Below are 69595 nucleotides of genomic sequence, written 5' to 3'. Positions count from 1 at the left end.
AGAAGTAGAGGTGTGGTGCAAGTGGAAGAGCACCAGCCTTGAGAGAAAAAACCAAGGGATTAGGAGAAAAACTGTCTTTTCTATCAGTGTATTGCTTAAAAGTTTCTGCTGTCTGGAAAGGTGGCTCAGTGCCAGAGTGCTTGTCTAGCATGCATGAAGCCCTAGGTTTGATTCCTCAGAACAAGAAGTAGCATTGTGGCTGAAGGGATATATAGCTAGCCTTGAGCAAAAGAAGCTCAGGGACAGTGCCCAGGCCCTGAGTTCAAGCCCCAGGATTCAGGGGGAAAAAAAGTTCCTGCTTTGGCTTGATTGGCTCTTCTCAGGAAAAGAGGCACTGCTTTGAGATAAGAAAAAGATTTGTAGCTACTCCGGAGGCTGAGATCTGAGGATCGTGGTTCAAAGCCAGCCTGGGCAGGAACGTCTGTGAGACCCTTATCTCCAATAAACCACCAGAAAACCAGAAGGAGTGCTGTGGCTCAAGTGGTAGAGCACTAGCCTGGAGCTGATCATCTGATCTCAGCCTCCTAAATAGCTAGGATTACAGGTGTTCGACACCTGTAGTAATCTCTGGAGTGTATTATTCCAATTGAGGCTGATCCAAAGGAAATAAACACACTGATATCTTCTCTGCTGCTCTCTTGTTGATCTTGCTTTTCTGCCCTGGATGGGCATTGCACATCAGATGATTGACTTCATTTATTTTTTTGCCAGTCATGGGGTTTGAACTCAGAGCCTGGGCGCTGTCTCTGAGCATTTCGCTCAAGGTCAGCGTGCTACCACTTTGAGCCACAACTCTACTTCCAGTTTTCAGGTGGTTCATTGTAGATAAAAAGTTTCACAGACTTTCCTGCCTGGGATGGCCCTCAATCACGATCCTCAGATCTCAGCCTCCTGAGTAGTTAGGGTACAGGCATGAACCACTGATGGCCCAGCTCCCATCAGATGATTTATAATCTACCTATGACACCCCAAGAAAAAGAGTCAGGGGCAGAGGGAAGAGACCAGAGCACTGGGGTTGGACATACTTATAGTTTTCTCTGCGTTCACCCACAAACGAGTCAGGTCATCACAAAGGAAAGATATGGTGTGTTTGGAGCCGGCTGTCAGGGTGACATTGGTACTGCAGGTCCGAGATTCTAGACACACAAAACAGCCAGGGACAAACTTGCGGCCATGTTTGAGGTGTCGGGGCTCAATGGTGAGTGACATGCTTCGTTCCTGGCTCAGGTCAATCATGTAGGTTTTATCTGAAACCACAAAACAGATATGAGTCAAGATGAGATGTAGCCACAAACCGACGTGTTGACTTGAAATAATAAAGACAAATATTCGGGGGGCTGGTGGCTATCATCCTGACTAAGGACGCTGAGATCTGCAGATCATGGATCGAAGCCAGCCCTGGTAGGAAAGTCCATGGGACTCTTATCTCCAATGAACCACCAGGAAACAGGAAGTGGCGCTATGGCTCAAGTGGAAGAGCGCTCGCCTTGAGCTGAAGAGCTCAGGGGCAGCATCCAGGCCCAGAGTTCAAGCCCCACAACCAACCAAAAGAAAAAAGAAAAAGAAAAAGAAATAACATACTTAAAAGGCTGGGCATAGTGACACAAACAAGTCATTCTAGCTACCAGGAAGGCAGAAATAGGAGGCTGGTGATTTGAGTTCAATCTAGGCAAAAGCAAAAGTCCCTAACTGGAAAATAAAGCGAAAAAGGGCTGGAGGTGTTGCTCAAGTGTTTAGCACTCTTGAAAGGCTTTGAGTTCTAACTCTAGTACTGACAACAAACCAACCAACAAAACAAAACACAACCAAAAAGAAGAGGAAGAAAGAAAACTGGAAAAAATTAAGGACTCCAGGTACTAGTAGCTCACATCTCTCATCCTAGCTAATCAGGAGGCTGAGATCTGAGAATCATGGTTCAAAGCCAGCCCGGGGCAGGAACGTCTGTGAGACTCTGATCTCCAATCAACGGCCAGAAAACAGGAAGTGGCGCTGTGGCTCAAAGTGACGTTGGAGTAAAAGAGCTCAGGAACAGTACCCAGCAAGTCTCAGCACGGAAATAAATGAGACAGACAGACAGACAGACTGACAGACAGAGAGAGAGAGAAAGAGAGAGAGAGTATCTTCTGGACAGAGCCTCATAAAAGCCCTCATTCAAGGGCATTTGTTAGATTCCAACCTTCATCCTTCATAGACTTCAGGTTCCGGAAGTCACGCCCACCTCCACACTACTCTCTTAGGGTGAGGAACCCGATGGGCAGAGTTACAGGATGACCCAGTTCTTACATAACCAGGTGAAGGTACCTCCAGGGGAGTGCCACCCTAAAGATTGTACCCCGGGGGTGATATGACCTCACCCTAGTCCTTGCCCCATACAATTTTCATTCTAGGCCCATCTTGCAGTGGCTTTTATGAGTGTGTGTGTGTGTGTGTGTGTGTGTGTGTGTGTGTGCGGCAGTACTCAGCCTTGAACTCAGGTCCTTACGTTCTCACTTTGCTTTATTGCTCAAGGTGTGGTTCTTTAGATATCTTTTTCTCCTTGCTGGAGGCTGGCATGCAACGGCTTGGATCATCTCTCCAGTTCTGTTTTGGGGCTCACCAATGGGAGGTAAAGAATCTGCATGGATTTCTCTGCCGGGGGCTGCCTTTGAACCCAAATCCTCCAGATCTCAGCCTCCTGAGTAGCTAGGATGATAGGCGTGAGCCTGGCCTCCAACCATATATTTTCTTATTGTACTAAAAAAAAAAAAAAAAACAACCCAACAATTGTATGCCAGGTGTTCACCACTAAGCCTGTCTTCACTGCCTAGCAACCTACTTCCTGAGATTGTGTTCAGTGTCCAAAGTCTAAATGCTCAGGAGATCACAGGTAAGAAACAGGTACCTCCCCCAGGCAAACTAGCTGGGAAGCCGAGAAGGAAGTAAGGAGGGGAAGAGGAGAAGAATGGAGGAGTACCCGAGCCAGGTAGCTCCTGCCTATAATCCTGTCTACCCCAGGAGCCTGAGATCTGGGGACTGTGGTTCAAAGCCAGCCTGGGCAAGGAAAATCCTTGAGACTCTTATCTCCAATGAACCCCCAGAAAAACCTGAAGTGGAGCTGTGGCTCAAAGTGGTTGAGCACTACCCTGGAGCAAAAGAGTTCAGGGACAGTGCGCAGGCCCTGAGTTCAAGTCCTGGGATGGACACCGGGGGTGGGGGGTTGGGGGGCGGGTAGACAAGCAAGGCTCACTTACTGCTTTCATTCTGTGGATGTTGAACCAAAACTTGAAACTGCAGTCTGAGGATGCCAGGGCTTTGGGCATCTTGATCACAGCCCTGGAGGGAGAGATTGAAGTTTCCTGCCATGTTCCCAGGCTGTTTGTCCCCCAGCTTGAACACCTCCGGGTTGGTGGTGGATCCGGGAATATAGTATTCCACACGCTCCTCCTTCCGCTCGCAGTTGGAGACGCTGAAGTTGAGGAAGGAGACGCTGGCCCGCAGGTGGGCAGGGAGGACAAACTGCCAGGTCATCAGTTCGTCCTCAGGAAAGGCTTCTGGGTAATTGGCAGACATCAAGGTAGCTGAGCCCTCACCCTCAAACACAGATTCGATGATGCACAGGCCTGTTGAGATGGAACCCAGACCAGAAAAGAGAAAGAAAGGGGAGGGAGGAGAAGAAATGATGATTCTTGGTTATCTGTGGCTGAGGGGTTGGTATGTTAGGAAAAAAAAAAAAAGATGGGGTGCCAGTGGCTCACCCTTGTCATCCTGGCTGCTCAAGAGGCTGAGATCTGAAGGATCACGGTTCAAAGCCAACCCCAGGCAGAAAAGTCCGGTGAGACTCTGATCTCCAATGAACCACCAGAAAACCGGAAGTGGTGCTGTGGCTCAACTTGGTAGAGTGCTCGCCTTGAGCTGAAGAGAGGCACAGGGACAGCGCCCAGGCCCTGAGTTCAAGCCCCGGGACAGGAAGAAAGAAAGAAAGAAAGGAAGGAAGGAAGGAAGGAAGATCTCAAATTGGGTACCAATGGCTCCACACCTATCATCCTAGCTACTCAGGAGGCTGAAATCTTGAGGATCATGGTTCAAAGCCAGGCTGAGGAGGAAAAGTCCATGAGACTCTTATCTCCAATGACTCACGCGCCCCCTCCCCCCCCCGCCCCCTCCCCTCCCGAAAAGAAAAAAAGAGGTTGGAAGTGGAGCTATTGCTCAAGTGCTAGCCTAGAACACTAGACAGCTCAGAGACAGTGCCCAGGCCTTGAGTTCAAGCCCTGGGACCAGCACGTGCACACACACACACACACACACACACACACACATACACACACACACACACACACACACACACGAAACCCTCCAGATAGTAAAATGCAGTAAAATAGGAAAGGAGAGATGAGCTTTCTGTGTTTGCTGCCTTTGTTTCCCTCATAATCTGCTTCATTGCAAGTTTATGTAATGTTCTTTGGGGAGAAGCAGTCCTGGGATTTGATCTCAGGGCCTCGTGGTTGCTAGGCAGGGGCACTAGTGTTTGAGCCATGCTTTTAGCCTGTTTTTTTTTTTTTGTTGTTGTTGTTCTGGTTATGTTTCAAAGAGAGTCTTGTTTTTTCCCTGAGCTCTTTTTGCTCAAGGTGATCGCTCTACCACAGAGCCACAGCTCCACTTCTGGTTTTCTGGTGCTTCATTAGAGATAAGAGTCTCTTGGACTTTCCTGCCCAGGGCTGGCTTTGAACCGTGATCCTCAGATCTCAGTCTCCTGAGTAGCTAGGATGACAGGTGTGAGCCACCAGTGCCCAGTCAGAAGTTCTGACATTATTATCATCCCAGCCCAAGAATCCTGATGATCTGAAGCTGTGAAAGCTTCATTCCGCAGAGGGGAGGGGAGAAGAGAGGAGGGGAGGGGAGGGGAGAGAGTGCTCACGTTTTATAGACGATGATCGATTGGTGATGTTGAAACCAGAGGTGTTTCTGGAGAGGAACCAAGGCAGGTGTAAGGCCACTTTCACACCCTCTTGCGTCTTGATCCGGGACACGGTGCCGTTACGACAGAAGGTTCCGATTTGGACCACGGTGGCATCAATGCGGCCGCTGATGGAGTAAGCGGCCCCATCTGGACACTTCTCGCCCGGCGCGATCTGCCTCAGTCGGGGCAGGGGAAACTGCAGCTCCAGGCCCACGCTCTTATGGGCTTTCACATCCCAGATGAAAGTTCTGTTGAGTCTGGGTAATTCTGACGTTGGGGGCTGAAGTCGAACCTCCCCCAAAGGACACAGGCCTGACATGCAATCTGCAAAGCAGCCACAAAAGCATTTTACTTTTATTTGATTGTCAGTTGCAGGACTTGAACTCACACCCTAGACCCTAGCCCTGAGCATTTTCTCCCAAGGCGAGCGCTCTACCACTTTGAGCCACAGCACCACTTCTGGTTTTCGGGTGATTCATTGGAGAGAAGAGTCTCACAGACTTTCCTGCCTGGGCTGGCTTTGAACCACGAGCCTCAGATCTCAGCCTCCTGAGTAAGCTGGGATGACAGGTGTGAGCCACCGGTGCCTGGTTAACATTTTAATTTTCGTATCAGTTCTAAAGCTTGAACTCGGGGCCTGGGTGTTGTCCCTGAACTCTTATTTATTTTTTAAACTCAGGGCTAACGCTCTATATTTGAGCCAGAGCTCCACTTCTGGCTTTTGGTGGTTCCTTGGAGAAAAGAGTCTCATGGACTTTCCTGCCCAAGCTGGCTTTGAACCGTGATCCTCAGATCTCAGCCTCCTGAGTAGCTAGGATGACAGATCCCCAAGACTCTCTTCAAGCTTAAACAAATGAATTCATGCCCAACATTGGGATGGTAACCCAAGAACAGGGTGAGGGGTTTAGAACAGATCCTGTGCAAGTTTCTCGGCAGGAACTCACCAATGTTTTTCTGGATCTCCAGGATAAAGTACCTCTCTGGATCTGGGCAGCTGAAGACGATCGAGACTTTTTCTCCAGGTTTGACGAGCAACATGGTCACCTGCCTACGAGCCATGATGATGTAGCAGGGTCTTCCGGCTGCAGCTGGGGTCCCCTGCTTTATGAGAACGGTCATACCACTCCCCGGCAGGACCACGATCTCAGAAGCCTCTGAAGGAGAGAGGAAAAAAGAGGGGGGAAAGAAAGGAAAGGAAAGATGAATGAAGAGGGAAGGCAGGCAGGAAGGGAGTAAGGGAAAGAGAGAGGAAGGATGGATGGATAGGAGGGAGGGGAAAGAGGAGGAGGGAGAGAGAGAGAAGGAGGGAGGGAAGAAGGGAGGGAAGGAAGGGAGGGAGAGAAAGAAGGGAGGAAGGAAGGAAGGAAAGAAGGAAGGGAGGGGACATCATGTGAGTACTCCAGCTGTGTTTTCCACATCTGGTGTTTCTAATACCTTTGTCTCTTCCTCTCCTGGTCTGAGAATGGGCAGGGTATACAGATCGACACCTCTGAGCTTCCCAATGACCCTGAGCCAGGATAGAACCGGCCAGGCAAGGATGCCTGTCTCTTGTTTGAAGTGGCGTGGGGGGAAGGGGGGGTTCTGGGGTTTGAACTCTCAGGGCCTGGGTGCTGTGTCCTTGAGCTCTTTAGCTCCAGGCTAACGCTCTACCACTTGGAGCCACAACTCTACATTCTACTTTTTTGGTGGTTCACTGGAGACTAGAGTCTCACAGGACTTTCCTGCCCGGGCTGGCTTTGAACCATGATCCTCAGATCTCAGCTTCCAAAGTAGCTAGGATGACAGGCGTGAGCCACCGGAGCCCAGCCCTGTCACTGATCTTAATTTTGATGTGATTTTTTTTTTTGGGGGGGGGGTCCTCCAAGCTGAGGGAAACTCAAAGGAGCCTTCTTGGGAGTAGTACACTCTGTGGATTTCCAGGACTAAGCCAGGCTGGATTTCTGAGTCACCAAACTCTCTAGTTTCCCCTGCCTGGATTCCGTCTCTCCGTATTCATTCATCCGGCTTCCAGTGGGAATTCCCACTGGTTTTAAGCTCATATTCATTCTTATTCACCCTATCACAGCCTGTCTGCTTCCTCTGTTAGTTCCTTCTCTGCTACCTTATTTCTGGGCAACTCCAAATCATAGCATAGGAAACAAAAGCAAAAGCAAAAGGAATTCTAACACACACACACACACACACACACACACACACACACATACACACACACACACACACACACACACACACACACACACTCCAAATCATAGCGTAGGAAACAAAAGCAAAAGGAATTCTACCACACACACACACACACACACACACACACACACACACACACAAACACACACCCTGTCCAAAACCTGTCCAGTCATGATGAAGAGACAGAGTCAGATCTTCTCTGTAAGCCCCAGGGCTTGATAAGTAAGGAATGAAAAGCAGATCTAATCCTGCCCAGGAATTCCAGGAGCAACCACAAACACCTTCTTTTTTTTCCCCATTGAAAATGGTGTGTTCTCATCCACAAGGTAAATCAAGATAGAATTAAAAAAATTTTTTTTCCAATCTGCTTGCCCGCCAGAATATCTCTGGCATATATGTGTGTGTGTGTGTGTGTGTGTGTGTGTGTGTGTGTGTGTGTGTGTGTGTGTGTGTGTGTGTGTATACAAACAAAACAACCCCCCTAATAAACCTTGTTTAAAATGGTGCAATGGGGGTGGAGGGTGGGGGGGTGGGACAAGGTGCTTTGGTGGAAATCTGTACATCTTGCTTCATTTCAAATGCATCTGGGAGTGTAGCTTAAAATCAAAAGATCCCTGGAATTTGAAATGTTTGGTCACTGCTGTTCCCTCATGTACTTTTTAAGACCACATCTAGGAGGTAAGGCTTGGCTGTTTGTTTGGCTGGTGCTCTACCACTTGAACCATGCCTCCAGCCTGACTTTTTGCTGGTTAGAGATGGGCTCTATGGTTTTCTTTCTCATATTTTTCCTTCCTTCCTTCCTTCCTTCCTTCCTTCCTTCCTTCCTTCCTTCCTTCCTTCCTTCCTTCCTTCCTTTCTTTCTTTCTCTCTCTCTCTTTTCATGGAGATGAACTCTCAAAAGCCCAGGCTGACTTCAACCCACAGTCCTCAGAACTCAGCCCCTCCCCTGATCCCCCAATGTAACTAGGATTACTGGCAGGCGTGAGCCAGAGTGCCAGGTGTTATTTGTGTTCTGACCAGATAAGAAGTGGCCAGCCAGACTGAACCCAAGGCTCAAGTGTCTAAGATCTCCAACATCTTCTAGGCCAGTTCCGTTCATCAAGGATTAACAGCTGGAGCCCAGCCGGGCTCAGCTCCAGCATTAGCTCTGGTTTCACCCAGTTGGCCTGGTCCAGCTTTGGACTTAGAATTCAGGCTCAGGGTTCCAAGGAGAGCAGCAGCTCTCAAAGCATGCTGGGTATCCCTGCCTACATCTTTCATCTAATTGAGAACAACATTTAAGCGGCTTCAAACCTGTCTGGTGGGTTCTTTGGCTACAAGGAAATGTGTGTGCATGTGTGTGTGTGTGTGTGTGTGTGTGTGTGCGCGCGTGCGTGTGTGTGTGTGTGTGCGTGTGTGTGTGTGTGTGTGTGTGTGTGTGTTGGTCCTTGGGCTTGAATTCAGGGCCTGGGACATTATCCCTGAGGTTTTTCTTTCTTTCTTTCTTTCTTTTTGCCAATCCTAGGACTTGAACTCAGGGCCTGGGCACTGTCCCTGAGCTTCTTTTGCTCAAGGCTAGCACTCTACCACTTGAGCCACAACACCACTCCCAACTTTTTCTGTGTATGTGGTACTGAGGAATCGACCCCAGGGATTCATGCATGCTAGGCAAGCACTCTACCACTGAGCTACCTTCCCAGCAATCCCTGAGCTTCTTTTGCTCAAGGCTGGTGCTCTACCACTTGAACCACAGCTCCACTTCTGGCTTGTTTGGTGGTTCACTGGAGATAAGTGTTTCACTTGACTTTCCTACCTGGGTTGGCTTTGAACCATGATCCTCAAATCTCAGCCTCCTGAGGAGCTGGGATGATAAACTTCAGCCACCATTTGAGCCACAGCTCCACTTCCAGCTCTTTTTTTTGGAGGTGTCGTGTATTAAGTCACAAACCAGGTACCTATGGCTCATGCCTGTCACCCTGGCTACTCAGGAGGTTGAGATCTAAGAATCCCAGTTTGTAGCCACACCTGGCAGGAATGGCTGTGAGATTCTTATCGCCAATAAACTACTCAGAAATGGCCAGAATTGCCTTTGTGCCTCCAAGCGGTAGAGCGCTAGCCTTGAGCACAAAGAGGCTCAGGGACAATATCCAGGCCCTGAGTTCAAGTCTCAGGACCACTGGCAAAAAAAAAAAAAAAAAAAAAGAGTCTCACCAACTTTCCCAGAATCTCAGTTTGAAGCCAGAGAGGGCAGAAAAGTACATACGACTCTCACCTTCAATGAACCAGCAAAAAGTTGGAAGCCAAAGCATGGCTCAAGTGGTAGAACGCCAGCCTTGAGCAGGAAAAATGCTAAGGGACAGCGCCCATATGCTGGGCACACACACACACACACACACACACACCATCACCACCACCACCACCAAATAATAAAAGGTGGCCCTGCGTGTCTAGACGGTTGTTGGCTGTCTGGGAGAGTCTGATGGACTAATTACAAGGCTTGGTTAAGTAGTTTGAAATGGTTTAATTGCAGGATAATTTTTTTATAATTCTGAAGGGTAATTAAAGGTGCTGACCCTTTGTTAACCAGGGAAGCTGTGCACCTCTGGGGGTCTATCCTGACCCTCAATCATGGAATTCCTCTAACAGGCAAACTCCATTCTCCACGTCTCTACCTCAGCCTACAAAACACAAAACAAAACAACTCTCGTCTCTCACAGCCCTATCAGCAATGCTAGGCAAAAATACAAATAAAGCTGGGTGCTGGTGGCTCACGCCTGTCATCCTAGCTCCTCAGGAGGCTGAGATCTGGAGGATGGCTGTTCAAAGCCAGCCCAGGCAGGAAAAGTCTGTGAGACTCTGATCTCCAATGACCCACCAGAAAACCAGAAGTGGTGCTGTGGCTCAAGTGGTAGAGCTCTTGCCTTGAAGTAGAAAGGCTCAGGGACAGTGCCCAGGCCCTGAGTTCAAGCTCCAGGACTGGAACAACAACAACAAAAAGTCTCACGGACGTTCCTGTCCAGGCTGGCCTTGAACTGCGATCCTCCGATCTCAGCCTCCCGAGGAGCTAGCATGACAGGCGTGAGCCACTAACGCTCAGTTCTCGCTTCATGATTGTTTTGAGCTTCCTCTACATTGCTAAGACATGAGAACCCCCTTGTCCCCCCCAAAAGAGCAGGTCTGTGGGTGGGGTGCCATCTCATCCAGCCTGGCAGCATCTGGGGTGAACACACACCCCAGGGCTGACAGCTAAGCTCGGAGCACAGCTCAGTGAACGGCAGAGAGAGAGGGCTGCGTGACTCAGCTCAGGCCAAGGTGTGGGTTGTTGGGGTGTGGGGGAAGGTGGGACTCATCTGCTGGACTCATCCCCCCCCCACAATCCCCCTACCCCCCCCCCCAGAAGCCAGGTGCTAAGTATGCATTCCAGAAAACGGCAGGCAGCTGGAATCTGAGCTCTCTCTCTCTCTCACACACACACCTCATTTTTTTCTGTCTACTCACACTGTTAAAAGAGGCAGAAACAGAAGACAGCAAGAATGGGGTCATTGATTACCCCCCCCAGCCCCCCTGCTCCCACCCCACGCCCCATTGGTGTCTCAGTGACTCATGGAAAGCCAAACCCGCTTGAATTCTTTTTATGTCAGTGGTGGGGCTTGAACTCTGGGCCTGGGCGCTGTCCCTCAGCTCTTCAGCTCAAGGTGAGTACTCTACCGCTTGAGCCACAGCGCCACTTCCGGTTTTCTGGTGGTTCATTGGAGATAGGAGTCTCACAGACTTTCCTGCCCGGGCTGGCTTTGAACCATGATCTTCAGATCTCCGCCTCCTGAGATGACAGGTGTGAGCCACTTCAACTTGAGATTTTAACCAAGTTATGATTTGATCTGACTAGTGTCGCATTCTTGAAAATTGGGGAGTCTTCTACACACCCCATTAAAAAGCACACTCCCTGCTGGGCACCAGTGGTTTCCCGCTTATAATCCTAGCTACACAAGAAGCTGAGATCTAAGGATCAGGGTTCGAAGCCAGCTTGGGCAGGAAAGTTGATGAGACTCTTCTCTCCAATGATCTACCAAAAAGCCCGAGGTGGAGCTGTGGCTCAAGTAGTAGAGCCTTGAGCACAAAAGCTCAGGGCCGTATGCCCAGGCCCTGAGTTCAAGCCCCAAGATCGGCACAAAATGACACATAAAAAGAAAAGACAAATTCCTTTACTTGCCACTCCAAGTGCTTCTAATTTCATCTCTACTCTGCTAGCCTGTGCTCGGTCTGTCCTAAACTAGAAACTTCTCAAAAGCCTTCCTCACTCAGAAGGATTACCCAGGACTTCAGGCGAACTAGACACTCTCTCAAGTTCATTCCAACCACAAACACTCAATTGTGTCCTATCGTGTGAGGTTATGGGCCCATTCTTGAGATCTCATTAAGGAAATGAGCAGGGCACCAGTGCAGTGGCTCACGCCTGTCATCCCAGCTACTCAGAAGGCTGAGATCTGAGGATCACGGTTCAAAGCCAGCCTGAGACAGCAAAGTCCATGAGACTCTTATCTCCAGTAAGCCTCCAAAATGTTGGAAGTGGAGCTGTGGCTCAAGAGGAAGAGCTCAGGGATGGTACCTGGGCCTTGAGTTCAAGCCCCAGGATGGGAAGGGAAGGAAAGAAAGAAAGAAAGAAAGAAAGAAAGAAAGAAAGAAAGAAAGAAAGAAAGAAAGAAAGAAAGAAAGAAAGAAAGAAAGAAAGAAAGAAAGAAAGAAAGAAGGGAAGGAGGGAAGGAGGGAAGGAGGGAAGGAAAGGAGGAAGGAAGGAAAGAAGGAAGAAAGGGAGGGAGGGAGGGAGGGAGGAAGGAAGGAAGGAAGGAAGGAAGGAAGGAAGGAAGGAAAGAAGGAAGGAAAGAAGAAAATACAGTCAGCTGGGTGCTGGTGGCTCACGCCTGTAATCCCAGATACTCTGGATGCTGAGATCTGAGGATCTTGGTTCGAAGCCAGACTGGGCAGAAAAGCCCATGAGACTCTTAGCTCCAATTAGTTACCAAAAATTCCAGAAGCAGGAGCAGTACTAGCCTTGAGGAAAAAAAAGAAAAAAAAGAAAAGCTCAGGGATCGTGTCCAGGTTCTGAGTTCAAGGCCCCCCCCTAGAAAATACAGTCAAATATGCCCCTAACATTTCAAATAAACTCTCAATATTCTTTTAATTCTTCTGGGGAGCAGTCCGGTCGTGGGGCCTGAACTCTGGGCCTGGGCGCTGTCCCTCAGCTCTTCAGCTCAAGGCCAGCGCTCTACCACTTGAGCCACAGCACCACTTCTGGCTTTTTGCTTTTTGCTTATGTGGTGCTGAGGAATCGAACCCAGGGCCTCAGGCATGCAAGGCAAGCGCTCTACCACTGAGCCACCTTCCCAGCCCTTCAATATTCTTTACTTAGCAACATTTTCTGTGTAGCATCTGCTAGATGTGGCAGAAAGGAACCCGGAAACAATCCTGTCTTTTGTTTGTTTTTAACACCTACCCTAGCTACTTTTCCTTCTTTCCCTCCATCCACCCTAATTTATGGAACTGTCAAACACAAATCCCCCTTTGGGTGATTTTGGGTCAAAGACCCAAATCATTTCCTAGATAATTCTATTAAAAAAAATACAACAAACATGAGCCAGAAGCTGATAGCTCACGCCTGTCACCCTAACTTCTCAGGAGACCCAAGTCTGAGGATCGTGGTTCAAAGCTAGCCTGAGTAGGGAAGTCCATGAAGTAGATTTGTATGGTTCAAGTGATACAGCACCAGCCTTGAGTAAAATATCAGGCCCTGAGTTCAAGCCCCAATACCAGCACAATAATCAAAACAAGCAAACATGGGAAATCTCTGCTAGTCTGTGTAGACGTCTCATATCAAAATTCTCACACAAAGAAAGCAGATTGTTTTTTGGCCAGTCGTGGGGCTTGAACTCAGGGCCTGGGCGCTGTCCCCTGAGCTCCTTTTGCTCAAGGCTAGCACTCTACCACTTGAGCCACAGCACCAACCGATGGATTTTTCGGTTTCTGTGGAGGAATCGAACCCAGGGCTTCATGCATGCTAGGCAAGCACTCTACCACTAAGCCACAATGCCAGTCCAGAAAGCAGATTCTTTACTAGTTTTTTTTAACACATGTTCCAACTTTCAGGGACACAGAGGTCCATTTCTTTCCAACCAGAACTTCTGGAAATTCACAATCCCAGCAACAAACATCTCCCCCCCACCTCCAGTCAAAACCCACAGCCCCCAGAGGTGCAGCTGACTCATGAAGCAAGCGGGGGACAGGGGAGCTATCAACCTCCTTTTCTACCATTTTGAATCAATGATCTTAAACTGAGAGAGAGAAGTGGGGAGGGAGGAAGGAAACAGAGTATATGGGTGGGGATCATGGAGGGGCGAGAGGTAAAAACTCCCTCACCTGACCACCCTAGTAGCTCACTACATTAATCTAGGCAGAGGGGAGGAAACTCAATTTCCCGCTGCCTTTGGATGTCTCCCCGCACCCCCTTCCCCAAATCCCACTGAAATCCCTTTCTTGGATGGGTAGCAGGTACCATGAGGTAGCTCCTTCTTCTTCTTCTTCTTCTTCTTCCTCCTCCTCCTCCTCCTCCTCCTCCTCCTCCTCCTCCTCCTCCTCCTCCTCCTCCTCCTCCTCCTCCTCCTCCTCCTCCTCCTCCTCCTCCTTCTTTTCCTCTTCCTCCTCCCTCTCCCCCTCCTCCAGGGCTGAGCTCAACCTTTCCCAGTCCAGAGTCAAGAGTGGGCCCCGTCCACGTGTCCAGCCTGGGGCCAGTGGGTTTGAGAGATGCCCTAAGCCATCACCCCCCCCCCATAATGCACTTTGGAGGAGTTGGAGGAGAGAGGGGCTGTGGATCTTGGGACACCCCCTCCCCGATCTCAGAACCTGCCAGCTCCCTCCCTCTGCCCCCCTTCCCCCCTTCCCCACCCCCAACACTTCCAGAACACCCCTCTCTGGGGAGGGCTGGGGAGGAAGGTCTCTCCCCCCACCCCTCCACCCCAACTTACCTGTCCTGAGGGCCCCAGCCAGGAGCAGAGCCCCCAACAGTGCGATCGGGCCCCTGTGGGGAAAGCCAGCCATGGCTCTAGGGGTGTCTTGGCTTCAGGGGGGGCGGTCAATCCCTGGCAGTTTGGCTGGGAGCTGGGGAGCCGTGGGCACCACCCAGGCTGGCGCCCCGCTGAGCCCCAGCCCCGCCTGGCCCAGCCCTGCCCAGCCTTGCTCACCAGCACGCAGGTGATTTCAGGCCCAGACTCCGCCCAGCAGCTCTGGCCTCTTCCTCCTGCTCCTCCTCCCCTTCCTGCCTCGGTGGCCACTCCTGCTGCCCAGGTTGAGCTTTGTCTCCTCCCTTCTGAGGTTGAAGGTCCTTCTTGCTAGGCTGTGATCCCCGGGGAAAACCCTCATCTCTGCCCGCCTCTCCCCTATGCCAACCCCGGGCAGACCAGGGAGTTAAGCCTGGAAGCTCACTGCTGTCCAATTAGCTCCTTGGAAAGCTGAGATCTGAGCGTCCAGGTTTGAAGCCAGCCTGTCCAGGAAGAATCCGTGAGACTTTATTTTGTTGGGAGGTGGTGGTGATGGTGGGATTTGAACTCAGGGCCTGCGCGCCGACCCTGAGCTCTTTTGCTCAAGGCGAGTGCTCTACTACTTGAGCCACAGCTCCATTCCCAGCTTTTCTGGTGGTTCATGGGAGAGAAGAGTCTCACGGGCTTTCCTGCCTTGGCTGGCTTTGAACCACGATCCTCAGATCTCAGCCTCCTGAGTAGCTGGGGTGACGGGCGGGAGCCACTGGTGCCTGGCTGGCTGGTTGTTCCCTTTAAGAAAAGAGGAAGAAGACCTTGCTCTTCTGAAGAGTTGTCTGCCTTCTACGTAAGATGGTTATCACGATGCTTTTTCCTGGAACCTACGAGAAAGTAGCAGAAAAATAGCTCAGGCCAAAGACTGCTACAGGACTTTCAGTTTGCTTCACAGGGCTTCACTCTAGAGGTAGAGATCTGGAGGACTGTGGTTCAAAGCAGGCTGGGCCAAAAACCAGAGTGGAAAATATCCCCCATCTCAAGCAATAAAGTAGGGTGGAGCGATGCATACCTGTCATCTCGGCCATGCAGGAGGCCAGAGATATACAGCTTACATCTGTCAGGAGGCTGAGATCTGAGGATTGCCGTTCAAAGCCAGCCTGGGCAGAAAAGTCCCTGGGACTCCAATAAGCCACTCAAAATCCAGAATTGGGCTGGGAAGGTGGCTCAGTGGTAGAGTGCTCGCCTAGCATACATGAAGCCCTGGGTTCGATTCCTCAGTACCACATACACAGAAAAAGCCAGAAGTGGCGCTGTGGGTTCAAGTGGTAGAGAGCTAGCCTTGAGCAAAAAAGCTCAGGGACAGCGCCCAGGCCCTGAGTTCAAGCCCCAGGATTGAAGAAAGGAGAGAGAGAGAGAGAGAGAATTCAATCTGTGACTCAGTTAGCTGGTAGAGAACATTGAATGAGATCATACAAAGTGATTTCTGCTTCTTCTTCACCTTTCCCCAGATTGCAACATCCAAGAATCAGATGAACAAGGCCAGGGGGTGGAAAGAGAAAAAGCAAAACCGATTCTCCTCCTTGTTTAAGCTTGAACAACCAGTCCTCTTAAGTCAGCTGCCCTGGGGCTCTTCCCTGGAGCCCAAAGCTCTCTCTGATAGGATCCATGTCCACTTACTCACCCGCTTAGCTGTCTTGTTCATTCCTTTCCTGCTTTTGGGGGGGGGGGGGAGAAATATGGCTGTGTGTGTGTGTGTGTGTGTGTGTGTGTGTGTGTGTGTGTGTGTTTGATTTCAGGGATGTCCTTCTTGTTAAAAAGAGAAATCAAGTCCGAAATCCACAGACTTCAACCTGGCCCCTGAGCAGTTTGAAGCCAGCCCTGGCAAGCATGTCCCAGAAACTCCAATAAATTACCTAAAAGCAAAGCAAAACCAAACCAAAAGATGGAAGTGGAGGTGTGGATCAAGTGGTAGAGCGCTAGCCTTGAGCAAATGAAGCTCAGGGACAGCGTCCAGGCTCTGAGTTCAAGTCGCAAGACCGACAAAAGATAAAAAAATAAAAATCTATATCCTCTTCCTCCTCCTTGTCTTCTTCCTCCTCTTCCTCCTCCTCCTTCTCACGTAGGAAGCAAATAAACAAGGCTTCCTAAGGCTTGACCCTCCTAACCAAGAGCCTGTTGAAGATTTATACCATCCTCCCTGTATCTCAGAAGCTGGCCTCAGTTTCCCATCTGGTGTCTTACTCTAATATCAAATCAACTTTGTCTCTGCTTTCATTTCTCCTGCCCTATAATATTTTATTTTATTTTTGCTGCAGGGGCTGGGGCTTGAACTCTGGGCCTGGGCACCATCCCTCAGCTCTTCAGCTCAAGGCCAATGCTCTACCACTTGAGCCACAGCGCCACTTCCAGCTTTTTGGTGGTTCCTTGTGGGACAGAGTCTCACAGACTTTCCTGCCTGGGGCTGGCTTTGAACCTGCAATCCTCAGATCTCAGCCTCCTGAATAGCTAGGATGACAGGTGGGAGCCACCAGCAAATCTGGCTTTCTACTTCTATTTTAGTTTTCCACAAATAACAGCCTACTGGTGCCTTGTTTTTCCCCTCTAGGGTATTTGGTTTGCTGTTTGCTGGTGGTTTTTGTTTTTCTGCACGACAAGCTTCCTTGCTTATCTCTCCCTGTCCAACAGAGTCCTCAACATGGCTGTTTTTACAGCTGTGTGGGTGACAAAGCGCTTGCCCCGGCCTGCCTGCCCAGGCTTCAGATTGCTCACCTTGCAGTGTGGGTGGGGCCGGAAGCAGGTGGCCACTGAGGATTGGTCAGTGCAGGTGCTATTCATGGGGTGTGGGTGGGTACCTGGCAGCAGGCTGGAAAGCCAGCCACGCTCCATAGCACCTCTAGTCGCTGGCTCATTTCACACCATCTGCTCAGGGTCAGTATTTCTTCACCAGCTTTGCTCCGTCAGAAAAAAAAAAAAAAAGTTCAAGGAGCTTGGGCATTGGTGGCTCACACCTGTCATCCTACCTCCTTAGTGTTAGGTTTTTAAAAAGAGGTGGCCGAGTAAGAACTGCACCACGCCCATGGTATTCAGGGAAGGGGTAGGTTTATTCATCCTTCAGGCTGAAACCTGGCCATCTTGGTCCTCCACGCGGTGGGGAAAGGCCTGGGAAAGACAGAAAGCGAGAGAGCTGGGGAAAAGAGCTAAGAGAAAGCTAGAAAAGAGAGAAAATAGCTAGAAAAGAGAAGAGCTAGAAAAGAGCAGAGAGAGAGCGTCTGGGCCTGCGCTAGGCCTTATCTAGGGTATGGGCGGAGAAAGGTGTGGCCACATCAAATTCAGATGTGACCTCTTCCAGGTGTCCCAGTTGCCTAGGTAACGCAGGGACTGGGCGGAGACTTTGCTGCGAGGAGGGTGGAGTCTGCTCGCCATCCAGGAGCGGACGTTACACTTAGGAGGCTGAGATCTGAGGATCAAGGGTTCAAAGCCAGCCCAAGCAAGAAGGTCCATGAGTCTCTCTCCAATGAACCAACAGAAAACAGAAGTGGAGCTGTGGCTCAAAATAGAAGAGTGCTAGCCTCATACAAAAAAAGGGTTCAGGCACAATGCCCAGGCCCCAAGTTCACACCCCAGGACCAGCACTCACTAATCATAGTATATAATAATAATAATCATTTGACCACTGATGTATATCCAGAGTCATTAAACACTCATAGCTTCTGATCACTTCTTGTTGCTTCTTTCTTCTCTCTCTCGCTCTCTCTCTCTCGCTGGTCCTGGGGCTTGAACTCAGGGCCTAAGCACTGTCCCTGAACCTCTTTGTGCTCAAGGCTAGCACTCTACCACTTGAAACACAGCTCCACTTCATGGTTTTGGTGGTTCATTGGAGAGAAGAGGCTCACAGACTTTCCTGTCTGGGCTGGCTTTGAACCATGATCCTCAGATCTCAGCCTCCTGCGTGGTTAGGATAACATGACTGTGGTGTCCTGAGGATAATTCTGTTTTCAGGTTTAGAAAAAAAAATCTCTAGGCAGAAGAACGTTTGCTCCTTGCAGGGAAAAACCTAGAAAGCATCGAAGTACCTAACAGTTCAGGGATGATGACCTGAAATGAAATGTGGTTGAATCACTCTGTGCTACACTGCGCTCCCTCGATAAGAAAGAAAGGGAGTAGCCGGGTGCCCCTGGCTCAAGCCTGTCATCCTAGCTACTCAAGAGGCTGAGATCTGAGGATCAGGGTTCAAAGCCAGCCTGGGCAGGAAAGTCTGTGACACTCTTTTGTTTTTTTCTTTGTTGGTCATGGGGTCTGAACCCTGGGCCTGGGCGCTGTCCCTCAGCTCTTCAGCTCAAGGCAAACGCTCTACCACTTGAACCACAGTGCCACTTCTGGTTTTCTGGTAGTTCATTAGAGATCAGAGTCTCGTGGACTTTCCTTCCTGGGCTGGTTTCAAACCATGATCCTCAGATCTCAGCCTCCTGAGGAGCTAGGATGACAGGTGTGGGCTGTCAGCGCCTGGCAGTGCTCATGTTCTTATCAGGACCAAGGTTCTAAGTTTCCCTCCTGTGCCTGAATTAAAATCCCTTCTCCTGGTGTCCATCCATGATGGTGCCCAATCTTGTCTGTTCTTCCCTGGGTGTGTGTTTGATAATGAACTCCGTCCAAGCCCCATGGCTGCTCAGGGAGGGGAGCGGTGGCTAAGAACCAAGGGAACCAAAGAACTCAGGCCCAGGGCCAGGGGAGAGGAGGGAAGGATTTTCTCTTGCACCTCTCACATCTGAGACAGCAAATGGGCATCAGCTGAAATAGTGGAAGGTGGTATGACTGTCTCTCTCCTCTCTCTCTTCCCCCCACCCCCGGGAAACCTGACCAATGGGGATTGCCTGTCAAGTAAAGGGCCAATGAGAATCATCTAGCTCCAACACAGCCAATGAGGATGGCCCACCCACCCAGAACATGACCAATGAGGACCATCCATTCAGAACATGGCCAGTGAGGATCATCTGTTTAAAATACAGCCAAGAAGGATCATCCAACACAGGACTTGGCCAATGAGAATCATCCACCAGAAGACACGGCCAATGAGGATTGCCCGCCTTGAACCTGGCCAGTGACAGGTAGGAGCAGTGCATGGCCCAGGGCTCCTCAGGGGCCAGCACTGAACCCCACTCCCTCTGAGACGCCCCCCATCCTTGCTTCTGCCTTCTCTGCCCTCGGGGGTCCCTCACTCTCCTCTGCCTGGGAGCCTCCCCATTGCAGAGCAAGCTGGGCTGCTCTATGGAGCGTTCCAGATGGACACGGGTGGCCTGAGGGGAGGGCGGTGGGAGCCGTGGGGGAGAGCGATGGGGGGACACTGTGACAGCTCCGTGTGACCGCGGGATGGCGGCAGCACAGGCCTGGCACTCAGGCATCAGCCCGGGCATTCAACCTCTGAGTACAATGCTTGCTATCCGTCATGAAACAGCATATTCATACATCCCATAATCAGTTATGTTTAATTATGCCTACACTTGCATATTACCCCACGTTAGTTATTTATACAATCATACGTGTAATTAATATCATTATAGCCATTATTTATTTATCATTATACACTATACTATAATGATATAGTACAATATATTAATTTTATACATCAATATAATGTAATAAGTAATATTACACTCAATACATTGTAATGTGATATTAAATATATAGTCTATGACTATTAATAAATTGCTTATTAAATCATTTTGTTACATATACATAATTAATACATTTTAATATGACATAAATACACTAAATTAACACATGAATCAATATATTGTTGCATAATATGCGGTGGTAGCACATAATGTCATACATGACACATATTACATACGAATGCCACACAATATCTTAATTCAGGTGACGTGTGATTCTTTCATGTAATCTATAACAGCGTGCGATGGCTGCATATAATTATTACACAGATGAAGACACTAACGTAACTGTGTTTGGTCTGACATGGGCCCAGGTGGCTCCCACCTGCCAGCCTAGTTACTCGGGAGGCTCACGCTGGGTGGGCGCCTCTGCCCAGAAGAGGAACAAGGACGCTACAGCTCAGATCACTCCTGGCCGGGGGACTCGGGGCCCGCTCTGCTCTCAGGGCAACCTGGGCTCAGGACCCCTGTGGTGGTGAAAGTGAAGAATCGCCTTCCTTTGCTCTGCTGCCAGCCTGGGATTAGCGCGCCCTCCTGTGGCGCCATCGGGAAGCTGCACCTGCATTTGCTTCCACGGAGGCCTGGACCTAGGGCGCCCTCGTGTGGCGTAATAGTGAAGTTGCATCATCATTTGCTTCCAGGGAGGCCTAAGCATCAGGGCGGCCCTCGTGTGGTCCAGTAGTGGAGCTGCACCTTCATTTGCTACCAAGGAGGCCTTGGCTTTGAACACTCTTGTGTGGTGAAAGTAATCAATCACCTTCATCGACTCTCCCGGAGGCCTTGGCCTAGGGCGCCCTCGTGTGGTTCAGTCGTGAAACTGCACCCTCAATTGCTACCAAGGAGGCCTTGGCCTCGGGCGCCCTCGTGTGGTTAAATCGTGAAACTACACCCTCAATTGCTATCAAGGAGGCCTTGGCCTAGGGTGCCCTCGTGTGGTTCAGTCGTGAAACTGCACCTTCATTTGCTATCAAGGAGACCTTGGCTTCAGGCGCCCTCGTGTGGTTCAGTCGTGAAACTGCACCCTCCTTTGCTAGCAAGGAGACCTTGGCCTCGCGCGCCCTCGTGTGGTTCAGTGGTGAAAGTGCACCCTCATTTGCTATCAAGGAGGCCTTGGCCTCAGGCGCCCTCGTGTGGTGAAAGTGAAGATTCACCATCCTGTGCTCACCCAGAGGCCTGGGCATAGGGCGCCCCTAGTGCTGTAATGTCAGCCATGACCACAGGCTCAGAAATTCAAGGGAGATGTCCAGTGTCCAGGCCCTGAGTTCAAATCCCACGACTGACAAAAAAGGTATGTGAAGTGTGTTCAGGGTTTCTGTGGACCTCACCCTTCCTCTCCCTCCTTCCTTCCTTCCTTTCCTTTCTCCCTCCTTCTGTCTTGTGCTAGTGCTGGGACTTGAACTCAGGTCCCCCAGGTTCACTTGGCTTTTTCTATCAAGGCTGGTGCTCTACCACTGGAACCACACCTCCACTTTGGCTTTTTGCAGTTTCTCAAGGACTCTTCTGCCTGGGCTGGCCTTGAACTAGGATCCCCAGGCCTGTGTTAATTTGGTTTTATGGAATGTGTACAATTACTATGGAAGGGTACATTTGATGTCACCATGGATTCAGTTAATTACTGGTCTTAACTCTGTTTCTTCTGTTGCTGTCGGACTTACTTGAGAGCTATATTTTTGATTTCTAAGGGGGAAGTTTTTTTGGGGGGGTTGTGGGATGTGGGGTTTGGTGCTGTCCCTGAGCTCTTCAGCTCAAGGCTAGAGCTCCACCACTTTGAGCCACACCTCTACTTGCAGTTTTCTGGTGGTTCATTGGGGATCAGAATCTCACAGACTTTCCTGCCTGGGATGGCTTTGAATCTTGAGCCCCAAATCTCAGCCCCCTGAGTAGCTGGGATGACAGATGTGAGTTACTCAGCACCTAGTGGCACACTTTTTTGGGTCCTTTTACATTAATATTTTCCCACTTTCTCCTTTAGTCCCCTTTAGAACTTGTCACAGAAGCCCAGGCTTCTGTGAGAACAAATGAAGTTGAGTCTTCACTATTGCACCACACGAAGGTGCACTAAGCCCAGGCTTCCCTGAGAGCAAAGAGGACGTCCTAAGCCCACTGATCAGGTGTGATGTGAGCTGTAGCTACTATTGGTTCTTTGCTGGGGAGAGGGACAACACCCAGTATTCTTGCAAAGGTAGATCTGTATTGTAAGTCTTATTTCAAATGAGTGAGGAAGCAAGCTGGGGGAGGGAGGAGTAGAAGGAGGGAAGAAGGGAAAGGAGGAGGAGGAGGAGGCAGAGAGGAGGAAGATGGAGGGGGAGAGAGGAGGAAGGAGAAGGAGAAAGAAGGAGATGAAGGAAAGAGAGAGGAGAAAGAGGAGAGAAAGAGAGCAGGCTCTGATGACTCTCACCGGTAATCTTAGCTACTCAGGAGGCTGAGATCTGAATGAAGATCAAGCTTTGAAGCCAGCCAGGGCAGGAAAAGTCTGTGAGACTCTTAACTCCACACACAAAAGCCAGAAGTGGAGCTGTGGCTTAAGTAGTAGAGTGCTAGCCTTGAGCAAAAATAAACTCAGGGACAGTGCCCAGGCCCCTGAGTTCCAGCCCTGGGACTGACAATAAGTAAATAAATAGATAAATAAATAAATAAATAAATACAAGGCTGGGAAGGTGGCTTACTGCTAGAATACTTACCTGGAATGCATGAGGCCCTGGTCTCCATTCCTCAGTTCCACATAAACAACAACAAAAAATAGTAAGGTTAACAATAATAAAAGGGTAAAAAAAGAGGAGGGAGGAAAAGGAGAGAGGAAAAGAAGGAGGAGGAGGAAGAAGAGGAGGGAGGAAGAGGAGGAAGAAAAAGGATGATGATGAGGAGGAGGAGGGGTAAGGGAAGAAAGAAAGAGGAAGGGAGGGAGATGAATCATTGGATGGAAAGAATGAGAGTAAGAGACATGGGCCCTTTCTGCTCGATTCTACCCGGCTTCCCTCCCTCTCCTGTTCAGCCACCTGCCATTTAACTGGCAGAAAATGACCAGATCCTGCGTTCTCTGTTTAATATATTTAATAACTGTTTTAAAGGAAAATTTTAGTATAAAGAAATAGTAATACACAACAAAAAGATGAAGTTGCTGTCTCTGTAGTAAAAGAAGCTCTCTGCATCTGACCAGAGCTGTATTTGAAGTTTGTTTATTTTCTTAATTTATTTTAAAAACAGGCCTGGGGGAGGGAGGGAGCGAATGAGAATGATTCAACCACTGTTAACTGCAAAGCACATGAACTTTCCAGAACCTTTTCAAGACAATCTATATTCAGTGATGTAACCCAGCCGGTGTTTCTTCTTGTATTTCTGTTATTTTTTTCCCCTGCCTTTTAATAGAGACATTTTGCCCCTTCCTTGTGGGATGTGTATGTCTGTTCTTTCTTTTCTTGAGGGGGCGAATAATGCAAGAATTGCAAGACATCACCCTAGAAAATGAGGGAGGGATTCCTGAAAAGCTAAGAGATGAATTCTGCCTGACTGGTAAGAGACAAACCCCAGCCCCTGCCCTACAAATGCATACACTGGTCCCCAATCTGCCCCAACCCATCCCCAGGTCATCATATCCACCATGGCTTCGTGTGCCTGTGTGTGCGTGTGTGTGTGTGTGTGTGTGTGTGTGTGTGTGTTGGAGATAAGAATATCATGGGTTTTCCTGAACTGTGATCCTCAAAAGGTGGTGATTCTTCACTATTGCACCATACGAGGGCGCTCTAGGTCCAGGCCTCCGTGGAAGCAAATGCAGGTGCAGCTTCCCGATGGCGCCACAGGAGGGCGCGCTAATCCCAGGCTGGCAGCAGAGCAAAGGAAGGAGATTCTTCACTTTCACCACCACAGGGGTCCTGAGCCCAGGCTGCCCTGAGAGCAGAGCGGGCCCCGAGTCCCCCGGCCAGGAGTGATCTGAGCTGTAGCCTCCTTGTTGCTCTTCTGGGCAGAGGCGCCCACCCAGCGTGAGCCTCCCGAGTAACTAGGCTGGCAGGTGGGAGCCACCTGGGCCCATGTCAGACCAAACACAGTTACGTTAGTGTCTTCATCTGTGTAATAATTATATGCAGCCATCGCATGCTGTTATAGATTACATGAAAGAATCACACGTCACCTGAATTAAGATATTGTGTGGCATTCGTATGTAATATGTGTCATGTATGACATTATGTGCTACCACCGCATATTATGCAACAATATATTGATTCATGTGTTAATTTAGTGTATTTATGTCATATTAAAATGTATTAATTACTTTATATGCAACAAAATGATTTAATAAGCAATTTATTAATAGTCATAGACTATATATTTAATATCACATTACAATGTATTGAGTGTAATATTACTTATTACATTATATTGATGTATAAAATTAATATATTGTACTATATCATTATAGTATAGTGTATAATGATAAATAAATAATGGCTATAATGATATTAATTACACGTATGATTGCATAAATAACTAACGTGGGGTAATATGCAAGTGTAGGCATAATTAAACATAACTGATTATGGGATGTATGAATATGCTGTTTCATGACGGATAGCAAGCATTGTACTCAGAGGTTGAATGCCCGGGCTGATGCCTGAGTGCCAGGCCTGTGCTGCCGCCCTCCCGCGGTCACACGGAGCTGTCACAGTGTCCCCCCATCGCTCTCCCCCACGGCTCCCACCGCCCTCCCCTCAGGCCACCCGTGTCCATCTGGAACGCTCCATAGAGCAGCCCAGCTTGCTCTGCAATGGGGAGGCTCCCAGGCAGAGGAGAGTGAGGGACCCCCGAGGGCAGAGAAGGCAGAAGCAAGGATGGGGGCGTCTCAGAGGGAGTGGGGTTCAGTGCTGGCCCCTGAGGAGCCCTGGGCCATGCACTGCTCCCAGCTGTCACTGGCCAGGTTCAAGGCGGGCAATCCTCATTGGCCGTGTCTTCTGGTGGATGATTCTCATTGGCCAAGTCCTGTGTTGGATGATCCTTCTTGGCTGTATTTTAAACAGATGATCCTCACTGGCCATGTTCTGAATGGATGGTCCTCATTGGTCATGTTCTGGGTGGGTGGGCCATCCTCATTGGCTGTGTTGGAGCTAGATGATTCTCATTGGCCCTTTACTTGACAGGCAATCCCCCCCCCCGGGGGGGAGGAGAGAATGAGAGAGAGAGAGAGAGAGAGAGAGAGAGAGAGAGAGAGAGAGAGAGAGAGAGAGAGAGAGAGGAGAGAGACAGTCATACCACCTTCCACTAATTCAACTGATGCCCATTTGCTGTCCCAGATGTGAGAGGTGCAAGAGAAAATCCTTCCCTCCTCTCCCCTGGCCCTGGGCCTGAGTTCTTTGGTTCCCTTGGTTCTTAGCCACCGCTTCCCTCCCTGAGCAGCCATGGGGCTTGGACGGAGTTCATTATCAAACACACACCCAGGGAAGAACGGACAAGATTGGGCACTATCACAGATGGACACTGGGAGAAGGGATTTTAATTCAGGCACAGGAGGGAAACTTCTTAGAACCTTGGTCCTGATAAGAACATGAGCACTGCCGGGCGCTGACAGCCCACACCTGTCATCCTAGCTCCTCAGGAGGCTGAGATCTGAGGATCATGGTTTGAAACCAGCCCAGGAAGGAAAGTCCATGAGACTCTGATCTCTAATGAACTACCAGAAAACCAGAAGTGGGGCTGTGGCTCAAGTGGTAGAGCGCTAGTCTTGAGCACAAAAGCTCAGGGACAGTGCCCAGGCCCTGAATTAAAGACTCAGGACCAGCGAAAGACAAAGGAGGAGGAGGAGAAGGAGGAGAAGGAGGAGGAGAAAAGAAAGAAAAGAATGAAGGAATTTCTTAAAAAGAAAATAAAATAGCTGTATTTAAAGGCTTGTCTAAGTTTCCACGGGCCCTAAGGAGCAGTGCTTGAATTCTAATGTGCCCAGGGTAGTAGCTTGGCAGTGAAGTCCAAAGCTTTGGTCCCCTCTCCTTGCCCCCCCCTCTGTCCCCCCCTCAGCAGAGGATGGAGGGGGAGGGAGGGGGAGAGAGCTGAGCGCACATGGGACCCCGCCACTGGACACCCAGGTTTGTTAGCCTGAACTACTTCTGGAGAGAGGGTCTCCAATCCACCTCCCCTAGCTTCTGCTGAAACCTCACTAGACAAAGCTGAACTGGGTGGGTGGTTCTGGAAGCTTCTAGGACGGCAGAAGAGGCTGCCAAAGAACGTCCCCTAGTGTCAGTCTTGTGGTTTGAACCCAGGGTCTGTATCTTAAGGTGCTTTACCAGCAGATTTCACCTCTGACCAGGAAAGAAGGAGAAAAGGCTGGGAAAAGAAGACTAATAAATCAGGCACCAATTGCTCACGCCTGTCATCCTAGCTACTCAGGAGGCTGAGATCTGAGGATCGTGGTTCAAAGCTAGCCCAGGCAGATGAAGTTGGCTCAGTGGTAGAGCACTTGCCTTGCAAGCATGAGGCCCTGGGTTCCATTCCTCAGCACCACATAAGCAAAATGAAAAAAGCCGGAAGTGGCGCTGTGGCTCAAGTGGTAGAGAGCTAGCCTTGATCTGAAGAGCTGAGGGACAGCGCCCAGGCCCAGAGTTCAGGCCCCACGACCGGACCAAAAAAAAAAACAACAAAGCTAGCCCAGGCAGGAAAGTCTGTGAGACTCTGATCTCCAATGAACCACCAGAAGTGGCGCTGTGGCTCAAGTGGTAGAGCGCTTGCCTTGAGCTCCATGACCGACTATTAAAAAATATTAAAGACTAGTAAGCCAGATGGGTTTGCCAACTGCTGGCCTCCATCTCCCCCATGTTCAGTTCTTTGTGTTATTTATTTGTTTATCTGTTTAGATATTGTGCTTATACTGGGGCTTGAACTCAGTACCTGCCACTCTTGTTTAGTGTTTTTTTCTCCTGCTTAATACTGGTGCTCTACCACTTGAGCCACACCTCCACTCTGTGTGTGTGTGTGTGTGTGTGTGTGTGTGTGTGTGCGTGCGTGCCAGTCCTGGGGCTTGAACTCAGGGCCTGGCACTGTCCCTGAGCTGCTTTTGCTCATGGCTAGCACTCTACCACTTGAGCCACAGCACCACTTCCAGCTTTTTCTGTGGATGTGGTACTGAGGAATCGAACCCAGGGCTTCATGCATGCTAGGCGAGCAATCTACCACTTTGAGCCACAGCTCCCCTTCTGGTTTTCTGAGTGATTCCTTGGACATATAGAACCTCACAGACTCTTTCCTAACCCAGGCTGGCTTCGAACCGCGATCCTCAGATCTCAGCCTCCTGAGTAGCCAGGATGACAGGCGTGAGCCACCAGCGCCTGGCCTCCGTTTATTATCGAGAATTCACGTAGCCCACAGCTCTGCTCCATGGGGGGGGGGGGTGGAGGTAGTTGGAACTCAAATGACAAGCCAGTGACTCACTTCTTTAAAGTGTTCCCGTGATTCCACAGTGGTGGTGGTGGGGGAGAAAGGGCCCAGTCATGAGGTTCAGATTGGGGGCGGGGGGGGGGTGTTTCCTATGCATGAGTTGCAGTCTGACAGGGCTGCAGGAAAGAGCACCAGCCCAGGGGACAGGAGCATGCGCATAGGATGCCCAGGGAGTAGACCCTTCCCATCATTGGCTTGTTGCTTTGCATCCTGGGAGCTCCAGACCAAGAAAGAGCAAAGGGGGTTTTGGGCCTATTTCTCAACCCTGAGTTCCTGGGTAAAGGGTGTGTGTGGTGGTGGGGGTGGGGGGGTTTGTGGCCTGGACTTTTGGGGTAACAGCAGCCATGTCATTAGACTGAGAACCACACCTCTGACTCCACACAGGATGAGGCCTCCGTCGGGGCTGGCTGCTGAGCATCTGGAAGGTTCCACGTGTTAGTTGCCTGTTGGATTTTATTATCTCTAGTCCTGTGGAAAAAAAATGACCTTGGGGACCCAGGGGCATCTGTAAGAAGGATTGATTCATTCGATGTATTTTGTTAGGCCTGGGGGCTTGAACTCAGGGCCTGGGGGCTTGAACTCAGGTCCTGGGCGCTGTCCCTGAGCAATTTTTCCTCAAGGCAGGTGCTCTACCACTTGAGCCACAGCACCACTTCTGGTTTTCTGGCGGTGGGTTCATTGGAGAGAAGAGTCTCTCGGACTTGCCTTTTCCTGACTGGCTTCGAACTGAGATCCTCAGATCTCAGCCTCCTGAGTAGCTAGGATGACAGGCGGGAGCCACCGGCGCCCGGCTAACAAGAAGTATTTATTAACTGGGTACTCAAGCTAGTATGAATCATCCTAGCTACTCCGGAGGCTGAGATCTGAGGATGGTGGTTCAAGGCCAGGCATTGGAGAGCATGATCCTCAGCCCTCAGCCTCCTGAGTAGCTAAGTGGACAGGTGTGAGCCATCAGTGCCCAGCTGGCTCATGCTATTTTCTTTTTAATGGTGTGTGTGTGTGTGTGTGTGTGTGTGTGTGTGTGTGTGTGTGTGTGTGTGTGTGTGTGTGTGTGTGTGTGCAGGGGATTGAAGCCAGGGTCTTATGGCTGCTAGGTAAGCACTCTACCACTGAGCCACGCCCCCCTACCCCTGTTTGTCTATTGATGTTCTTATATGGTTAATACATCCCGAGCCTGTGGTCTTAGTTCAGAGAAACCTCTTGATCTCTATCTGTGTCTTCCACTCAGAGGAAGGCAGATTACATCGAAGCCCCGGCTTTGTTTCCCTCATCAAGAAGCCTGATCTGACAGATTCTCTTACCTCTTCTTCAGTTCAGGAGCCGGAGGATAGGAGCGGAGGTCTTTAAGATTCAGTTCTCCCATCCATAGAAGAAACTTCCTATCCAAATGGTGCTGAGCTGGGAAGGTGGCTCGGTGGGTAGAGCGCTCGCCTCGCATGCATGAAGCCCCAGGTTCGATTCCTCAGGACCACAGACACAGAAAAAGCTGGACATGGTGCTGTGACTCAAGGGGTAGAGCTAAAAAAAAAAGGCTCAGGGACAATGTTCAGGCCCTGAGTTCAAATCCCACTACTGACACAAAACAAAACAAAAAACATGGTCCTCAGATCTCAGCCTCCTGAGTAGCGAGGATGAAAGGCGGGAGCCACTTAAAAGGTTCTTGGTGCTGCTTTTACTGTCATGTGGAGACTTGAGTTCACACCATAAGACTGGTGACCTGCTCACATGCACGCACGCACACACACACACACACACACACACACACACACACACACACGTATAGCTTGTTTATGGAATTATGTTTGTATGTGTGTGTGTGCTAGGGTATATCCATTTAGTTAGGGCCTTCCATCTTCAAAACTCAAACCCAGGACGTGAGTAGAATAAAGGACAATCAAGTGATCTGGGATTGGTGATTTAACTCCAGCATGGGTGTGTGTCACTTTGGGGAAGTGAAATTTTGAGGTTTCTCTGCTGGTACTTTTGTTCGGCTAGGACCATAATACCACACATAGAACTTCATAGATGAAAAAGCGATCCTCTTCCAGCCAAGTCCTGTACAGATGTTTGCACAGTTCTAGCTCCTAGTGCCGAATGAGCCACATCCCACGTTTCTAGCTCCTGGTGCTGAGTAAGCGACATCCCACGTTCACAGGTCACCTCTGGGTCTGAGGTGGCAGTTTTTGGCTGGGGTTACAAACTTTCAACATATTTCCTCCTCTGTTTGCAACACAGAAAGGTTGCTCATCTCTCTGCGGGCAGTCAGACAATCACAAGTTTCTTCTAGGGTTGAAGCAAAGGCCCGGGGTAGACATTTTGACCTCAACTCAGGGTGTTAGGTTTGGAGCCTTTGTCTATGCTGCACAAATGTGGATTTTTTTTCCCCAGCAAGTTATTGTCATGCTGTTAGACAAACAGGGGATATGAAAGATGCCCAGATTTCAAGTAGAAATCTAGTTGGATCACTGGGCAGGACCCCAGCCTTTTCTTTATTCTTTTTTGTTTTGTTTTGTTTTTGTTTTTGTTTTTGTGTCCATCCTGAGGCTTGAACTCAGGGCCTGGGTGCTGTTCCTTAGCTTTTTTTTTTTTTTTTTTTTTGCTCAAGGCTAACACTCTACTACTTGAGCCACAGCACCACTTCTGGCTTTTTCTGTGTAGGTGGTACTGAGGAATCGAACCCTGGGTTTCATGCATGCTAGGCAAGCACCCTACCACTAAGCCACATTCCCAACACCCTTGCCTTTGAATTCTTAAAGCCAACTTTTCTCTATTCACACACACACACACATACACACACACACACACACACGAATGGCTTGTTTTATAGAATTGTGTGTGTGTGTGACAGCTTTCTTTCTTGCTCAAGGCTGGGGCTCTACCACTGGAGCCACAGCTCTGCTTTTTTTTTTTTTTTTTCATGGTCCCTTGGAGATAAGAGTCACCCCCAGCTGGGCACTGGTGGCTAATACCTATAATCCTAGCTTCTCAAGGAAGGCTGAGATCAGTGGATCATGGTTTGAAGCTAGCCTGGGCAGAAAAGTCCCCATGAGACTCTTACCTCCAATGAACCACTCGAAAACCAGAAATGGTGCTGTAGCTCAACGTGGTCAAGTGCCAGCCTTGAGCCAGAGTTGCTCAGGAACAGTGCCCAGGCCCTGAGTTCAAGTTTCACGACCAATGAAGGAAGAGGAGGAGGAGAAAGAAGAGGAGGAGGAGGAGGAGGAGGAAGAGGAACAACAGACTTTTCTACTCAGACTCTTGATTATCAATGACAATGGGATTTAGAAAGTCTGCTGGACACATTTCTCTGGGTATGACTGAGCATCTCACGGATGCCTGAAACATGCTAGGCCAGAATTAAGTTCATCATTGTACCCCCCTGACCCCAAGCTGGGTTTCTAGTCCCAGCCCCACACGCATCTAATCTGTCCATTTGGCTCTATCCTCACTTTCTCGGTCATTTTTTGTTTTTGTTTTTGTTTTTTGTTTTTGGGTCTGGTCATGGGGCCTGAACTCTGGGTCTGGGCACTGTCCCTCAGCTCTTCAGCTCAAGGCTAGCGCTCTACCACTTGAGCCACAGTGCCACTTCCAGCTTTTTTCTTTTTGCTTATGTGGTGCTGAGGAATCGAACCCAGGGCCTCAGGCATGCAAGGCAAGCGCTCTACCACTGAGCCACCTTCCCAGCCCTCGGTCATTTTTTTTTTAATCCCTGAGAATCTACACTCTTCTGATTACTTTTTTTTTTTTTTTTTGGTAGCTCCAAGACCAGGAATCGAACCTCCTACGTACCACTTTCTGTGAGTGGCCAACACTCTGTCCAACGGAACCATACCTCCAACCCCTACACTCTTCGGATTCAAAACCCAAATGGACTGCAGCTAGATGGAGCCTTCTAAATTTCACCTCTAAAGATGGGCTCACATGCCCTGCCCCAACTCCACCCATCCCTCCCCCAAATTTGACTCATTCGCTGACCAAGGAAAATGCAAACCTTCCCTAGAGCTTGCCTAGCTTCTTGTGGTCTGATCTCCACTAAACCACAGGAGCCTGCTCGTTCCTGCTCACCCCATCCGCACTCCGTGCGGTCCGTCTTCGTGGCTAACTTTCAGTTCCTACCAAGGGGTCCAGTTCTCTGGTATCACTTCCAGATCTGTGAATCTGCATCTGTGAAGCTTTTCTGCCTGGCACATCCCTTCTATTCCCTAACACCCCTCCCTCCACCCTGCCCCACCCTGCACCCTCAAACCCCAGGCCTTAGAATTCTGATTGAAATAGTGCCATCAAAAATGCAGTGCCAGGCTGGGAAGGTGGCTCAGTGGGAGAGTGCTTGTCTTGCATGCATGAAGCCCTGGGTTCCATTCCTCAGGGCCACATACACAGAAAAAGCCAGAAGTGGTGCTGTGGTAGAGTGTTAGCCTTGAGCAAAAAAAGAAGCTCAGGGACAGCGCCCAGGCTCTGCATGAGTTCAAACCCCAGGACCATTATACACACACACACACACACACACACACACATACAGAACACAGATACTCTTGTGAGGTCCAGGGTAGTTCAATCACAGAGTCTGAGCTGGGTCTCCAAATTGCTTCCCTTCCCTCCCTCCTTCTCCCCTTCCCTCCCTCCCTTCCTCAATCCTTTCCCTCCTTCCTTCTTCCCCTACTTTCCTCCCTCCTTTTTGAATATCATCTGCAAAAACTACCATCCACTCTACCCTGTCTTTGTTGGGAGATTTCCTCTTTTCTTTAACTCAACAGGATCTGAAGAAGGAGGAGGAGGAGGAGGAGGAGGAGGAGGAGGAGGAGGAGGAGGAGGAGGAGGAGGAGGAGGAGGAGGAGGAGGAGGAGAAAAGGCAGACTCCTTTCCAAGGAATCAGACACATTCTGGGGCTGGGATGGTGGCTCAGTGGTAGAGCGCTGGCCTTGCATGCATGACACCCTTGGTTCAATTCCTCAGTACCACATAAGCAAAAAAAGCCAGAAGTGGTGCTGTGGCTCAACTGGTAGAGTGTTCGCCTTGAGCTGAAGAGCTGAGGGACAGCGCCCAGGCCCTGAGTTCAAGCCCCAATCAATGACTGTCAAAAAATAAATAAATAAAATAAAACACAGAGAACCTGCTCAAAACTGACTTGATAGAGGTCGTTTACAAGATACCTCAAAAGAGCTTAGGGTTAGGTGTATTGATTTTCTACACCTAGATTTTCTTCCTTCTATTCATTCATTCATTGTTTTTGTTGTTGTGGTTTTTCTTTTTAGTGCTAGGCTGGGGATTTGAACTCAGGGCCTGGGTGCTGTCCCTGAGCTTTTGTGTTCAAGCCTAGCACTCTACCTCTTGAATCACAGCTCCACTTCTGGCTTTTTTTGTTTGTCTCTTTGTTGGTTGGTGGTTTATTGGAGAGAAGAGTCTCGCAGGCTTTCCTACCCAGGCTGGCTTCGAACCACAGTCTTCAGATCTCATTCTCCTGAGTAGCTATGATGACAGGTGTGAGCCACTGGCACCTGGCTATTTTTTTTTTTTACTTATTATTCAATTTTAATTAACTTTTTCAGCATTTCAAGAGATTGGGCTGGGCTGGGGGTTACAGTTTAATGTGTCTATCTAAGTGCCCGGGACTTCCTCTTCAGAATCAGCCCTCCATCATTCTCTCTATCCTGTCTTTCCAGACCCATTTCCCATTTTCCACTTCCTTTATCACATATGTATGTGGAAAATTCCTGCTATATTTGTGTCCTAAGTTCTCTTTTCCTTTCATCCACCCCTTCTCCTACTATCCTCATCCCCCCAAGTCTCATTTTACCTTCTGGTATTCGCTCTGTTCTTGGTTTGCTATACTGAACACGTATGGCCTTTATCATGTGGGAGAAGGGGGAAATTTTACTTCAGAAATGAAGTCAGGAGGTAGTAGCGCGCGCCTGTAATCCATCCACTCGAGGGGCAAGCGATAGGAGAAGTTGCAGTTTGTGTACAGCCAAATGAATAAAAAATAAATTAATAGGGCTGGGAAGGTGGCTCAGTGGGAGAGCACTTGCCTTGCATGCATGAGGCCTTGGGTTCGATTCCTCAGCACCACATAAGCAGAAAAAGCCAGAAGTGGCGCTGTGGCTCAAGTGGTAGAGCGCCATCCTTGAGCTGAAGAGCTGAGGGACAGCGTCCAGGCCCTGAGTTCAAGCCCCAGGATACACACACACACACACACACACACACACACACACACACACACACACACAGCTCAAGTGATAGAACACTTGCCTTGCTCAGCAAACTCCAAGGGCTAGAGTTCAGACTCCCGTCCTAGAAAAGGGAGGAAGAGAAAGGGAAGAAGAAGACATGATGAAACAGTCCTCATGAAGAAATCATTGTGACTCAGGTATTGTTTTTATTTGTACCATCGTACCAGGCAAGTGTTTCTTAATGCAGTTAAGCCTTCTTCACCCCACAGTGTAGCAAGAGAGCCTTGTACAAGGAACACTCCAGATGCCTGCCCCCCCCATACTGATTTCCTCCCACCCATGTTGTACACAGGCATTAGGGTCTTCAGTATACAAAAAGAACCATCAGCAGGGTACCAGTAGCTCACGCCTGTCATCCGAGTTACTCAGGAGGCTGAGATCTGAGGATCATGGTTCAAAGCCAGCCCGGGCAGGAAAGTGGGTGAGATTCTGATCTTCAATAAACGACTCAGAAAAAGCCAGAAGTGGTACTGTGGCTCAAGCAGTAGAGAGCCAGCCTTGAGCAAAAGAAACATAGGGATCCGGGGCCCTGAATTCAAACCCCAGGACTGGCAGGAAAAAAAGAAAAAAAAAGCTAAATAAGAGTGAAAGATCTTGAATTTAAGCCCCAGTACCAGCACAAAGAAAAATGGAATAAAATAAAAAGAATAATCAAGGGGCTGGGAAGGTAGCTCAGTGGTAGAGTGCTTGCCTCGCATGCATGAGGCCCTGGGTTCGATTCCTTAGCACCACATAAGCAGAAAAAGCTGGAAGTGGCGCTGTGGCTCAAGTGGTAGAGCACTTGCCTTGTGCTGAAGAGCTCAAGGTCAGCACCCAGGCCCAGAGTTCAAGACCCACGACAGACCAAAAACCAAAACAACAAAAAAAAGAATACTCAATACCAAAGCAATACTTTGGAAATTTTTTTCTGTTATAAACAAAAATACAGGGGTGGGTGGAGGGTGGAGACACTAGATGAAATTTCATTGAAAAATAGCACGGTGGTTTTCTTTGGGTAGAGGGGGTATAGATGATTTCAATGTTTTTCTATTTCTTTGGTGACTATAGGCTTTTTATTAGAGACAATGTTTGTTCTTAGGAAAAGAACTTTAAAAGAAATAGAGCTGGGTGCCGGTGTCTTGACTATTATCCTAACTACTCAGGCAGGAAGCTGAGATCCGAGGATCACAGTTCAAAGCCAGCCTTGGCAGGAAAATCCATGAGACTCTTAGCTCCAGTGAGCCCATTAGAAAATCAGAAATGACACTGTGGCTCAAAGCACTAGAGTGCTAGCTTTGAGCAAAAGAGCTCAGCGACGGAGCCCAGGCCCAGAGTTCAAGCCCCATGACTGACCGAAACAACAAAAAAAAAACAACAAAAAACCCAAGCCCGAAGTGGAGGTATGGCTCAAGGGGTAGAGTACCAGCCTTGAACAAAAACAAGTTCAGGGACAGAGCCTTGGCCCTAAGTTCAAACTCGGGGGGGGGGGATGGGTTCCCCATGTCTGTTTGCCAATACCAATGTGCTCAGTTCCAATATCCTATTAGGGGTCCAGAGCCTTTCCTGGCCCTGATTGGTTTTTGTCTCTAAAATGTCTCTTTGCAGTCACCTAGGACGAACTTCCTGGAGAAGACTGACACTCACAAGGTGACAGATGGCACCATTTCTTGCCTCTCTCTCCAGCCACGTCTTCGAGATCCCAGAATTCTCCCTTTGCCCTGGGAGTAGGGGACACCTGCCAAGGTCAAAGGTTAGCATCTGGGACTCTGAGTCAGAACCCAGCCGAGAGCTCGTGTTCTCCCGTGGACGGTGACACTGAGCTGGCTCTGTCCAGCCGGTCCACGGAGATGAAGGGCAACCAGCGAACCAGGTGCACGGCCACGTGCCTCTGGAACAGCTGGCGGAGGTATTTCCGGAAGCGCTCTCCCACGAAGACGTAGATGATGGGGTTGATGCAGCAGTGGCTGTAGGCGATCACTTCGGTCACCTGGATGGCCACGTCCAGCTGCCGACTCTGCTCGCACATCTGGGTGAACAGGGAATCCTGAAACGCCGAGACGAACATGCACAGGTTGTAAGGGGTCCAGAAGAGGAAGAAGATGATCATGATGGCGAAGATCAGCCGCACGGCTTTGGCTTTCCTCTCGTTGGGTCTCCTCAGGAGGATAGTGATGATGCCCGAGTAGCACACGATCATCACCATGAGGGGCAAAAGAAGCCCAAACAGGTTCATCTTCAGAGCCTGAAATCGCCGCCAATGCCTCAGGCTCTCGGCTGGGAAGTGAAGGCTGCAGGTGCGATGCGTGAATTCTAGTTGGGTCCTGGAGAAATACAAGCCGGGGATGGAGGCCAGGAAGGCCACCACCCACGTGAGCATGCTGGTGATGAGGCCGAAAGTGACAGTCCGGGCCCGTAAGGCAAACACGGCGTGGACGATGGCCAGGTATCTGTCAATGGTGAGCAGGATGATAAAAAAGATCTCGCTGTACAGGCCCACATAATAGAGCATGGAGAGGAGTTTACACATGGCGTCCCCAAAGACCCAATCGTCCTTCCGCTTGTAATGGATCCAGAAGGGCAGCGTGAAGAGGAAGAGCAGGTCCGAGATGGCCAGGTTGAGGAGGTAGATGCTCGTCATGCTCCGGAGCCTTCTGTACTGCATCAGAACCAAGACGACCAGAACATTGCCCACCAAGCCGACGATGAACACCAGGGAATACAAAGGAGGGAGCAGTTGGGCCCCAAAATCTCTCACGGCTACCTTCAGACAGGGAGTGGTGTCTGAGTAATCGAATTCCGTGGTTGTCTCATACTCCTTGGTGATCGTGGTCTTCTCCATCGTTGTGGTCATCATCTCCATTGTTGTCATTGTCCTCTCCGTCCTGGCCTCTCCTATGGATCAAGAACAAGAGGTCCAGAATTGAGTTTTGCTACAAAAGGGCCCCGAAAGACAAGACAGGGACGCCTCTAGTCCTAGTTATTCAAGGGGGAAGCTGGGCTAGGGGGATCTGAATCCCAGAGACTCTCATCTCCAATGAACCAGCACGAACAACACCAACAACAAGAAAAAAAAGCTGGAGATGGAGTTGTGGTTCAAGTGGTAGAGCGCTAGCCTTAAGCAAAAGAAGCTCAGGAACAGAGTCCAGGCTCTGAGGTTCCAACTTACGGACTGGAACACTTGTGCATGCACATGCACATGTACACACACACACACACACACACACACACACACACACACACACACACGATCAACAGCAGACAGGACTCAGCCTGATGGTTGATGAACATTTTTGGAAGCTCTTCATTCTCCTGGGAAATCTGCAACCTTCTAAGATCCTCCAACCTAAGAGAGAAACTGAGGTAACCACACACAGCTGAGTCCCATGATCTGTAGCGCTAAATTCTAATTTGCAGTTTTGTGCCTAGGATACAATGCATCCCTAAGGTCATCTGACCAGATTTTGGTAGCAGATGGATAGAATCTGATCTACGCTGGCTTGGAGAATCCTCATTTCTAATTATCATTAAGACATGAAGCCTATAACCCTAGCTACTCAGAAGACTGAGATCTGAGAAACATGGTTCAAAGCCAGCCCAAGCAGTCAAGTCAATATCCAGCAAAAACAGCTGGAAGTAGAATTGTGGCTCAAGTGATAGAGCACCTGTCTTAAAAAAAAAAAAAAAAAGGCGCTTGCCTTGCATGCATGAGGCCCTGGGTTCGATTCCTCAGCACCACATAAGCAAAAAGAAAAAAGCCGGAAGTGATGCTGTGGCTCAAGTGGTAGAGTAGAGTGCTAGCCTTGAGCTGAAGAGCTGAGGGACAGCGCCCAGGCCCAGAGTTCAGGCCCCACGACTGGACCCCCCCAAAAAACAAAATAGCCCAAAAAACAAAAAGCAAAAAAATCTCAGGAACAGCACTCAGGCCCTGAGTTCAAGCCCCAGTACTAGCGTGTGTGTGTGTGTGTGTGTGTGTGTGTGTGTGTGTGTGTACACACATGCAAAGATTCCTGTAAATCATCTTGACATCTGCAATGCTCTTTTTTTCTAGTAAATATTTCTCTCTTGTCACATTTTTCTTCACACCACATAATTGGTTCTTTTTTTTTCCCTTTGTGTGGGAAAATTTGGCAAGTCATTGCTTTATTTCAATGAATTTTCCACAAAGAGCGCCTTGCGTCTCTTCAAATCGGCTCACTTCTTGTATGTTCCAATGCTAGGGCCTGAACTCAGGACAGCTGGGCTCTGTCCCTTAACTTTTTTGCATACAAAGCTGGCACTCTACCACTTGAACCATAGCTCCACTTCCAGCTTTTTTCCGCTAGTTTACTGGACTTTCCTGCCCAGGCTGGCTTTAAACTGGGATCCTCAGATCTCAGCTTCCTTGAGCAGCCAGAAGTGGCGCTGTGGCTCAAGTGGTAGAGCGTTAGCCTTGAGCTGAAGAGCTGAGGGACAGCGCCCAGGCCCAGAGTTCAGGCCCCACAACCGGACCCAAAAACAAAACAAAACAAAACAAAACATAGAATGCATTTCTTTGAAGCAAAAACAACCCAACAGAAAACAAAACTATTTAATACCTGACCACCCCCCGCCACCCCAACCTTACAAATCACCCAGTGTTCTTAGCATTGCTCCACTCACGATTGCTTTATAGATAAAAATCTTTAAGCAAGAACTTGTCCACCGCAGTGATAACAGACAACACAGAACAGACAAAATGCCCCTTACCTGCTCAGGGCTATTTTCCGTCCTTTGTTTTCTGAGACTTTTGAAAAGGCTTGATGAATTTCAAGATTCAAGGTACTGAGCAAGAAGGAAGTATTGACTTCCTGTTAGATGAAGTAAATCTGGACTCTGAACAACTGTGGGACCTATGGGGTGGGAGGAGGTGAAGTTCTCTTTTTGTACGGCTGCCTACTAATAGGCCACACTCAGTCACCCATGATCTGGTTCTGGAGGTCAAGTTCACCGGCAGGAGTGTCACTCACACGCAGATCCCTATCAGAGCAACTTGACTTCTGTGATGATTGATCAATGTGTCTCTCTTGCTCCGATGATCTCCTCCAATGTTCTTGCTCCAATGTTGGCTTCTCTGCAGGAACCCTGTCCTCAGGGGCTGGGCAGGATGCTATGAGGTTGCACTTGAGTCAAGCTAGGTCCAATGAGCTGTTCGTATAACTCATGGAACAATGCCATGGGTAAGTGTCATGTGCAGGCAGGGCACAGAATTTTGCAGAATTCTGGTGGTTAGTAGGAACACACTTTTTTTTTCTCAGTCCTGGGGCCTGAACTTTGGGCCTGGACGCTATCCCACAGCTCATCAGCTCAAGGTGAGCGCTCTACCACTTGAGCCACAGTGCCACTTCAGGTTTTCTGGTGGTTCATTGGAGAGAAGAGTCTCAGACTTAACTGAGAGGGTTGGCTTTGAACCACGATCCTCAGATCTCAGCCTCCTCAGTAGCTAGGATGACAGCGTGAGCCATGGGCTCAGGACTCACTGGCTCTTCTTCCATTTTTTATTTTTGGAAGTGGTGGGGTTTGAACTCGGGGCCTGGGTGCTGTCCTTGCGCTGAGCTCAGGAATCAAAGCTAGCATTCTACCATGTTGGGCCACAATAACTTAAAACCTGAGCTAGGTACAGTAGTTCATGCCTGTCATCCTAGCTACTCAAGGCTGAGATCTGAGCATCGTAGTTCAAAGCCAGCCCAGACAAGAAAGTTTGTGAGACTCTTATCTCCCAATGAGCCAGCACAAAAGCCTGAAGTGGAGCTGTGATCCAAGTGGTAGAGCACCAGCCTTGAGTTAGGGGAGAAAAAAAAAAAGCTAAGAAACAGCACACTAGGCCCTGAGTTCAAGCCCCAGGACTGGCACAAAAATAAAACAAACAAAATAAAACAAAACAACAACAGAAAGCTACTGGCCTGAATCTTTCCTCCTCAGATATTGTGATTTGTTTAGATTAGAGTGTAGCCCGGACATTGAAACTGTAATGTAGGGAGGGAAAAAAAAAGAGAGAGAAAGAGAGGTTGGAAACGTGTCTCAGGCAGTAGAGTGACAGCCAAGGTGTGAAAGCTTTGGATACCGAGTTCAAGTTCCAGGCTTAGAATGAAATCTAAGAAGAGAGGATTTGCCAGCCAGTGGTAGAGCGTAGCACCTCAAGAGCTGGAGCGCCCTCTTCTGGACATGCTGTGTCTACACTTACTAGGTGTGCAATTAACCGTGTTAAGAGCTGATCCTGGGAGCCAGGAGCTGGTGGCTCACCTACCTGTCATCCCAACTACTCAGGAGGCTGAGGTCTGAGGATCAAGGTTCAAAGCCAGCCTGGGCAGGAAAGTCCGTGAGACTCTTCAGGACCCCTCTTCCCTACTTTATCTCCTGGGTGGGAGTTGGTGGTGGGGAGACAGGGACTGGGTCACTGGAGGGAAGTCAGGAGTCGCCTGGAGGGCAGAGCTTTGCAGGTTTTTGGGAGATGCACAAAGCAGCCGCTAGGGGACAGGATTTGAACCCCTATCTATAAATTTCAAAAGAGCTCACAGTGGTGGGCTCCAAGCCTCCTTCCTGCCTTTCCCTTGTTCTAAATCTCCCTGACTACGGTTGTGCCTTTTGTTCTAGCTGCTGTCAGAAAGTACAGCTGTGGAGCCCTCGAACCCTCGGAGCAGCTCGCCCAGAGTTGCTGAGGAGGGGAGGCAGGCAGGAATGGAGGAGCCTGTAATGATCTTTTTTGCACAGCAAGCCTATGCTACAGTGACAGGTGCATCCCAGGCTTAATCACTCTCTGTGTGTGTGTGTGTGTGTGTGTGTGTGTGTGTGTGTGTGTGTGTGTGTGAACACTGGGGCTTGAACTCAGGGCCTGGGCACTGTCCCTGAGCTGCTTTTGCTCAAGGCTAGCGCTCTACCACTTGAGCCACAGCGCCACTTCTGGCTTTTTCTGTGGATGTGGTACTGAGGAATTGAACCCAGGGCTTCATGCATGCTAGGCAAGCACTCTACCGCTAAGCCACCTTCCCAGACTATTTATTATTATTATTATTTATTTTGAGTAGTCTCATGGACTTTCCTGCCCTCGCTGGCTTCGAACTGCAATCCTCAGAGCTCAGCTTCCTAAGTAGCAAGGATTACAAATGTGAGCCACTGATGCCCTACTGCAATTGTTATTATTATTATTATTATTATTATCTTTAAGCAGTTTTACAAAGGGGTTTTATAAACATGTCAGTTTACAAGTACCATACCATATCCAGCAGCCATGATTTGGAAAGTCATCAGAGCTCCTGGGATCATGAGAGAGAGAGAGAGAGAGAGAGAGAGAGAGAGAGAGAGAGAGAGAGAGAGAGAGAGAGAGACAGAGAGAGAGACAGAGACAGAGACAGAGACAGAGAGACAGAGAGACAGAGAGACACAGAGATTGATCAAATTCCATCTGTCACAGATACAGAAATACTAGGTCCCAGTGACTCACGCCTGTCATCCTACCTACTCAGGAGGCTGAACATCAGAGGATCCTGGTTCGAAGCCAGCCTGGACAGGAAAGTCTGTGAGACTCTTCATGTCAACAAGTCCCCCAAAAGCCAGAAGTGGGAGCAATGGGCTCAAGTGGTAGAACACAAAACTAGCCTTGAGCACACAAGCTTGGGGACAGCACCCAGGCCCTGAATTCAAACCTCGGGACTAGCATTAAAAAAAGAAAAAAAGGGGGAAAAAGAGAGGGCTGGAACATCTTGCACGGGGAACTGCTGGGTAGTTTCCTTTCAGATCCAGTCACCTTTGCTCTGAATGAGAAAGGAAGGCGGGGCACTGGAGAATTCATGGTCCCAATTGGTCCCAATTCCCACCACGACATGCAGCCAGCCAATTAGAAGAGTTCTGGGCCTTCTAGCAGACTTCCTATCTCCTTCAAATGACCATGAATGTTCTGGGCAAGAAAACTCCATTTCTTTTGCGCATAGGGGTCTGTTTTCCCTTATTGGGAGTGGGGGTGGGGGGAATAAAGGTGAGGGGGTACCTCTCTCCTTCTCTGCTGCAATTGTCATTGGGGGTTGAAGAAGAACAAAAGATTTCCTCATTTTAGCCAGGTGCTGATAGCTCACACCTGTCATCCGCGCTACTCAGGAGGCTGAGATCTGAGGATCCTGGTTCGAAGCCAACCCCAGGCAGGAAAGTGCATCAGACTCTTCTGTCCAATGAACCCCCAGAAAACCGGAAGTGGTGGTGTGGCTCAAGTTGGTAGAGTGCTAGGCTTGAGCAAAAGAGCTCAGGGACAGTGCTCAGGCCCTGAGTTCAAGCCCCAGGACTGACTCGCCCTCCCCCCCCCTTATCATTTCACCCCTGACCTACCTTGCTGAATTGGGGAACAGACATTCATTCTCACATTAGTTCCTTATCATTCGAGAGAGCTCTCCTACTCTTCTGGTGTTGAGCTATCTGGTGGTAGAGATGGTCAGGAAACCCATATGATTTTAAGTAAGGGAGAGAAGAGTATTTTAAGGAAGTGTTGGACAAAGTTCCCCCTCATGATCTAGCCTGGGCTATGGTACTGCATGCCCTGTTTTAAAACTCTTAGATTGCAACTAGATTTGTGGACTAGTTGATGGATAGTGTTTTATTGTATGGGGTCATCTATGTCAAGATCTTTTCTGTCTTATTGGATGCTAAGCTTCTGGCCAGCGGGAACAGTTACTAGTGCTTGTTTTTGTGTGTGGAGTACTTAGTTCTGCTCAGCACTGAAGAGAATGGATAAGTAATAGTTCGTGTAAGCACTTGCTAGTTGAAGTAGATAGGTGTGTGTGTATGAGAGAGAGAGAGAGAGAGAGAGAGAGAGAGAGGCACAGAAAAAGACAGAAAGAACTAGAGAAGTAGAGACAGAACAAGAGACATAAAGAAAGGCAGAGAAGCCAGACACCAGTGGCTCACACCTGTCATCCTAGCTACTCAGGGGGCTGAGAGCTGAGGATCATGGTTCAAAACCAGCCCAGGTAGGAAAGGCCATGAGATTCTATTGCCAATGAACCACCAGAAAACCCAGAAATGGAGCTGTGGCTCAAAGTGGTAGAGAGCTAGGCTTGAGCAAAAGTGCTAAGGGCAGCATCCAGGCCCTGAGTTCAAGACCCATAATACTCAATACTCTCTCTCTCCACAATCCTTCGATCTCAGCCTCCTGAGTAGCTAAGATGATTATGGGTGTGAGCCACTGGTACACAGCTTCAAAATATCTTAAGAAACAAAAACAGCCGGGTGCTGGTAGCTCATGCCTAACCTTCTAGCTACTTCAGGAGGCTTAGATCGAAGGATTGTGGTTTGAAGCCAGCCTGGGTGGAAAAGTCCCCGTGAGCTACACTTCTCTTCGATAAAGTACACCCCCCAAAAAAGCCAAAAGTGGTGCTGTGCTCAAACTATAGAGTGTTAGCCTTGAACACAAACAGGCTCAGGGACAGCGCCCAGGTCCTGAGTTCAAGCCCTAGGGCCAGAAAAACAAAACCAAACCACAACATCCGCCCCCTTCCAAGAAAAAAACCAAGAAACAATAAACCCACAACATTTCTTCCTTACCTTCTCGAATTCTTTCTCACCTGTAGCCTAGTTTTTCAGTTTCTCTCTTTCTTTTGTTTTCAAAATAATGGGGTGCCAGCTTCAGTTTTCTCCTGGGATAGCATGCCAACCTCACTCTCTTGATCTCTTTTCTTAAACAGAGACTGTCTCTCTCCAATTTTTAAATTGCTCTCTATCCATAAGGTCATCGATTCTCTTAAGATTAATGCCTACTTAGAAAGCAGAGAATACAGTAAGTGAGGAAATAACTTTTATCTCCTAGGGCTGACTTAAACCCTCCCCTCCTAGCTATCTACCCTGAGGTTTTAGAGTCAAAGTTTACCATCTGAGAACAAAGCCAGGCTGATGGCTCACACCTGTCATCCTAGCTACTCAGGAGGCTGAGATTTGAGGATCCAGGTTCAAAGCCAGCCCAGGGGAGAGAAGTCTGGGAGACTCCTATCTCCAAGGAACCATCCAAAAAAGCTCCAAGTGGAGCTGTGGCTCAAGCTGGTAGACCATGAGTCTTGATCAAAGAAAGCTAAGGGACAGCACGCAGGCCCTGAGTTGAAGCCCCGTTGTTAATAGCCAAATAAAATAAGCGGCTGAGTTTCAGACTCTCAGGATGTAATGGAAGTTTAAAGTTGATTCCCCCAAACCCTCAGGCCAGGTGGATGTTCCCAGGCTGAAAAACACACAGTTAGGTGAGGGGCTGGAGAGGAGAATCTGATAACGTTTTGGGTCCAGGAAGGGTGTTGCTGTTTTCTTCTGTGATTGTGGGCTGTAACCCTTTGCCTCAGTTCCTCCTCTGATAAGGGTTAAAACACAACACCACACACACACACACACACACACACACACACACACACACACACACGTTCTACAGGATTACTGAAAGGTTTCAGCAAAACAGGACATACACTATGGGGGCAGAAGTCTGGTAAATAAACCTCTTTTCCTGCCTGAATAGCGTGTGGTCTACTCTAGCAGGTACCTCCTGAAACCTAGTATATTTCGTTTCCCTTACATAAGATGCAGTGACTCAGATGAAAATGATCAGTTTCCATGTGTTCAGGTTTTCTTTGTCTGATCTGTGTCTTGCTAAGTCCTTCACCTCTACCTCCCAGACCTCTCTTCTAGAAAAGTAACTTTCCTTGTCTTATAATCTCTCTTTCTCTCTGTCTTTCCTTGAGAGCGCCCACAATCTGTTAGAGAGTGCCCCTTCCTTTCTGCTTCTTTGTCTGCTTGTCTGCTTGCTTGCTTCCTCAGTAAAGCTCCATCAAGTTTGAGTCTACCGCCCGTTACTCATTTTTTTTTCAATTTTTTTATTGTGATTAAGTGGTTACATAATTTCCCAAATTGCACAGTATTGTGGGATAGTGATGCTCAGTTAAAGTCACAAACACATTCTAACTTTCCTGGAGCAAATTGTCTATCATGGTCTATAACATTTATGAGTTCTATGAGCTTTGCAATACAGTTATCTCTTTCACATTGGGTGATATGTACTTTGCTTTTGTTTTGCATAGCATCAGCTGTTCCCTCTTTCCCACTCGTTCCCTCCCTCCCATCGCTGCCATTGAGTTGCTTAGTTCATTTTGATCAATGTCCAGTGCAGCTGATGGGTCCTGCTGTTTTATGTTTGTTTTTCCCTGATTACCTCTAGTTCTGTGTCTTCCTCCTGGTTTCCCTCCGGTGTGCACATATATACTATACATGTGATCAGCAGCATGGGGTTATTTAGTAGTGATTCGACCAGATGAGTGGAAGTCCTTTGTTTCTTAAGTCCTGTTAATTTTTGTCCTATCACCTAACATTTTGGATTTAACATCATGTGCCGTTTGTCTCTTTGCTCATGGCTTACCTCGCTCCACATGATTTCTTCTAGCTCCATCCATTTCCCTGCAAATGCCATTATTTTGTCCTTTCTGATGGCTGCATAATATTCCATTGTGTATACATACCACAATTTTTGGATCCATTCATCTGTGGTGGGACATCTGGGTTGTTTCCATATCCTGGCTATTGTGAACAGTGCTGCAATAAACATGGAGGTGCATGTGTCCTTGTAGACTGGTTCCTGTTGTTCAGGATAGATGCCTATTCATTTTTGCGCACTGTAAAACTTAACGTGCACAGTGTGTGTATGTGCACGTGCATACCTATGTATGTATGTCAGTGTCTGTGTAAACTTGTTATCTGGCATTGTAATTGAGTGACTTGGCTTCAATGGTCTGAGATTCCTGAAGTGTGTTCAGTTTAGATTCTTAGTTCCGTGCCAGCCAGTCTCCATGTAGACTAGATCCAATCCATCTCTTCCAATCTGGAAGACAGGTCTTACTCCTGCTTAGACCATCCTGACTACCTCCACCATGGTTAAAAAAAAAAAAAAAAAGGCTAGATGCTAGCTTGACTCTCTTACAGGCAGCTGATTCTTGGTGAAAGATTGCTTTGGATTTGCAAACACTAAGACTCTGGTGTGACATTCTTTTTGTAGTATTAGATTTGCAATCTGACCCAGCCTGACCTGGCTATGTTATGCTAGTGAAACAGATATAGTTTAGGAGAGCCTCTTGTGAACTTTGGTTGATTTAGACATCCTTAGGATCACCAGAAATCAATACTATATCTGTGCTAAAACTTAGCCCATCACATCTACCGAGTTTTGTCATTGCAGAATATTTGTTGGTTAATTCTTGACAAGGCGCAGGTACACTCTGCTTACTTCTATTTGATCTCCTTGTTGCTTGGAAATAATAAAGGGTTTTTATGGCCAAGATTGCAGTTCAAAGCCAGCCCCGGGCAGAAAAATCTCTGAGCCCTCCATCTTCCAACTAAACCAGCAAAAAAGCCAGTCTGGAAGCACGGATCAAGAGATGCTTATCTCTGATTAACTTGCCAAACACTGGAAGTGATACTGTAACTCGATGTGCTAGCCTGGAACAGAAGTTCTCTGAGACAATGCCCAGGCTTTGAGTTCAAAACTCCAGGAATACCAACTCGGATGAGCCATCCCAGCAAAATAAGCATCTAGATCCCTGGGACTCAGCCAGTCTGGGGAACAAGGGACCATGGAGAGGAATAAGGGGAGATGATGTCACATCAGCCGAAAGTGAACAGAAGTTAAGTAGCCTGCCCATCTTTACCTGTCTACATTCTGACTTTGTTACCTGACCCTATAAGAATTAGCTGACCTACCCCAATCATCCAATTTTTTAATTTTCTGTCCAGACCTTGTCCACCAAAGACAGTAGCTGCCTGCTGCTTCCTCCCAGAGGAGATCACATCTCCACCTTTTACCTCTGACATCCAAGGAGGTAACCAGAGAGAATCTGCGCTCTTTCTCATAAGTGATCAAAAGGCTGGAATGTTAAGGTCTGCCCCGGGCCATGTAGTCCCTGTGTGTAGACACCTCTGTAGCTCTTGCCTAACTTTCTGCCCAGTATCTGTGTTACCTAGGTAACTGGCACACCTGGAAGCAATCTCCTCCCTCTCCTGCTAGGTCACATCTTTTAGTTGCCTCTGGTTACTTCCTGGTAAAATGGGAAGTGGTGTTATTTACTCCCTAAGTTGTGTTCTTCATTATTAGCCGTGAGAACTTATCTACCAATGGTTACCCACGGTTATCTTCCCTTTCACGAGTGATAAGAGCTAATCTACCACTGACTGCAGAATCAACTTTTCTAGATCCGGTACTACTTGTCTTCTTTTCCTTCTCCTTCAAAAAAGGAGAGAGGAAAAGGCTGCAGAGGTGGTTTATTTAGAAGATTATTTCCAGGTAGGCCGGGAGGTTACCTGTTTAAAAAGAGAATCAATCAGTGTTGTTACCTATGCCCATTTTCCTCTTTGCTCTCTTCTGATTTTCTTGTTCCTTTTTCCTGCCTACATTAGAACATGCTTGCTTGTCACCCTCATCTGAATTTGGCTTTTCCGTGTGTGTGTGTGTGTGTGTGTGTGTGTGTGTGTGTGTGCATGCACGCTCACAGGCGTGCATTCTGGTACTAGAGCTTGAACTCAGGGGCTTGCATGCATCACTTGCTTAGCTTTTTATACTCAAGGCTGGTGCTCTACCACTTGAGCCACAGCTCCCCTGGCCAGCTTTTCCCCAATTAAATTGGAGATAAGAGTCTCATGGATTCTTCTGCTTGGGCTGGATTTGAAATGTAATCTTCAGAGCTCAGCCTCTTGAGTAGCTAGGATTCTAGCGCCGGGCTTGAACTTGGCTTATTTATTTATTTGTTTATTGAACTTGTTTTTTTGAAACTGTGCAACTTCCATAAATTCTCCAAATATTAAGATCATAACCACTTCAAAAGGGTTACTGCTAAGTCATTTGTGTTTGTTGATATTGATTTTTAAGAACTTCAGTGAAGGGCTTGGGAAGGTGGCTTAGTGGTAGAGTACTTGCCTACCATGCATGCGATTCCTCAGCACCACATACACAGAAAAAGTTGGAAGTGGCACTGTGGCTCAAGTGGTAGAGCACTAGCCTTGAGCAAAAGAAGCTCAGGGACAGTGCCCAGGCCCTGAGTTCAAGCCCGAAGACTGGCCAAAAAAAAAAAAAAAAAAAAAGAAAGAAAGAAATTCAGTGAAAATATAATTTATATTTTAGTATGCATGTATATTCGTGTGTATGTATATACAGATCTACATTTTTATGTGTGCAATAAATAGAGATGTGTACCAATATATGTTTTTGTTTATTTTTCTGCTAGTTCTGGGCCTTGAACTCAGAACCTGGTGGCTTCCCCTGAGCTTTTTTTTTTGTTCAAGGTTAGCACTCTACCCCTTGAGCTATGGCTCCACTTGTGACTTTTTTGGTGGTTTATTGAAATTAAATGTCTCCAGGACTTTCCTGCCTGGGCTGGCTTTGAACTGCAATTCTCAGATCTCAGCTTCCTGAGATAGAACCCCCTACAAACTCCTATGGAAACCCTTATTTTGTCTGAGGATGGAGGGGAGAAGGTATTGTTTGATGAGTATTTCATGAGAATGTGCTGGAATCGGGGGGATCTTCTAGTGCATGCATGATGGGAGTTGTGGGTATACCTGCTGCTCATTTCACAAGGTGGCCATTGACTCTCGCAAGCCGAGTTGTTTCTCTGAAGGGAAGTTTGAACCCTTTGTAGGACCCAATAAACAAAAGCAGATAAATTCAAGCTGGGCGCCGGTGGCTCACACCTGTTGTCCTAGCTACTCAGGAAGCTGAGATCTGAGGTTCGCAGTTCAAAGCCAGCCCAGGCAGGAAAGTCCATGAGACTCTTATCTCCCATGAACCACCAGAAAACCAGAAGAGGCGCTGTGGCTCAAGTGGTAGAGCGCTCGCCTTGAGCTGAAGAGCTCAGGGACAGCGCCCAGGCCTAGAGTTCAAGCCCTACAACAGACAAAAAAAGAAAAAGCAGATAAATTCAGCAAAGGACGTTCACCCCCACAGGTGATCAACAGAAACAGAAATAGGAAAGCCAATTATGTCAATGACAATGATCCTCAGCAATGAAATACATGATAATTCCCCCAAATGACAGCTCCCAGACCCATTTCTGTTGGCCAACTAAGCTATTTTTCTCTTACATCTTTTCCATATTGATGGGCTCCTGTTGAAATGAGCCTGGTTCCTACAGTGTCAAGAATATATTTACCTTCCCACTTGGCTGAAAGAAATTTTGCAGAGTGGATTAAGAGCTTTAGAGATACAGCACCTTAGATAATTTGCCCTTTGGATGATATTTGTTTTAGGCAAAGAGGGTTTTCTTTCTTTTTCTTTGCCATTTTTAGAGCCACAGCGCCACTTCTGGTTTTCTGGTGGTTTTACTTGGAGATAAGAGTCTCACAGACTTTCCTTGTCCGGACTGGCGTTGAACTACAATCCTCAGATCTCAACTTCCTACGATTATAGATGTGAGCTACCAGTGCCCAGAGCTATATTTTTATAGAAATACTTATATATATATATATATATATATATATATATATATATATATTATAGATCTATAGCTATAGACATAGATGGGTAGATAGATATAGATAGGTGATAGGTATAGGTAGATTTATAAATATATAGACATACATATAGGTATAGATATATAAATGTATCAATAGATACTATATAAACATATGTATGATTATAGATTATATATAAATATATAGGTAATATATAGATAATATAATAATAGATAAATATATTGATCTAGATCTATAGTTATAGCTATATCTCTATATATAGATAGATAAAGACAGACAGAACAAGTGTGTGTGTGTGTGTGTGTGTGTGTGTGTGTGTGTGTGTGGTAACTGGAGCTCAAAGCTGATGCTCTATCACTTGAGCCAAAACTCCACTTCCAGCTTTTTGTTGGTTCATTGGAGGTAAGAGTCTCACGGACTTTCCTTGATCCTCAGATCTCAGCCTCCTGAGTAACTATGGTTACAGGGGTGAATCACTGGCTCCAGTTGCTGATACATCTTTGGAACTACATTCTAAGGGATCTCTAAAATGTACAGACAGCAGCTGGGAAGGTGGCTCAATGGGTAGAGCGCTCGCCTAGCATGCATGAAGCCCTGAGTTCGATTCCTCAATACCACATCCACAGAAAAAGCTGGAAGTGGCGCTGTGGCTCAAAGTGGTAGAGAGCTAGCCTTGGGCAAAAGAAACTCAGAGACAGTGCTCAGGCCCAGATTTCAAGCTCCAGGACTGGAGGGAAAAAAAGAAAAAAGAAAGAAAGGCTACCCAGCTCAGCTCCTTTGCATCTGAGTAAGTACATCAGCCACTGGAGTGTGTCATCGTGATTAATCCTGGCATTTGGTTTTGGTTTTCTTTGATTACAGGGCCAAGTAGAATGGAGACTCCTATAACCGAAGTGGAGACTTGGACCGGGGTGGTGGTTGGCACAACACCTTATGATTACAACTGGGCTTCGCCCTGTGAGAAAATCAGCATCAAGGAGCAGGGGGCTCAGTTCCTGCCCCCTCTATATTCTCTGGTGTTCATCCTGGGCCTGCTGGGGAACACCATGGTCCTGGTGATTCTCATCAAATACAAGAGGCTCAGGATTCTGGCCAACATCTACCTGCTCAACTTGGCCATCTCCGACTTGCTCTTCCTCTGCACGCTTCCTTTCTGGATCCACTACGCCACGTGGGGTGAGTGGGTTTGGGGGAGCATGCTGTGCAAGTTCATCTCTGGATCTTATTACCTGGGCCTGTACAGCGAGATCTTCTTCATCATCCTGCTCACCATCGACAGGTACCTGGCCATCGTCCATGCCGTGTTTGCCCTTCGAACCCGGACGGTGATGTTCGGTGTGATCACCAGCGGTGTCACCTGGGGTTTGGCTGGGCTGGCAGCCCTCCCTGAGTTCATCTTCCATGAGTTCCAAGAACACCTGAATGAGTCGATCTGCAGCCCTCTCTACCCAGAGGATGAAGAAGAGCGCTGGAAGTATTTCCACGTGCTGAGAATGAATATCTTGGGCCTGGCCCTGCCCCTTCTCTTGATGGTCATCTGCTACTCCAGGATCGTGAAGACGCTGCTTCGAGGCCCCGGGAAGAAAAAATTCAAGGCCATCCGCCTCATTTTCATCATTATGATGGTCTTTTTCCTGTTCTGGGCTCCTTACAACCTGGTGCTGCTCCTCTCGGTTTTCCAAGGCCTGGTGTTGGAGAACAGCTGTGAGAAGAGCCAACAGCTGGATGTGGCCATGCAGGTGACCGAAGTGATCGCCCACACCCACTGCTGCGTTAACCCGGTCATCTATGCCTTCGTGGGCGAGAGGTTCCGGAAATATCTACGCCATTTCTTCCAGAGGCACGTGCTCAGCTGCGTGGGGAACTACATACCTTTCCTTCCTGGGGAGAAGCTGGAAAGGAGTTCCCTTTCGCCTTCCACGGGGGAGTTGGAACTCTCTGCTGTGTTTTAGATCCCTGGTGTGCACAAAAAAAAGATGGATTGGGAAGAGGAAATGAATGCACAGAATCAACCACAGGTGGCTAGAGAACAAAAAGAGAGCATCTTTTTGTGCCACTGAGCCACAGAAACATGCTACCTATTACACACACACACACACACACACACACACACAATTCAGAATCATGTGTGATCAGCAAAAGGTGAAGTTATTATAGCTATTCTTCACACCTATCCAGACAGCCACCAGATAATGGAAGCTTTCCGCTATGAGTTTAATTCTTCAATATAGCACAAATGATTTGGCCTCATCCAATTTTAAAACGTTCGGGGCTGGGAAGGTGGCTCAGTGGTAGAGTGCTTGCCTAGCACACACGAAACCCTGGGTTCGATTCCTCAGTACCAAATAAACAGAAAAAGGCCAGAAGTGATGTTGTTGGTTCAAATGGCAGAGTGCTAGCCTTAAGCAAAAGCAGTTTGGGGACAGTGTCCAGGCCCTGAGTTCAAGCCCCAAGACTGGCAAAAAAGAAAAATGGGATAGCTAGATGGTGATGGCTCACACCTGTCATCTTAGCTACTCAAGAGGCTGAGATCTGAGGATCTCCATTTGAATCCAGTCCAGGAGAAGTAGAAAAAGTCTGACAGACTCCTCAATCAACACCAAAAAAGCTAGAAGTAGAGTTGTGGCTCCAAGTGGTAGAGCACCAGCTTGGAACATACAAGCTCAGGCACAGTACCGAGTTCAAGTCCCAGGATTAGCACAAACAAGCAAACCAAAGATTAGGTTATTTCTGAGCCTCATTGCATCTCAAATAGACCATTTGGGCGTTTGTTTTGGCTAAAATATTAGGGACTAAGCAAAAAAAGGGGAAAAGAGCAGTAGACATTACTATAGCACCATTTCCCATTGGCCAAGACCTAGTATGTTGTCATTCAGCAAGGTATAAGCAAGCATCAACTTCTTATTCATTTATTTGCTCACAATTGTGTGTGTGTGTGTGTGTGTGTGCGTGCGTGCGTGCGCATGTGCGCCTGTGCATGTACATGCACTCCTGGGTGCTATCCTTTAGCTTTTTCATTCAAGATTAGTTGCACTCTACCACGTGAACCACCACTCCCTTCCTGGTTTTCGATGGTTCATGGGAGATAAGAATCTCAGGGACTTTGGATGATATACAATCTTCAAATCCCACCCTCCTGAGTAGCCAGGTCATCTGGTCCCTCATCATTCATTCATTCATTCATGTGTTCATTTAATATTTGCAAAGCACGCCGGGCGCTGGTGGCTCACGCCTGTAATCCTAGCTACTCAGGAGGCTGAGATCTGAGGATCGCGGTTCAAAGCCAGCCCGGGCAGGAGAGACCGTGAGACTCCTATCTCCAATAAACCACCAGAAAACCGGAAGTGGCCCTGTAGCTCAAGTGGTAGAGCGCTCGCCTTGAGCTGAAGAGCTGAGGGACAGCGCCCAGGCCTGGAGTTCAAGCCCCATGACCGACAAAAAAAAAAAAAAAAAAAAATATTTGCAAAGCACATTCTAGCTTCTCAGCTAACTCCTGAAGATATGAACTTGACCGTCTTACAAATGCTACTGCAGGGAACTCATCATGGGATCGAACTGGACAGATCTCCAAGCTACTTGCAACCAACACAAGACAAAGTCTCACCTTGATGTCAGAACACTTTTTTTAAAAGTGTCAAATGCTTGGCAAAGGGCCATCTATTCCATCCATCCTCAACTGCTTATGCCTGGCCCTCCATCTCCTCACCATCGTGTCTGCCTGAAAGTTGGGTCTGGGATGTAAACTCTGAAACATCCAAAACACAGAACGCCAATCTCAAGCTGGCTTGGAAACTTTAAAGCACTTTCTATCTTTCTCTGTGTCTCTGTGTCTCTGTCTCTGTCTCTCTCTGTCTCTGTCTCTCTCTCTCCCCCCTGTCTCTCTGTGCTTTAGTCAAAATGTACAATAAAACACCCTGTTTAAAAATAAAAGCTTTAAAAAATTGTCTTGGGTTCTCTCTTGTCCTGTGAAGTGGTGTCTGTTAACCACAAATGCTGCTGGTGTACAGATAGTTGGGGTGGGGGTGGGGGGTGAGGAGGAAAACATAGGTGATTTTTTTTCTGGATGGTACTAGAGATTGAACCTCAGGGTTTTATACTTGCTAGGCAAGAACTTTGCCTTTTGAACCACATCCCCTAGTCCTTTTTGTTTCTAGCTCTGTGTGTGTGTGTGTGTGTGTGTGTGTGTGTGTGTGTGTGTGTGTGTGTGTGTGTGTGTGTGATTTCAGGACTCTCAGAAAAGCCAGTCTGGAGAAAGATCACGGAACAATTAGGTTTGGAACATTTTTTTTTGGGGGGGGGGGCAGCGATTACTGCTGGGTCCATGGCAGATCAAATCAGAGCATTTTGGAAAACTGATGATAAGACCAGATGCTAGTGGCTCATGCTTGGAATCCTGGCTACCAGGAGGCTGAAGTCTGAGGATCAAGGTTCAAAGCCACTGTGGATAGGAAAGGTCATAAGACCTTTATCTCCAATTGATCAGCAAAAACTAGAAATGGAGCTCTGGCTCAAGTGGTAGAGTGTCAACCTTGAATGAAGAAGCTAAGAGAAAGCACCTAGGCCCTGAGTCCAAGTCCTAAGACTGGCCGAGAGAGAAAGAGAGAGAGACAGAGAGAGAGAGAGAGAGACAGAGACAGAGACAGAGACAGAGACAGAGACAGAGACAGAGACAGGCAGGCAGACAGACAGACAGACAGACAGAGACAGAGACAGAGATGCAAACTTGGCCACAGGCCTTTTTTTAAAAAGAAACTTATTTGATTTTGTTTACTTTATTTCACTTCATTTTACTCCAGACCCAACTCCACTTCATTTTATTTATTTTTGTCATTCATGGGACTTGAACTCGGGGCCTGTGTGCTTCCCTGAGCTTCTTTTGCCCAAGGCTAGCGCTCTACTACTTGAGCCACAGCGCCAATTCTGGTCTCCCCAAGCCAACAAACAAACAAACCACCCAACAAAGCCACATTGAAGAATGGTAGCCATTTCGAGAAATACACGAAACCTGACCATGCATTTGTATGTTGTGTTTCCTTTTTTGGTTACCTTTGAAGCACCAATAGACTTTTTTTTTCCTTCGATAGACATTTAGCTACATTACCATCGTGAGACCAGATCGGAGTCTCAAGATGGAAATGGGTGAGGAGCAGAAGATGACCCACATTGCCCCTTTCTTCTGTGGTCTCAAATCTCCATGTGAGGCTGCTCCAACATCTCCTTGCTCAAGGAAATAGGTTCTCTCGATGGAGCCCCCAAAAGTGTTGCTTCGTTGGGTATGTGTGACCTTGTGCAATTGGAGAAATGCAGAGAGAGAGAGGAAGAGAAAGAAAAAGAGACAGGCAGATGGAGAGGGGGAAAACAGAGAGAAAGAGAAATAGAGAGATGGAAGGAGGAAGAGAGGAAGGGATGGAGGGAGGAAGAGAGGAAAGGAGGGAGGAAAGAAGGGAGGGAGGTTAAGTGACAACTTCCCAGTGAGCAATTCAGATTTAATTCTGTTCATCTGGCAACCCTCAACTCTCCACCACCAAGCTAATCCTGAATGGGGCCCAAAAAATGATGGAGTAAGGCAGAGACATTGGGAGATGATGGCAGGAAATGAGCATGATAGAACAATGCTTAGACTTCATTACTTCCTCCTCAGTCTCTTCTAGACCCACCCTTCAAGACTTCATTATGTCCTTTCCCAATCTTTGCATCAGTACCCCCACCCCCCCACCCTGTCCAAGACCCACATCCTGCCCCCAGCCCATGTATGTATAGACACCCAAGCTGAACAGAGAAATGCATGACACCGTCAGCAGAGATGCCACTTCAAACCATAGACCGAGCCACCCAGTACAGTTAGTTCATCCCCGCCTGCAGCCACCAAACCACAGCCTCGTGACTCACACACTTTTCCCTCACTGCTTCTTCCCATCTGGTTTCTGTCATTTCTGGGGTGAAGCTGTGGTTCGTGTGGCTGGTAGGTGGGCTCCCGAAGGTTCTAGAAGAATAAAGGGGCAGCAACAAGATGAGGAGAGAAAAGTTGCACAGGATTCTGAGTGGACTGGAATCTCCTTCACCCAGAGTTGTACTGAATGGCCATATCTAGCTGCAAGGGAGTCCAGTCAATGACTAGTAAGGAAGAAGGAAAGATGGCTTTGGGGGCAGTCAGTCAGAAAGATCTAGTCCCTGTCAGAGATACCCCTGAGCACGTGGATTCAATACCAGGTGCTCCCAAACAGATCACTTCCAGCCTTTTCTGAGTAGTTCATTGGAGATGAGAGTCTCATGAATTCTCCTGCTCCAGTGCTGGCTTTGAACCATGATCCTCAGAACTCAGCCTCCTGAGTAACTAGGATGACAGGAGTGAGCCACAAGCACCCAGTTTATTCCTTTCCCTTTCCTTCTACATCCAGCACATTCAAGAAACATGCAACAGGTTGATTCTCCCAGGGCTACAGGGAACCAATTACTTTTTCTTTTCTTTTCTTTTCTTTTTTTCTTTTTCTTTTTTTTTGCTGGTCCTGGGGCTTGAAATCAGGACCTGAGCACCGTCCCTGAACCTCTTTGTGCTCAAGGCTAGTACTTTAGCACCTGAGCCACAGTGTCTCTTCTGGCTTTTTCTGAGTGGTTTATTGGAAATAAAAGTCTCAGACTTTTCTGCCTGGCTGGCTTTGAACCACGATCCTCAGATCTCAGCCTCCTGAATAGCTAGGATGACAGATGTGAGCCACTGACACCCATTTTTTATTTTATTTTTTTTCTCTTCAACTTCAGAGGGTACCTGCAGGGTACCAGCTGGATCTGAGGAACTGGAGTTGGGGAAACGGGACTCGTGTATTCCAACACAAGCCAATTATCAACGCCCAGTCCCAAGGAGCTCACCTCTTGTGCAATGGTGCTGGGGGGGGGGGGGAAACAATCTGTGACTCAAGAGATGTAAAATAAAATAAGATCAACACAAGAAAACCACAGCTTCTCGAAGGAAAAAGTTGTTGGAAACCATTTGGACCAGGGAGAGATTGTGAAATGTGGACAGATTTGTAACATGGGGCTAGACAGAGAGACATCTAGTCAGGATCAAGGTGAACATAGTTCTAGGCTATGTTAAGAGCATGGTTCATCTCTCAAAGCTGTAACTGTTGTCATTCATAAAAAGGGAAAAAGACCTGGGAACCAGTGGCTCATGCTTGTATTACAAGCTACTTAGGAGGCTGAGATCTGAGGAGCCAAGGAACTCAATTCAAAGCCATCCTGGGCAGGGAAGTCCATGAGACTCTTCAAAAAGCTTTGAATGGTAAAACACTAGCCATGAGCAAAAGAAGCTCAGGGACAGTGCCCAGGCCTTAAGTTCAAGCCCCAGGACAACAAAACAATAAAAAGAAAGAAAGGGAAGGAATGACGGGGTACTGGTAGCTCACACCTGTCATCCAAGCTACTCAGGAGGCTGAGATCTGAGGATCATGGTTCAAAGCCAGCCCAGGCAGGAAAGTCTCCAATGAACTAGCAAAACCTGGAAGTGGAGCTGTGGCTCAAAGGGTAAGAGTGCTAGCCTTGAGTACAAAAGCCCAGCAACAGCGCCTAGACCCTGACTTCAAGCCCTAGGACTAGAACCAAAAACTTAAAAAAAGGAAGTTGCAAGTCCAGCCCCCCAAATGGGTACCAACCATAAGGGCCTGTGTGGAATGCACCGCAAGGGCAGACAACAAACCAAATTAACAAGGGTCAAAAAGAGGAAGTGAGCTAAACCCAAACTGACACCCAAATGTGTGTATGCTCAAGCTGGGGCTTGAACTCAGGGAGCTAGGTGCTGTCCCTGAGCTTCTTTGTTCAAGACTAGCATTCCACCACGGCAGCCCCATTTCTGGCTTTTTGTGGTAATTTATTGGAGATCAGAGTTTCACAGACGTTCCTGCCCAGACTGGCTTTGAACCACGATCCTCAGCCTCCTGTGTATCGAGGATGACAAACTTGAGCCACCAGCACCTGGTTAAGGTGCATAATTCTTTAAGTGCATGATATATATATATATATTTATATAGCATATATATTGCATATATATTATATATATGCAATTAAAAAAAATATATATTACTTTGTTGAGTTGAAACCCCTTTACACAACGGTTTAAAGATCATTAAAAATAAATTAGATAAACAAATGAATAAGGATATAGGCTGATAAAACCTTGCCATTATGGAATAATTATGGCACCAAATGACTTCCAAATTAAAATTTTAGCCTTACCAGGCACCGGTGGCTCACGCCTGTCATCCCAGCTACTCAGGAGGCTGAGAGCTGAGGATCGTGGTTCAAAGCCAGCCTAGGCAGGAAAGTCCATGTGACTTTTTTTATTTTTGCCAGTCCTGGGGCTTGAACTCAGAGCCTGGGCACTGTCCCTGAGCTTCTTTTGCTCAAGGGTGGAGCTCTACCACTTGAATCACAGCACCACTTCCAGCTTTTTCTGTGCATGTGATACTGAGGAATTGAACCAAGCATGCTAGGCAAGCACTCTACCACTAAGCCACCTTCCCTACCCCCTGCTTTTTTTTTTTTTTTTTTTTTTGCTGGTCCTGGGGCTTGAACTCAGGGCCTACTAGTTTATTGGAGATGAGTCACATGAACTTTTCTGCCCTGGCTGGCTTTGAACTATGATCTCAGATCTCAGTCTCCTGAGAAGCTAGGATGACAGGTGTGAGCCATTGGCACCTGACTTCTCTGAAGACTCATCACCAGTGAACTATTCAAAAACTGGCAGTGGTGCTGTGGCTCAAGTGGTAGAGCACTAGCCTTGAGCAAAAGAAGCTCAGGGACAGCGCCCAGGGCCTGAGTTCAAGCCTCACAATGGAAAACAAAACAAAACAACACACACACACACACACACACACACACACACACACACAACCCTCCAGCCTCAATCGAAAGCTAAGACCCAACACCTTCCACCACACACGCTGGAAGGAGGAAAAAAGCATTTAGGAATTTATCTTGTCTCTTTCCTCAAAGGCTCTTAATTCTTAGGCACTGCTCTTAAAAGAGCCAGGCAAAGCGTACACTTGCCATTTCTGTTGGAAGATACCAAGTTGTTCTAAAAATTCAGGAGACGGAACTGAAAGAACTAGAAGAGTCAGGGTTCAAGAGTAAGAAACCAAAAGAGGAACGTAAAATTATGGTTACTATTTTTTAAAAAAAGACACACACACACACAAAAAGAGGAATGGAAATTGGATCATCTTACAAAAGAAATTCAGTCTGCCTTCTCTTCCCTAAATACTCATCAAGAAAGATGAAGCCCGGAGCTTGTGGCTCATGCCTGTTCACCTAGCTACTCTGGAGGCTGAGATCTGAGGATCATGGTTCAAAGCCAGCCTGGGTAGAAAAGTCCTTGAGAATTTCATCTCCCATGAAACACCGAAAACAAAACCAAACCTTGAAAGCGGCACTGAGGCTCAAATGATAGAGCTCAAATGATAAAGCTCAGGGACAGTGTCCAGGACTGTCACCAAAAATAAAGGAAAAAGAAAAGAAAAACAAATTAAAGGGAAAAAAGGGAAATAGTACAAGAGAAACAGATCTGAGAAAGAGAACTGTTCCAGTTACATCAGAATAGCTGGGATGGTAGGAATGAACTACCCTGCCCAGCCTGCCTTGTCCATTTTTATTTGCCTTTGGTGTTGAGATATCAATATTCTCTACATATTCTGGATAGTATGCCTTTATCAGATGCAAAATTTGCAAATATTTTCTCTCATTCAATAGATTTTTTTTTTACTTTCTTGATAATGTCCTTTTGTGCAGGAAAGATTTTTGTTTTAACTTAAAGTATGATCTCTCATTTTCCCACCCATTGGTTTCTTATGCATTTGGTGTCATATCTAAGAATTAATAGACAAATCAAAAGCCATAAGGAGAGGCTGGGAAGGTGGCTCAGTGGTAGAGTGCTTGCCTTGCATGCATGAGGCCCTGGGTTCGATTCCTCAGTACCACATAAGCAGAAAAACCCAGAAGTGGTGCAGTGGCTCTAGTGGTAGAGCGCTAGCCTTGAGCTGAAGAGCTGAGGGACAGCGCCCAGGCCCAGACTTGAAGCCCCCTGACTGACAAAAAAAAAAAGCCATAAGGATTTGCCTTTATCCATTTTTAGCTAATCTTTGTAGGTGACATGATCATTGCTCTTAACCTGTGGACATCCTGTTACTTTCACCACAATTTGTTGCAAAGGATTCTTTCTTTCCCCTATTCCAAAGTCTTGGCATGCTTGTTGAAAATTAACTCATAATAGATGTTCAGGTTTATTTCTAGATGCAAGAAGCTGAGATCTGAGGATTGTGGTTTGAAGCCATTCCATTTTATTGATTTATATGTCTATACAAGTTCCATAGTTTTTAGTTCCATACTGTTTTGATGACTATATACATTCAGTATGTTTTAAAATCAGAAAGTAGGGCTGGGAATGTGGCTTTGTGGTAGGGTGCTTGCCTAGCATGCATGAATCTCTGGGTTGGATTCCTTAGTACCACATACACAGAAAAACCTGGAAGTGGCCCTGTGGCTCAAGTGGTAGAGTGTTAGCCTTGAGCAAAAAGAAGCTCAGGGACAGTGCCTAGGCCCCGAGTTCAAGCCCCAGAACTTGCAAAGTAAAATAAAATCAGAAAGTATTCTTGGCACTGGTGGCTCATGTCTGTAATCCTAGCTACTTGAGAGGCTGAGATCTAAGGATCACGGTTCAAAGCCAGCCCGAGCAGGAAAGTCCATGAGACTCTGATCTCCAAAGAACCACCAGAAAACCAGAAGTGGTGCTGTGGCTCAAAGCTGTAGAGCACTCGCCTTGAGCATAAAAGTTCAGAGACAGGGCCCAGGCACTGAGTTCAAATCCCAGGACCGGCCCCTCCACGCCCCCCCCAAAAAAATCAACTCTGGATGATGGTTAATTCTGCAGGTTAAACTCTCACCTGTGACTTTTGGAGGACTTTATTCATTGGACTTCTGTTGTAGGGGAAGAGGGTTAACATCATTCAAACCGAAAGTTCAATTTGCTCTCAGCACCTGTGTCTGTGCTATGGGCGGAAGATAAGTCTCATCCAACTAAAAACGTGGGGGGTAGGAGGGTGGGAAACAGGGTGGAAAGAATTGTCCTTGAGACAAGAAGACAGAAAGACTTTTTAGTGCTTTTTAGTGACCTAAAGATAATTCTCCCCCCGCCCCAACCCCCGGCTCTGTTTTCAGTAATGAAGTTGCTCAGGTAACAAAAATTCTTCCTCCCAACCATTTCACAGATGCTTCTGGGTTCACTGTGGTTTCTATCAGCTTCCTGTGGCCTACTAAACTAGAGCAGCGAGTTCTAGGATTCTAGAAAACCAAGTTTGGATCAACTTGGTCTGGATGAAATCATACTCACATAAAACGACAATCCTACTTGCTGTGGTCTTGGCTTCACAATATAAATAAATAAATAAATGACAGAAAGAGCCGGGTGCCAGTGGCTTGCGCCTGTCACCCTCGCTAATCAGGAAGCTGCGATCTGGGGACCGCGGTTCAAAGCCGGCCCAAGTAGGTAAGCCTGTGAGACTCTTCTCTCCAATGAACCACCAGAAAACGGGAAGTGGTGTTGTGGCTCAAGTAGTAGAGTGCTCACTTTGAGCTGAAGAGCACAGGGACAGCACCCAGGCCAGAGTTCAAGCCCCACGACCAACCAAATAATAAACAAACAAACAAATAAATAAATAAATAACAGAAAGGATCTCTGCTACTACAAGAGGCAGTAGGGTCACAAGTTCAAGACCAGCCTGGGGAAGAAAAAGGATTTTTTTCTACTCTGTGTGTGTGTGTGTGTGTGTGTGTGTGTGTGTGTGTGTGTGTGTGTGCATGCTAGTGCTTGGGCTTGAACTCAGGTTCTAGGGGTGCAATCGCTTAGCATTTTTGCTTAAGTCTGGTATTCAATAACTTGTGGTCCAACTCCACTTCTGGCTTTTATGCTGGCTCACTGGAAATAAGAGTGCTTAAGGGCTTTTCTGGGTTGCTGGTTGTCTGGGTTGCTTTTGAATCGTGATCCAAGTTCAGCTTCCTGAGTAGCTAGCATGACAGGTGTGAGCTACTGGGTAATTCTTGCTACTTTCACACCGGTGATAACACAGCAAGGTAGAGTCAGAACGAGAAAAGCCGACACTGCAAACGATTCTTGGAAAGAAAAGGTCAAGCTGCAGACAGCAAATATGAATTTCCCCCCTGGCTTCAGAATTCACAACCGCGTCCAGGTAAACCAAGATAGGCAAGCCTGTGTGATCAAACACTAGAATGCACCAGACACTGGTGGCTCACGCCTGTCATCCTAGCTACTCAGGAGGCTGAGATCTAAGGATGGCGGTTCAAAAGCAATCTAGGCAGGAAAGAAAAGCTCGGGGACAATGTTTTCTCCCCGAGCTCAAGTCCCTAGGACCAGCACACGTGCGCACGCGTGCGCGCGCGCGCGCGCGCACACACACACACACACACACACACACACAAAAGAATCCCGTGTTCTCTATTACAATAATCTCTTGCTGCATTTTTCTCCCCGCCAGTCACCAACAAGCCTGCCTTTCTCTTCTAGGAAATTATAGATTCAGATTTTAAGGTTATGCACACCACCTCAGAGAGGACGGCAGAAAATAGAAGAACATCAGAACCCCCCCCCAGAATCCCCACCCCCTCCCCCTACTCCCCCCCCCCCAAAAATCATAGATACAGGAGCCAAGAAATCGGAGCCGCCTGACTCATCCTTAAATTTACACAATCCAGATTGCAAAATCACCCCTTTTGTAGCTAACCTAAACACGTTTTTGGCAGGACCCAAAAAAAGAAGAAGAAGAAACTGTTGTTTTTTGGTGTTCTTTTTTTTTTTTTCCTTCTTCTTCTTTACCATTACTTGCCCTGCTATCTCCGCCTTCTCTTTTTGCAGGAAACTTTATTTCCTACTTCTGCACCCTAAGTTTCTACCTCCGTATCTAGCTGCTTCAGTTGATGACAAGTCTGAAGGACGGTATCACCTGGAGGAGGGCAGCCATTGGTGAGTGGGGTTTTGGTTTTGGGGGGGTTTTGTGTGTGTGTTGTTTTCTGTCACTTTATGAATCACAAGCTTCAAGCATCTCCTAGCTGGAAATGCAGAGATTGCTATAGAAAACCAATGCATTGTGCTGGTCCTGGGGCTTGAACTCAGGGCCTAGGCACTGTCCCTGACCTTTGTCTGCTCTACCACTTTCAGCCACAGCTCCTCTTCTGGCTTTTTTGGTGGTTCATTGGACAGACGAGTCTCACGGACTTTCCTGCTCGGGTTGACTTTGAACTGTGAGCCTCAGATCACAGCCTCCTGAGTCACTAGGATGACAGGTGTGAGCCGCTGGTGGCGTTTGGCTACTAATTAGTACCTTTTTTTTTTTTTTGGTGTTAGATCTATTTACCAAGATCTGGTGATATGACCAGAACTTGGTCTCAGAGCAACCAGCGTGGCCAGTTGCTGGTTCAGATATAAGAGAAGTTAGGAGACCAGAGAATTTAGGTACAAGGATGCAGATCAGGTTTCTTACAGAAGGGGCATTTGAGCAGGAGGTATTGCAGGATGAATAGGAGCCCACCAGCTATTATAGATGAAGGGCCAAGTACATAGAAAATCACTGAGGCTTGAAGGAAATGGAGAGTTGTGGGGGGGAATGGAGAGAAGGTGGTTAAAGGTATACGAAATCACTGAAGACCAAGAGTAGAAAAGGGAATTAAACAAAGCCATGGTGAGCAGACCTGCCGGTATCTCTGAGGTCCTTTTACCCCCATCCCCCCACCCCCAAAGCCGATTTAATTTCAACTTTTGGAAAAAGTAGGTGGAGAGGGAAACGCTAGGAGCAAAGGCAAGAGCAAGCCCCCTCCTCCCACCCACCACCCGCAAGCAACTGAGACAAGAAATAGGCAGTTGAAAAGCACCAAGGAAGGCTGGGAAGGTGGCTTAGTGGTAGAGCGCTCGCCTAGCATGCATGAAGCCCCGGGTTCGATTCCTCAGTGCCACACACACACAGAAAAGGCCACAGGAGGCTCTGTGGCTCAAGTGGTAGAGTATTAGCCTTAAGGACAGTGCCCAGGCCCTGAATTCAAGCCCCAGGACTGGCAAAAAAAAAAAAAAAAGAACAAAGGCACCAAGAAGATAATGGAATTATTACTATTATTATTGTGGTGGTGGTGGTGGTGGTAATGGTGGTTTATTCTAGACAATTTCCTTTTCATTATGCAGCCTAGGTAGGTTTTTTGTTTTGTTTTGCCTTTTTACATGTTGGTATAGCAACTTGAATTCAGTGCCTGAGCGCTGAACTTTTTTACTTGGAACTGGCATTCTTCCACCTGAGCCACGCGGTTAAGTCTGCCTTTTTTTGTGGTGTGGTTGTTGGTTAGTTGGAGATCAGAGTCTTCTATCCTGGCTGATTTTAAACTGTGATCTTCAGATCTCCATTTCCTGAGTAGCTAGGTTGACAGGTGTGAGCCACTGGCGCCTGGCGTAATGAATATCGTACACTCAACACACACACACACACACACACACACACACACACACACACACACACACACACACACAAATGTAGATACTTGGAAAAAAGTAATGGGTCTCCAACATTTGGAGGCAGGATTTGAACCCAGGCCCCTTTGGCTCTGTAGCATGGCTCTTGATTTCCGGAAGAGGAAGGGCTTCGGAGTAAGACCCAATTCTGCTTCGTAGGCAATACGGTAAGTGGTGATCATCAAGGGAAGCTACTGCACCAACTGGAGCTAGCTTCTCGGGGTGCTTAGATGGAGGTGGACTGGGCTGGTGGTAGCTTCATGGCAACCATTCTGTTCCCTGCTTTATCCCTAGTATCCACAAGCAAGGACAGCATCCTAGTAGGTACCCGATAAATACTGCTGGCGTGGATTTGGAGAGATATTTATTTACTGGACAATGGAAACTTCCTCTCAGGTTTAGGAGAAAGGTGCATCTTGAAGACTAAGCTTTGAGTTGGCTGGGGGCAGGCAGGACTGTCAGCAAAACCCTGGGATTATCTGACACAATTCTGGAAGCATTTGGAAGAAAGAATAAAGAGGTTAAAAAAGAAAGAAAGAAAGAAAAGGGCTGGGCTAGGGCGCCTGTGGTTCATGCCTGTAATCCTAGCTACTCAAGAGGCTGAGATCTGAGGACTGCTGTTCAAAGCCAGCCAAAGCAGCGAAGTCTGTGAGCCTCTTAACTACTACTACTAGTAGTAGTACTACTACAAAAAAGCCAGAAGTGGTGCTGCGGCTCAAGTGGTAGAGCACTAGCCTTGAGCAAAAAGAAGCTCAGGGACATTGCCCAGGCCCTGAGTTCAAACTCTAGTGTACTGGCACACACACAAAAAGTAAGAAAGCAAGGAAAGAAGGAAGACAGAAAGAAAGATAGACAGGGAGGAAAGAAGGAAGGAAGGAGGAAAGGAAGGAAGGAAGGAAGAAAGAAGGAAAAAAAGAAAGAGAAAGGGAAGGAAAGAAGGAAGGAAAGAAAGAAAAGGTGGAAAAGGTGAAAGTTGAGTCCAAGGCCTGAGGCTTGGGACTGGACAATGGGAAGAAGTAAGTGCCAAAAAAGAATATTCTAAGAAGCACTTCAGACGGGAGCTTCCTCTTGCAAACCCCCAAAGAGTTGAAAGTAGAGGAAGTTGGCAGGAAATCAAACACTCAATGAGAATGAAAAAAAAAATATATATATATATATCAGCTCAAAGCTGAGACACTGAAATATTGTTGTAACCATGCGTTACTGCAGCCTGGACGTGGAGAAATCCAGGATGGCCAAAGAAAGCGTGGGTTTTTTTTTTTTGCGGGGGGGGGGGTCACTTCTAAGAATGCTTTGGGCTGCAAGTAACAGAAAAGGTGATTCACAATAGCTTTTTTTTTTTAAACCACATTTTTCTCAAATAACAAGCCAGAAGAGGAGAAGTTCAAGAGTTTGTTTGTGACTTTCTAGGGCTTTTGTCTAATTTTTTCTGTGTCTTTCATTCATGATCAAACACCAACCCTACACAAGATAATCTGTAGCTGAACACCAGTGGCTCACACCTGCCAGCCCAGCTACCCAGGAGGCTGAGATCTGAGGATCTCGGTTCAAAGCCAACCTAGGCAGGAAAGCCGGTGAGACTCTTACCTTCAATTCACCACCAGAAAACCAGAAGTGGCTTAAAGTCGTAGAGTGCTAGCCTTGAGCAGAAGGAGTTCAGGGACAGCATCCAGGCCCTGAGTTCAAGCCCTGTGGCTGACTCTTCCTCCACCCCTGTCCCCCCCAAAAAAAAGACAATTTGCAAAGGTAGAAGAGGTAAGGCAGGATTTTTCCTGTGTGTGTCTCTTATACAGGAAGAACCTTCTAGAAACCCCTCCCCCAAGTAGGTTGTGCTTTTATTTTCTAGGAATGAGTCACAGGCCCACACCCAATCAGCAGAAGAGGTAGACATGCATTTTTGGGGGTGGGGTCAGTCGTGGGGCTTGAACTCAGGGCCTGATCGCTGTCCTTCAGCTCTTCAGCTCAAAGCAAGAGCTCTACCACTTGAGCCACGGCACCACTTCTGGCTTTTTCTGCTTAGGTGGTGCTGAGGAATCGAACCCAGGGCCTCATGCATGCAAGGCAAGCACTCTACCACTGAGCCACCTTCCCAGCCCTAGACGTGGGTTTTTAACTGTAGAATAACTAATATTGGCCCTCACTAGGGAATCAAAGGGGAAAATGTTATGGTGGGAAGGGACAGCACCCCGAACTTTGGGATGCTGTTTATGGGGGTGGTGGTAATATCATCATCATCATCATCATCATCATCATTATTGCTTTCTGCCCACAGAAGGCCCAAGAGAGAAGGAAAAGAACAATGGATGAGCACATGGCTTCCAACATGTCCTCCGAGACGCTTCCTTTGACAAGAAATGTCACCGAGAACCTTCAAGAAGCCACCACTGCCTATGACTACGACTATGGCGAACCTTGTGACAAAGTCCACGTGAGGCACATCGGGGCTCAGCTCCTCCCTCCTCTCTACTCCCTGGTGTTCGTGTGCGGGTTTGTGGGTAACACCCTGGTGGTCCTTACCCTCATCTACTGCAAGAAGCTTCGGAGCATGACGGACATTTACCTGCTCAACTTGGCCGTCTCCGATCTCCTCTTCCTCCTCACGCTACCTTTTTGGGCTCACTATGCCTCCAACCCGTGGATCTTTGGGGGTGTCCTCTGTAAGTTCCTCACAGGGATGTACTACGCTGGTTACTTCGGGGGCATCTTCTTCATCATCCTCCTCACCATCGATCGGTATTTAGCCATCGTCCACGCCGTGTTGGCTTTAAAAGCAAGGACGGTCACCTTTGGGGTGGCCACCAGCGCGGTGACATGGATCCTTGTCTTGTTGGCTTCTCTGCCTGGGATCAGCTTCACGAAATCCCAGAAGGAAGAGGCCGGTGACACCTGCGGCCCGTATTTCCCAATAGCATGGAAGAACTTCCACACCATCCTGAGGAACATCCTGAGTCTGATCTTACCCCTGCTGGTCATGGTGATCTGCTACTCCAGCATCCTGCACACCCTACTCCGGTGTCGGAATGAGAAGAAGAGACACAGGGCCGTGAGGCTCATTTTTGTCATCATGATCGTCTACTTCCTCTTCTGGGCTCCCTATAACCTCGTCCTGCTCCTGACCACTTTCCAGGAATTCTTCGGCCTGAGTAACTGCAAGTCGGCCAGTCACCTAGACCAAGCCATGCAGGTGACCGAGACGCTGGGCATGACCCACTGTTGCATCAATCCCATTATCTACGCCTTCGTCGGGGAGAAGTTCCGGAGGTATCTGATCACCTTCTTCCGGAGACACATTGCCAAACGTCTCTGCAAACAGTGCCCGGTGTTCTACCGGGAGGCAGCCGATCGAGCGAGCTCGGCCTATACCCCTTCTACCGGGGAGCAGGAAGTGTCTGCAGGTTTGTAAAAATGAAGATGACTCATGCCTGTCCATCCTCAGCTACTCGTGGAGGCCGAGATCTGAGGATTGCAGGTGAAGGCCAGTCCTGTGGAAGGAAAGTCTGGGAGACTGCTTATCTCTAATGAACCAGCAAAAAAGAAAAAAAAAAAAAAAAAAGCTCAGGGACATTGCCCAGGCCCTAAGTTCAAAACCCAGGATTGGCATGTACATACACACACACACACACATATACACAATATACACATAAATAAATGAATAAAAAGTAGCAATTTTCTTTATCTTTTTTTAAAGGAAATGTGTGTGTGTGTGTGTGTGTGTGTGTGTGTGTGTATTTTTAAGCCTCATGCCCAGCACTGGTAACACATACCTATAATCCTACCTACTCAGGAGGCTGAGATCTGAGGATCTCTGTTCAAAGCCAGCTCAGGCAGGAAAGTCGGTGAGACTCTTATGTCCAATAAACCACCAGAAAACCTGATGTGGCGCTGTGGCTCAAGTGGTAGAGTGCTTGCCTTGAGCTGAAGAGCTCAGGGACAGCGCCCAGGCCCTGAGTTCAAGCCCCACAATCACCACCAACAACACCAAGACTTTTTGTTAGTAAAAAACATTCTTTTGGTGGGGGCTGGAGGGAACAATACTGGGGTTTGAATTCAGGGTCACCATGGGCGCTGTCCCTTAGTTTTTCCACTCAAGGCTAGTGCTTTACCACTTGAACCATAGCTCCACTTCTGACTTTCTGGTTGTTCATTGGACATGAACATCTCATGGATTTATCTGCCCAGGCTGGCTTTGAGCCACAATCCTCAGATCTCAGCCTCCTAAGTAGCTAGGTTGACAGACAATGGTGTCTCTAATCTGACAGAAAGCCAGAATCGTGAGCAGGAGACTTGGGAGTTGGAAGGGTGATCCCAGAAGGTCCTTAGGGCCGCAGAAGGTTCTAGAAAAAAAGCTAGAGGCTCAGAAAAAAAATGTCACCTCCAAGCATCTTCACAAAGGCACTCTTGTTTTGAGGCGACGTAAATTACTGTTTCTACAGAACCTATGATCGGGAAAATAATCCACGGTCCCAGCTCGTGTGTTAGAAATAAGATCTGTGATGCTGCAGGGTGGCTGGCTGTTTTGCTCACAATTTTACACGTACCGTCCGCCTGTGTACGACACATACCTACCCTTGATGTTGACGTGTGCACTTGGCCTCTACATCACGTTCCTTGTCCCACCCACAGGAGCTGATCGCAAATCACATCAAAGCAGGGCATCAGAGAGGCCACGCTGCCGCCCACCAGACCCTCCCAGCTCCCACCCCTCAGCCCTGCGCCTCGATGGCTGAGAAGACACAAGTAGACATAGCCCTGAGTTCAAAGTAGACTGCCAGCCCAGTCACAGTGTCTCACCCTTATCATCCTAGTTATTAGTTAGGAGGCTGAGATTTGAGGATCCTGGTTCAAAGCCAGCCTGGGCAGGAAAGTCTGTGAGATTCTCATCTCTCTTTTTTTTTGGTCAGTCATGGGGCTTGAACTCTGGGCCTGGGCGCTGTCCCTCAGCTCTTCAGCTCAAGGCGAGTGCTCTACCACTTGAGCTACAGCGCCACTTCCGGTTTTCTGGTGGTTTATTGGAGATAGGAGTTTCACGGTCTCTCCTGCCCAGGCTGGCTTTGAACCGAGATCCTCAGATCTCAGCCTCCTGAGTAGCTAGGATTACAGGCGTGAGCCACCAGCAAGATTCTCATCTCTAAGAAACCATCCCAAAACCAGAACAGGAGCTGTGTGTGACTCAAGAGTGAAAAAAAAAAAAAGCTACAGGACAATGCCCAGGCCCCTGAGTTCTAGCCCCAGGACCAGCATATGCACAAAGGAAGTCTCTCTTTTATACCGTTTCCTATTTAAACATATATATATATATATACATATATATATATGTGTATATACACATATATTTCTAATGTGCCAGGTGCCGGTGGCTCACACCTGTCATCCTAGCTACTCAGAAGGCTGAGATCTGAGAATTGTGGTTCAAAGCCAGCCTGGGCATGAAAGTCTGTGAGACTCTGATCTCCAATGAACCACCAGAAAACCACAAGTGGCGCTGTGGCTCAAGTGGAAGAGTTCCAACCTTGAGTAAAAAAGCTCAGGGACAGGGCCCAGGCCCTGAGTTCAAGCTGCAGGGCCCATATATACCCAGAGAAAGTGTTATTTTGTACCATTTCATATATACATATAATACACACACATACACACATGCATTTCCCAATGTAATCCATTCCCAGTATGAAATGATTTTATTTTGTCTTCATTTCAGTGGGGTTTTTAGAGGACTGGGTTCTGGAAGGTTCTGCTGCAAAGAGGAGTGCGGTCTGCCTGCTCTACTCTCGGGCCTCCAGCCCTTGATTTTTGTGTCCTCGCTCCTGGAGATTCTGTGTCTCCTCCACTCCTGGACATGCACTGGTACTGGAGAGAAGAGGAGAGGGCGGGGAAAGGGGAGCCTGTATCTTTCTCTGTGTTGATCAGGACGCCCCAGAAGGAAGAGCTTCATGTTGTTTTCCCTGCCAGAGGGGCCGAGAGCTGCTGAGACTGCTTTCTACCACCTGCAAGCCTGTGCCATTGCTCTTCAACTAGATTTCTTCCAGCTTTCCATTTCCTGAACATTGGGGTCACCTTGCACCCCCTCCCAGCAGCAGGATCTCACACGTCACCTGTAACCAGTGCTCTCTTGTGATAACCACATTAGCCATCTTCCCCCCCCCCCCACACCC

At 47.9% G+C, this 69595-nt stretch overlaps 4 protein-coding genes across 7 annotated transcripts in view; 2 read left to right on the top strand and 2 right to left on the bottom strand.

Moving 5' to 3' along the window:
- Positions 1-14340, bottom strand: part of Cdcp1 (CUB domain containing protein 1) — a 21114-nt gene extending 6774 nt beyond the window's left edge. The window contains exons 1-5 of the mRNA XM_070017581.1: positions 14116-14340; positions 5881-6090; positions 4895-5260; positions 3231-3599; positions 1026-1247 (exon numbers count right to left, since the gene is read on the bottom strand). Coding sequence (XP_069873682.1) covers positions 1026-1247; positions 3231-3599; positions 4895-5260; positions 5881-6090; positions 14116-14188 — 1240 coding nt within the window. The 5' untranslated portion in view covers positions 14189-14340. The remainder of the gene's footprint in view (positions 1-1025; positions 1248-3230; positions 3600-4894; positions 5261-5880; positions 6091-14115) is intronic.
- A 19228-nt stretch (positions 14341-33568) lies between these two features.
- Positions 33569-38489, bottom strand: LOC138824005 (C-C chemokine receptor type 1-like). Of its 3 annotated transcripts, XM_070017580.1 has the most exons (3): positions 38135-38489; positions 36171-36301; positions 33569-36065 (listed from the first exon to the last, which is right to left on the bottom strand). In XM_070017580.1, exons 2-3 carry the CDS (start codon positions 36276-36278, stop codon positions 35181-35183), a joined length of 993 nt encoding a protein of 330 aa, XP_069873681.1. In that variant the 5' UTR covers positions 36279-36301; positions 38135-38489; the 3' UTR covers positions 33569-35180. The 3 variants fall into 3 exon arrangements, with proteins under 3 accessions (XP_069873681.1, XP_069873678.1, XP_069873680.1); XM_070017577.1 differs by having other exon boundaries at positions 33569-36301; XM_070017579.1 differs by lacking the exon at positions 38135-38489 and adding an exon at positions 36654-36719 and having other exon boundaries at positions 33569-36301.
- An 8183-nt stretch (positions 38490-46672) lies between these two features.
- Positions 46673-52822, top strand: Ccr3 (C-C motif chemokine receptor 3). The gene is made up of 2 exons (XM_070017439.1): positions 46673-46709; positions 49754-52822. The coding sequence occupies exon 2, from the start codon at positions 49765-49767 to the stop codon at positions 50842-50844; it is 1080 nt and encodes a 359-aa protein (XP_069873540.1). The 5' UTR covers positions 46673-46709; positions 49754-49764; the 3' UTR covers positions 50845-52822.
- Positions 52823-61715: 8893 nt separating this feature from the next.
- On the top strand, positions 61716-67090 carry LOC138823931 (C-C chemokine receptor type 2-like). 2 transcript variants are annotated; one of them, XM_070017438.1, is made up of 3 exons: positions 61716-61916; positions 64917-65020; positions 65719-67090. In XM_070017438.1, the coding sequence occupies exon 3, from the start codon at positions 65746-65748 to the stop codon at positions 66847-66849; it is 1104 nt and encodes a 367-aa protein (XP_069873539.1). In that variant the 5' UTR covers positions 61716-61916; positions 64917-65020; positions 65719-65745; the 3' UTR covers positions 66850-67090. The 2 variants fall into 2 exon arrangements, with proteins under 2 accessions (XP_069873539.1, XP_069873538.1); XM_070017437.1 differs by lacking the exon at positions 64917-65020.
- The last annotated feature ends 2505 nt before the right edge of the window (positions 67091-69595 follow it).

The sequence above is a fragment of the Dipodomys merriami genome, unplaced genomic scaffold, assembly GCF_024711535.1.
Source record: "Dipodomys merriami isolate MVZ:Mamm:240054 unplaced genomic scaffold, mDipMer1.0.p SCAF_125, whole genome shotgun sequence".
NCBI lineage: Eukaryota > Metazoa > Chordata > Mammalia > Rodentia > Heteromyidae > Dipodomys > Dipodomys merriami.
The sequence above is the reverse complement of the archived record's forward strand: the minus strand, read 5'-3'. Positions and strand labels throughout refer to the sequence as shown.

What these genes read in the sequence shown, in the direction of transcription:
- LOC138824005 (XM_070017577.1), bottom strand. Translation starts at nt 36,278, where the DNA reads ATGACAACAATGGAGATGATGACCACAACGATGGAGAAGACCACGATC.
- Ccr3 (XM_070017439.1), top strand. Translation starts at nt 49,765, where the DNA reads ATGGAGACTCCTATAACCGAAGTGGAGACTTGGACCGGGGTGGTGGTT.
- LOC138823931 (XM_070017437.1), top strand. Translation starts at nt 65,746, where the DNA reads ATGGATGAGCACATGGCTTCCAACATGTCCTCCGAGACGCTTCCTTTG.